The sequence below is a fragment of the Calypte anna genome, chromosome 3 (genome assembly GCF_003957555.1).
Source record: "Calypte anna isolate BGI_N300 chromosome 3, bCalAnn1_v1.p, whole genome shotgun sequence".
Lineage (NCBI taxonomy): Eukaryota > Metazoa > Chordata > Aves > Apodiformes > Trochilidae > Calypte > Calypte anna.
In genome coordinates, this window is record NC_044246.1 from 80,117,374 (window position 1) to 80,189,462 (window position 72,089).

Sequence of the window (72,089 nt, forward strand, 5' to 3'; positions counted from 1 at the left end):
CTTCCCTCTTCCAGAATGGCCATTTATTAATTAGTTCTCACTAAATAAAATATCATCAGCTATTCCTCTATGCCAGATCTCTCAATTGCAATGTGTTTGAACTCCCCTGTGCTATGAGCTGTTAGTAATGTTTACAGAATGGAAAAACTCTTCCTGCCTCTTCCCAAATGCCAGAACTGACGGAAATGTGACATTGCCAACAGAAAGCTGTTGATCCCATCCTGCTTGCTGAAAAAAAAAAAAATAATAATAATGCAAGGCATAACTCAATCTTACTCCTGCTTTACCAAATTTTGTGACTCAAGTGGGAAGATTGTTCACAGCTGCTGATATACAGCCCTAACTAGAGCAGGTGTCTCTATACCTCTCATTTCTCATTTCACTTCGGGAAGGAAGAAAGGGAGAGAAATAACCCAGAAACTTCATCATAATCCATCCATCATGGTTTAGTGAATGACAGTGTTCTCTCTGGCTAAAGAGAGTCCAAGAATTGACAGGTCCATGTTACACAGCAGAATTTTTATATTTGTTAATTCCACATAGCCACATGCCTACTGCATAAGTGGGAGCTGGTAAATGATTCTTCCATGCAAAAAGCTTGTAAAATAGTAGTCTAAAGGAACTAGGTTTCACAGAGAACTATTTCACCTCGAAAAAACTGAATTTTCAAAATATTTCTCTTCTTTGTAGCTAGACACTAAAGCAAACAGCCTCACAGGCCCTCAGGAGAACCCAGGTAGGTAAAGCCAAAAACCCTACAAAACAGCAGCAACAAATATAAATGTGCTAAAGCAAATAAGTATATTCCAGTTCACTAAATTGCTCCTTTCAAAGGCATCCACTTCATTGCATTGCCTACACAGGGAGATTAAATTCCTGCAGTTTCCTTGCCTAAAAATACCTGGTGCAGAAATCTTCTTTTCAGAGCTCCTTATCTCCAGTATACCATCTCATAATGGTAATGGTAAGTCCTTCACAAAGGGGACTGCCTTCAGGATCTCACAAATTAATGTCCTTTCCTATTTAACATTCATGCTGACAAAGCTTTAAGAGCTTGCTGGACTTTCATATTTCCTCCTCTGAAAATCCTCTCAAGACCTTGCTGCAAGCACAGACACACAGTAATAGCAGTACATATTTTACAAGTTTATACAATTAATGTCAGGGTAATCTACTTTAAACTATTGTTTAGGATAATACCGAAAATGTCAGAGTTCCTGAGCCACAGCTCCATGAAGAAAAGATGAGCAGGACATACAAATGCAGATTTGGGTGGTGAACAGAGAAAGCTCCTTTTTCACTCACAAAACAGCAGAAACATGTGAGAAAAGCCTCTGGCAGTAAGTGAACTCCAACACATTTCTCCCAGACTAACATCTCAGTACCACAGGAACACAAAGGTGAGTAGATCATGAGGCCTCAGGTGAACACAGACAGTAAAAACCCATTTGATCCAACAGTGGTGTCCCAGCCAAACTGTGGGGAAGGAGAAGGCAAGGTAGAACATCTAAATGGAGAGAAAAGGGGACCCTCTCCTCAACAAATGAAAAGGAGTGGAATGAACTATTAGATATATTCTACTCACCTGTTCTACTGGTGTATTTCCCCAAATCTCAGACCATTCCCCTTCAAACATCCATCCCACTGTTAGAATGCTGCCTCTGATCTCTCAACTGGAAAGATTGCCCCTTAAAAGTTTCTAGGACACACGCATTTAATTTTAATTTGGCAAGAAAACTAGTTTGCCAAGAGGGAACCAAGACTAGAGATGTGGTCACTGTGACTGCCAGCACCACGTGACAGAAAGGAGAGGTCAGTCCTAGGCTGACCACTGGCAAAAAAAAGACCAGACAGAGATGTTGCAGGCCTCAGTTCTTGATTAGAAACAAGCAGCAGCATTGTTCATAGGGGGTTTACAATAAATTAAAAAAATAATAATAGTGAAAAATTAAACTATCTCCACAAAGTTCACAAAAAAGTTCAACACACCTAGAAAAAGGGTGGTCACCTTGAGACTTCCAGAGTACAGCCACAGCAAAGCCACAGTGTCACCAACATGGAAGGAGTGGCTGACACACCATCGGGTTGTGCTGCCATCCAGAGGCCCTCAACAGGCTGGAGAAATTTGAAGTAATTTTCATCGCATTGCTTCAAACAACATGAATTTCAGATCAGAACTTTCCTAGACTTACTAGGGGGCATTTTAGAGACTCGAAAGAGGCTTACTGCCTGTTCTTACCTCTCTTAGCTGAAAGACAATGCCTGTTAAACACCTGGAAGGAAATACCCATACTGAGATTAATACAAGCTGTCTCACACTTCTTTTTCCTTGTTTTGATAATACTAAAATAATAGGTTTCATGTGAGCATTAACTGAACTATTTAATGTGGGCATTAATTGAACTAGGAATGAAAAAAAAAATCCATAGAAATATATGAAAGATATACTAAAAACTACTACTATGCCACCTGTGAAAAACTGCAGAGGATGTGAACTCAATTTTCCTCTCTTTGCAGCTCACCCTTAGACATGTCACAGTCCACCACCTCTCCAAGCAGGTGCCTGCCTTACATTAGTGTGCGAATTCCCCCAGGGAATTCATCACCAGCAGTCCCACTAGTTCACCATCCTTGTACAGAATGGAATCATCACACTAAAATTCACAGGTAAAAAACATCATGGACTTGCCAATAGCAGGTCAAGTGCTTTTTGTAAGAACATCAGTTTACAAGATTAAAAAAAAAAAAAAGGATAAAAACTGACCAGTTTTTGAAGGGCCTGTAGGAACAGGCAGCCTAGAAGAGCATTCTCTGGCAGCAGAGCCACTCACATCAGAAAAAGGTTTAGAGAAAGTTAAGACTCCTGATTGAAAGCAATTTTTATAGAGATGATCCCAGAGAAGCTACAGATTCTACCTAGGGCTGAAATGGGCAAATGGAAGATGATATTTCCAGATTCTCTGCCAGGACATGACCATAAATTTCCTGCTTAACCTTAGACTAACCAACTCATTGCTTGTGTATTCATAGCTATCACCTGGAAGCTGGATAAAAGTTCTTTTATTGTGCCTCACAAATACACTGAGGCTTAATTGTTAACAATTGCAAAGTGCAGAGATAAAGTTCATATGAAAAGGTTCACCACCTCTCAGTACATAAAGATGAAGAGATAGCACTTTATTTGCTGAAATGGTGCAATATAACTCAATCCTGCAATGGCAAACAAAGCAAATGAAGAATTATGGCAACACACACGTGCACACAGACACATTCTTCTTCAGCCTGGATGCTATCAGCTATTTGTGCAATAGAAAGATGTGATCCAGAAAACCCCACTGTGCTCATAGCCTCACAGCTCAGCTTCATCTTTGCAGAGAGCAGAAGTGTGGGCAGCGTGTCTTGTAAACATCTTAAAGTACACACGGTGTGAAGATGCTGCATGGTTTTTCCTTCTGTTACAGTAAAGACAGCATATGGAAGGCAGAACACACAAAAACAGCTGTACCTGTGCAAAAGGAAAACACAGTGTAAAGTTTAATATATATTCTTTACGTTTTGTTCTTCTTGCTGACAGATGACCTGCTGTTCCGGCGTTGTGCCACCAGATGGCCCGAGCTGAGCTCTCACCACGAAGCGCTGTGCTGCCAGAAATGACATTTAGCACAAGAGCTGGGTAGGGTCCCCTTCAGAACAAAACTGGACTATCAGACAGAAAATAGCCCTAGAGGCCCAGTCAGCTCGCAGGACAGTCACAGCTGATGAATCACAATGACTCTGGGGAGCTGAGCAGGTAGCTTGAGCTCCCCGTGCAGTTCTCATGACCTCTTCACCCATCGTACAGGGATTGCAGCCAACCTCACGTATCAGATCCAACTGCTGTGCTGAAAGCAAAGGGCACCTGGCATCCTCCCACCTCCAGCCACATCACTGATGAGACTGGCAGCTATTTCCTTGTGGCTGGGGTTCACTGGCTGACAAATGTACGTGATATATTTCAGACCTACAGGACAGTGAAATGACTGCATGAGGAAGAGAGATTCACCTTCTACTTGAATGCTGCTTCAGTCTGAGGACGCAGGGATCTATAAACAGTTCAGCACTCCGAGAAATTAGTTGGGAATCCAATCCTGCTTTTCCCCCAGCTGTACAATACTTGAGATCAAATGCAGTGGGCCTGTTTATTTACATAAACTTGCTTTTCATTTTTTCACTTGCATGAAAAACAGATAAGCAAGCAATGTCCTTTATGCAAATGAAATGAGGGGAAAAAAAAAAAGCCCATAGTCAGGCTTTTAACAACTTTATTCCCTTTGTTATGTGGAAAGCTTGTGCAAAATTTGGAAAAATTGACCCCCTTAATATTAAAATTACATTGGTCTGCAGAATTGCTTTAAAATACAAAGAACGCTCTAAATCAAGATCAAAGAGGAGAATGTGGTTATCTGTTTGGAACCATCCCTTATCTCAGACCACATGATCAGACCACAATTCCTCTCAAAACCCTTAGTTATATTTGAACACTGCTTTCCCTGCTCAGACACCCACTCCATGAGAATACTGATCCTACAGAGAGGTCTGATTTTAACTGGATTTTTCCAGTCAGAAAGACTCTTCTAGAAGGGAAACCTAAAGCAATGCACTTGCACAAAGCTTATACATTTGATATACACTGATACATGTTTCCATAAAATCATTAATCAAGATCTACCCATTTGTTAAGGTTGAGACATGCAAATTCAGGCACCTTCCGAGTGTCTTCTGAGTGTTCCGAGTGTCTCACCTCAGGACTGAACTGGTGGAGACCCAGCTGAGGCAGGCACCAGAACCTATGGAGATCTCTATTGACCAGTACTCAGGAGCCCAATTCAGAATCTCCACACTCCCCTGGCTCCATTGCCTCACACTTTACTGACTACAGCAGGAGTTCAGTCACCTAGCATCTGCCCTGAGGCCCAAGCTCAGGTTCCAGACCCTGGCTGAAATCCATGCAGATTGCATTGAAGCAGGGAATTGTTAGCATTTTCAGTAACTCCAATTACAGGGGGGGAAAAAGTGGCTTAAGCAAGACTTAGACAAACTTGGGCAAATTGTTCAAAGCTGACACACAAAGCAGAGCTTCGAATTGTATTAATGTATTGGTATTAGTTCCGGCTGAAGCCTTGCAGGAGTTTGCTCAATTTCTTACTTCAGAGATGGCAGAGAAAAAAAAAGGGGAGGAAAGAGACAGGCCATGCTAAACAAAAAGCATTCTGTATGTTTCTCAAAAAAAAAAAAAAAAAAAAAAATTATGGGGGGAGAAGGCTGGAAGACAGAAGACAGCTCACCTGAGGAGTGGCTTCATCTCCAGACTTGTTTCTTCACACAACTTCCTTCCTCCTTGTGCTGCAGCACGAGTGCAAAGCGAGTCCATGCAGGTATCCAAAAACCACTACTAAAATGTTATTTTTGGTGCTTGTGTAGACTGGGTGCAGAAGAACTGCACAATGAAAATATTTTTCTTTAAATGCTATGTTTGGGTATGGATACGTGGCAATAACAACTAATTTATCACTGCTTCACCTACCACTGAACTGAGTCACAAGTCTCAGATCATTCACTAAATGAACACTGACCTCCTGTTACATAGTTAAAACTCAGACAGGATTGCTTAGGCTTTAAAACTTTTAAAATACCCCTAAATATTTCCCAGCAAAGGTTGACAAAGATCTTGGAAGAACTGACATATGAGGAGAGGCTGAGAGAGCCAAGACTGCTCAGCCTGGAGAATATTCAGTGGGATCTTAAAATGTGTCCGAGTACCTGATGGAGAGGCAGGGAAGGAAATAAAAACTATTTCTACTCAGTGGTGCCCAGTGACAGCACAGCAGTTGAGGAAGGGCACCAAATGAAATAAAGGAAATTCTGTTTAAATGTAAAAATGCCTTTTACTGGGAGAACGGCTCAAGAGCTAGAAGGGGATCCCCAGAAACCTTGTGGAGTTTCTGTACTTGGAGAAAAACTTGAGCAGACAGGGCCTAAGAAACCTGCTCTGGCTGGGCCTGCTTGAGCTGGAGGGGTTGGACTGGGCAGTTATCAGGAGGTTGGTTTTAATTTCAATGATGATACCATTTTCATGTCTATACAGAAATATAAACTGACTTCACATTGATCAAAAGCTATTATTTTCCAGTATTAAAGTACAGAACTGAAGAAAATTTAAAGTTCTACTACTTCCACAGAAACTTATTTATATATGTTGGTAACTGACTTGTTCTGGGTTTTTGTTTGAGTTTTCATGTGTACCATAACTGAGAGATTTAGAAATTCTTCCTTCTGCTTCCACTATAATTTGAATTTTTTAAGGTACATTTCAGACATTTTAAACTCCATTAATTTCAAAGTTATAAGGAAATTAAATGAAAATGGAACCCACTAAGTTTACCCAGCTTTTTGTGACACATTTTAGCCTTTATCTTTAAGCTGTTCTAACATACCAGTTCAAAAAATGTTCTCAATTTCAGGGAAACTTCATTGACCAATCTTCACTTTATTTTATAAATATTAAGCATAACCAATGATTATGCATAAGCAAACTGCAGCAACAAACCCAGTACTTATAAGTAGTCAGGTTTCTCTGCACTGTGGAAGCAAACATCCTCTTAAAATGACAGGCGAATGCCATTTTAAACTGTACATTCTAATCAATTTGAGCAAAAAAAAAATACCAAAATGCAAATTAGCAACTGTACAATAATTTTGTATTTCAGAATAACTGGAGTTCATACCTGGAAAGGCCCACTGCTTTTATAGCTACTTCTCACTGTACATAAGCTTTCTTTTAATTGGGAAGGATAGTTTCAGCAGACCCTAAGGCCCTAGAGGGCATCAAGTAAAGTACTTAATGCAAATATTGTCAGTAATACAGTGAATGAATGACCAGCAGAAGTTAAAATAGAATTAAAACTACACATCCCTTTGCCAGTGTACCTTAAAAATTCCTACAGTTCTTGTCTCACAGTTAAAAAAAAATACTTCTAGATTACTCTACAGTTACCTAAAGAGATGATTATATATAGAGAGCACATAAAAATATACTAACTTTGTGTAAATCAAGATCTGATGGTTTATTGTCATTTGTTTACAATTTTTGTGGGGGATTTTTTTGGTGTAGCTTGACCTGAAACCATTAGGTTTTGTTTTCAGGATTCGTCTCTTTTATCACACAGTGATCAGTTCTCTGCATTCACCTTCTGTAGCTGTCTCCATTCCAGTTTTCCCAGAGTACTGACACTATTGAAAAAGTAAAAGTTCAAACACACCTACACAAACAGACAAACTAGACAGATTATTGCAGATAAGGCTACTTTTTTTTTCTTTTTTTTTATACATATATAAATTTGTTTAAACCAGGCACAGAGAACTTTGGAACACACAATACTGAAAGCCACCTGTGATAATCTTTGAGGGTTAAGTGTTTGCAAATTCCAGCCAAGCATTCGTTCCTACAGCTTTAATAATGAATACACAGATCTTTTATTTCCTCAGCACTTCAAGTGAATTGTACCTTAAAACACAGTGGTTCTAAAACTGTACCATATTTACCAGAATAAGACTATAGATGAGCTCAAAGTGCCACCATATTCTATCCAACTGTGTGCTTCACAGCACAGCCGACAGCTCAAGGGCCAGAATCACAACAGTGAAGAAACATGCACAACTGAACTGAGCAGGCAATGGCAGAGCACTCAGGTACAGCACAGAGGTTCCTTGTGGAGTAGGACAGTAAAAACCACTGGCAGCAACAATCAGAGAACCAGTACTTACACATAACTTAAGGAAAATTGCATTATCAAACTGTGATTTTTACATTAAGTTCAAGTGCAAACTTTTTCCAATATTCCCAGCGTGCCAGAAAGCTCTGAAGTACACACATCCCCCCAAGCTTTAAAGATGTGTAATTGTGCACATTCAGTTCTACACTGAATCACAAAATAAGCACTCACTTTTCAGCCACCTGTATTTAACAAAAAACCCTCACAATTCAAGATTAGCAAATGCATTTCCAATCTACAGTTTCATTAACATTACTAGCAATATGTCTTGTTAAAGGAATTCTCTCAAAACATACATTTAATATATACTGTGGGTAAAGGACACCATGAACAAATTATTTCCATTCTCTCTACCAAAAAGCTAGTGATTATGTGCAATGTTTTAATGCTGATGTTAAAAATTACATCACTCCTGTTCTTCCAGTCTTGCTGTACTTAAGAATTAGAACTTCAGAAGTGCACATACAACATGGGCTGTGAAGAATACAAATTAGTGCTTGTTCCACATTGGTGCTGCTATAGGTCCCTGAGGAGCCCTTTCAACAGTCACAAATTCATCAGGGTTGTCAAAAGCTTCATAGTGGATTAGTAAATCTTGAATAGCACACTCCTCAATCTGGAAAGACAAGAGATCACACATGTCAGTGTCAGATCTACATTTACACCAGTTATGAACTGACTTCCCCTGAATGCCTGCCCACTACAGACCTACTAATCAGGAAGAAAAAGTAAATGAAGCATTCTTCAAACAACCTGAAGAAACCTCATGTCTGCAGGCCCTGCTAATCAAGGGAAACTTAGGCCACTCTGATACCTGCTGGTATCAGTGCAGTGGGACACTGGCACTGCAGGATGTTCATCCTGGTAAAAACTTCCTAATACAGATTATCAAGGAGCTGCTGAAGAGAGACGCTGTGCTGGATCTCAGAAATAAAGAGCTGGTAAGGGATGAGGAGGTAAAGGACACCCTTGGCTGCAATGACCATGAGATGGACAACCTCAGGATCCCAAGAAACGGGAACAAGAAAAACAGCAGGATAAGCCCCTGAGACTTCAGAACAGGGGACTATAATCTGTTCAGGGGTCTGCTTGGAAAAAAAATCATGGGATATGGCCCTGGAAAGAAGAGGTGTCCTAGAGAGCTGACTGATTTTAAGGATCACCATCTCCAAGCACAAGAATGTTCCATGCCAATGAGAAGGAAGCCAAAGAACTTGGCTTGAGTTCTTTGTAGCAGGAGTCCTGCATGAAGGGGGAAAAAAAAAAAAAAAAAAAAAAAGGAAGCATACAAGAACTGAAAGCAGAAAAAGTGACCTGGAAGACTGAGCACACAGAAACAGTAATGTCAATGTCATCTGGAGTCCAATCTGGCAAGGGACATGAAGGACAACAAAAAAGGCTCTTACAGCAACAAAAAGACAATTTGGGCCCACTGCTGAATGCCAAAGGACATGGAAAAGGGTGGGGAACTAACAGCCTTCTTCATCTTGGTAATATTGGCCTTCAGGAAACCCAGGCCCCCGAGATAAGAGCTGGCCCTGGCTGGGACTGCAAGCCCACTTTCAAAAACATTCTTGAATATTCTTGAAAGGTTGTGGTGATAAAGGTTGGTTCCTGAGTGGTCCTCATTTAAAGGAGAAGAGGCAATGGGCACAGACATACAGAACTTATTTTTATGTATTTATTATGTAAAAATCTTTTTTAGTATGAGAGTAGTTAAGACACTGGAACAAAGCTTTCCAGACAGACCATGGAGTCTCCATCCTTGCAGCTGCCTGGACATAGCTGCACTAACTTACCTGGATCAAAGCCAAAGGTTTTTCTCTGCTTCTAATAAGTGCTGCTTCTTGCTGGAGTTCCTCCTCTACAATAGCTGAAAACATGACAGGTGCTATGACAGGAGAGTTAGTTGGGGATGCTGCTAGCCAAGGACTGAAAAACAAAAAACAAACAAAAAAGCAAAATAGGACATTAGGAATTAACATCAAGAACAAGGTGAGCACAACACACACAAAACAAGCAACAGAATCTAAGCCACTGTCAAACTTACTTATGACTTTCCAGCTGTGGAGAATCCAGAACATGGTCTTCCAGACCTGGGCTACTTCTGGTGGTGCACCTGGAAAAAGGTAGGAAAGCAGAGTGAAAGTCACTGACAGAGCATTCTCCTACCTCATACTGAAGGCAATTAGAGAAGTCTAGGGTTTTACCAGAATAAAGCATTAGGATGCAATCCTGCATGTGCTTTTTAAGTCTGGTACTGAGACTGGAAGTGAGGTGGATGCTCATTCCTGATTACCAGAACTTAATAGATTTTTCAGCTTGAGTATTAATACTGACATTTATTAACATTTGAGCGTTTGAACAAAGGTGTACTTTAAAAAAAAAAAGTAGTAAGTTCTATCTTACATTTAAAAGTCAACTGATTTATGCACTAACAGCACTGTGAATAATATGAAAAGAATATGGATTCAGGATTAAAAATCTCCAAGCTGTCCTGAATTCAAATTAAGTGCTTCATGTGAAAGAACCAGTGCTGCAATAGCACTAGTAAATTATTTCCACAAGTGTAAGCCCAGAAATCATAATCTTTCAGTACATAATCCTGCAGCCACCTCCCAGATTCATAAAATTAGAATAAAAATAGAACTGAATTGAAAAACAATTTTTCTGAAATATCAGTAGAGTTCCCAAAAGGAAGATATTTTATTCAGTTGCAAAATGTTAATCTCTCAATAAAAACAAGTCACTTGGTATACTGTATGTCTTAAGAGAAAAGTATACTTGTCAGAAAAATCCTACATCAGTAGAAAGAGAGGAGAATATTCTCATTATTTAATAGCTATCTTTGGCATTTTTTGCAATTTCCCAAACTCTAAAGCAATGCTACAGCATACTGTGAAATGCTAGCAAACTTTTTTGCATTACTCTACAGTATTGTAAAAATCTCTTAAGGGTGTTGGTATTTCAATAAATTAGTTTTAGTTTTCTTTAAGGCTTTGGTAATCCTCTGTAAGTGGTCACAAACTCCTGGAAAAGAAGAAAAATCTATAGAAAGCGAAGAGACTTCCAGTAACTGCTAAGTTCTCTGCCTGGAATATTTTCCCCAGAACACAGTTCCAAGGACAACAAGAACCATGATTCCTATCACTAAGCAATGAGGGCAAGACCTTAAAAAAGTCTGAAATGCAACATCCATCAAAAAAATAGCTTTTAAATGAACCATGCCCAGCTTTTTGTAACAAAACATCATTTTGCCCACCAAGCAGCCAACTTCTCAAAGAGCAGAGTGAACACAAATTTAAGTGCTCAGGGGAAAAACAAAACAAGAAAACTAAGAACACCCAACCAAATACACACACACACACACAAAACAAACAAACAAACAAAAAAACCACTACAACCAAAAAAACCACAACAAACAAAAGGAAAACAAACCAAAACCCAACAACTACAACCCAAACTAAAACCCAACAACCCAACAACAACAGCAACAGCTATCAGGGCATAAAATTGGATTTTCTACTGTGTCACTCCCTTGAATTAAGCCCAGCAGATTCACCTGCCAGGTCATATTCCTTCTGTGCTTCCACCAGGAATGCAGAGTTAAGTTACAATGTTTTTTCCCTTCCATTTTCATTTAGTGGCAATCGTATTAGATACTGGCAGGACAGCCAGCAGTACACTGCATGGAGAGGAAACCAGGGTGTGGTACTCTTCAGACTGGACATACCCAGATAATCACTGCCCCTCAGCTATAGAAGAACTGACACATGAAACAACAGCTCCCACGGCAAGCTTGGTCAGATCTGCTGTACCATTGTCCAGACTGACTACCTATATAGCTGCAGTTCCTTTCTTTAAACCTCAGTAATACGCAGTGCTTTCTCCATTCATCTTGAAGAATTGTTAAAAATTAAAGATAGGGGAAAATAAAAAGGCAATATACTGATTTTCTGGTTTATCTTTGGTAAAAATGCCGAGTTAGGGAACCCTATTTTAATTCAAAGAAGGTATCAGGTCACGACAGGTAAGTGTGACAAACAAATATAGCAATTCAGTAAGATACCGAGTCAAGTGCCAGATAAAGATGTTTTTTTTTTTTTAACAAGTTTCTTATACCTCTCCTACCTACTTAGTTTACAGTTGAGTTAATAATTATCTTGGAGAATAAGTTAACTAGAGAAATGTAACTAAGTTACCATCAGTGGACACAATAAGCAGCAAAGATCAAGCCAATAAACAATATGAAGAGACACTATTACTTTAGCAGCAGATAAAAATGAACAGTATGACTGTGGAACAAAGCAATGGGAAAGGAAATTCAGAAGTACTGAGAAAAAGACAGTGTGAAGACTGCACAGGGAGTTTTTCATCTTGAAGAGAAAAAGGAGAACCAAGGGTGTACAGGGACGCAGTTGTAAGAGGCAGTACTCAGCTGGAGCCAGAACAACTGAGGGATGTGCAGGACAAAAAGGAAGGGCTTCTACATTAGGAAGAAGAAAAACAAACCAAGCAAGCACACAGGTTTCAGGACGACTAGGAAATACTACATGTTCTACCTATTTTCAAGATAGAGGATATGGAGTACTATGGACTGATCAGTCTCACTTCAGTTGTGGAGAAGGCTGTGGAGCAAATCCTTCTGGAAGTAATACCTGAGCTCATGTGGGACAAAAAAAAAAAAAAAAAAAAAAAAAAAGTGGGAACAGCCAGCACAAATTTATGATGAAAGGCAAATTGTGACCAAGCAACCTGACTGTCTGCTGTGACAGGATGACAGGCTCTGCAAAACAAGCAGAGAGCAGTGGCTTCCACGTTCTTTGACTACAGCAAGGCCTTGGACATGTTATTGTATCCCTATAGTCAATCTGAAAAACAGGCACTGAGTAAATGGACTGACTTTAATTTAATTTAGAGGCTGGAGAACATGACAGGAAGAACTGAGTTTAGTTAAACATAAAAAAAGGTAGCAGAGATCTCATTGCTTTCTTCAGTTACCTAACTGGAGGGTAGAAAAAAAAGACACAGCAAGAATCTTCTTAAGGCTGCATAGTGATAAGGGCAAGAGGCAGTATGTTCTTAATTGCCTCTTAAGAAGCAGTAAGAAGCAAAATAGGAAATTTCACTATAATGAAAAAGAAAAAAAAGCAACAAAACACAGAAAACCCACACTAGAACATTTTGCCCAAAAAAAGGTAGGGGAACCTTCATATTTGGAAGTAGTCACAACTCAACTGGATCAGGCCCTAAACAACGTGACCTAGTTTGGCTTACTTTGACCAGGAGACTGGACTAGAAAATCTAATCTATTCTATGATTTCAAGAGCAAGGAACTGGAAGTCCATACAAATCATCTTCCAGGTTTTTACTGCACTTCAGAAAGAAAATTACATAAAAAGCAGACAAGAACCAGAGAAAAGGAAGGAAGAAAAGAAGAAATTAAGGCAGTTTTTTGCTTGGTTTAATTAAACATGTTCGTCCAGCTTATTAAATTCAGGTGTTCTCTCAACTTTTCTTTTTCCTCCTGCTTTAATGATGCTGAACTTCCTGAACATTTGACAGTAACCAACACCTATCCAGCCCAATTGACAGCTATGGTCCTCTTCCCAGTCACAATCCAAAGAACTCACAGCATTACAATAAATAAATCCTTAAGAAACCTTTTTTCTTACAGTTAAGAAATTCTTACCAGAGTGAGACTTCTGAACAAACAAACCACCAAAAAAAAAAACCTAAACAACCACCAAAAAAGTCCCCACTACAATAGAATTTCCAAAACTTGGAATTAATAGCTGCAGTGTCACTGCACACTCTAGTGATCAATTAAAAGATACATTTAAATACCTGTGTCATCTCCTTCAATTTAAATGGGGCTTTAAAATGTATGAAGCAGTTCAGATATTTGTACATAAATCCATCTGCGTTTCTTCCTAGTTAGATATTCAGTCCAAATATTAAATCAACTGCAGATATTTCAACATGCTAGATTAATTCCTCAGCTGGCATCAAAATAACTAGGAGAAATGGAACAGGCAGGAAATGGGAAGCTAGAATACACAGAAAAATGGAAAAAAAGCCTAAAAAATATAGAACTTGGAAACCTGGGAGTCTTGCAAATAAATGACTGATGCAGAGACATAAGTGGTTCTGCATGGAAACAAACCAGCCAAGTATCATCAGTACTGAACCAACCTGATTAACTTAGTTGGCTGAACTTGCCATGACTCCTGCACAGCCACTAAGATGTCCCAGCACTCAGCTGCCCCAGTGTTTCTTGAGGATTTGTTCATTTGAAGCCAGTTCAGGTCCAGTGCCTCCCTGATCTAATGACTGCTCTCAGAAAAGGAACACCAAGCCTGGTCTCCTGCAGGAATCTCTTGGGTTTTTCTGTACCATTTGAGTCATGTACTATTTATTAGCTCATTATAAGCTCTGCCAGAACTAGGCCATTCCCACACAAAGCCACAAAAACTTGTTTCCTCCAGGACTCTTCACTGCTCCCTGGAGTAACACAGTGAAGACAACCCAGGCTGCCACAACAAAGTTAAGTCATGTCAAGCCCACGTTTTTAGATTGGAGTATGAGCTACACATGCACAGCTGCACAGCAGAACTCCCAAGGCTGAGCTGTCCCTGGAAAACAATACAGCCACATCCACACAGCCAAGCTTTTGGGCTGATCTGCTTCTGGTCTGAGTCCAGTTCACATCTCCACATTCATGACATGGTTCATCTAAAGAACCAGGAGACTGAAGTTGGAAAGTGTCAGTATATGGAAGAATGTTTATGCAACCATCAAAAATCTCTCATGCAGAGATTTTAAAAATTGTCACTTTAATTACTGCACAATTTATCCAAAATAAAAAGACAGAGCAAGAACAGAAGCCATGTAAGTATCTTCAGCATCCCATCAGTGTCTTTATGTGCCAATTTGACATAAAGAGATGAGGCTTACTTATGCTTTATGCACATGAAATTTGCTATCCTTAAGAAGGAAGAGAGAAGGTTGTGGATAATTACTCTTCACAGAAATAGCCCTTGAATGCTGCAGGCAAAAATCAGAGACTACTATGACAGCCAAAGAATAAAACTACCTCACACTAGAAACTCAAATCCTAACTGTCAGGTGGATGAACTGGTCACCTAGGCTCTATACCTAACAGAGAAAAATAAGCACCTTCAGACACAGTTCAAAATACCCTGAAACAGTTCTGGAAATGCCATTTTTTCCAAGTGATTATAGTTAATCTAGTCATCTAGGTTCCCACTAGGCTAATGTATCATTTTCAGACAGCCAACCAATTAGGCTTGGATTCAGCTCAAATAATTCACTTAGAGAGCACACAGACTGGCCAGACTTGAGACAGAGCAATGCAGAAAGAAGAGATGACCTTAAGATCACAGCAAAACTCTGGCAAAGGTACTTACAGCACCATTCCCTTATCACCAGCAAGTGCCACCTCCCATATGATGAAAAGCTTTATTATTGTGCTAGTAACAAAATTTGATACTTGTTCTGCAGATTTATGCTTTGTATCCCTACATCTCTAGCAGTAACTTCAGCTTTAATGCTCCGTTCCTCAAAAACCCACCCATCAAACACAATTCCAAATTCCTCCTACTTCTCTCCTCTAACAACATCCCATGAGACAGAAAATCTCTGTTCTATCCTGTCCCAAACCAGGACATTTAAGCTTCCTATTCATAGGATAACTCTTCATAAAATCCTTAAGATTAGAAGAATCCTTACACGATTTTTTTTCTTACTTCAGCAGAAGACAGGGTATTGTGGTTCTACCATTTAGGAAAAGGCTGCTCTCTTACCTTGTGGTGTTCTGGATTGATGAATCCTCAGTTCCTTTATATCCAGATCTTTTGATGCCAGCACCAGCTGAACTATTTGCACTCATACATTTTTCTTCTTCCATTACAAGATCACGGAATGACTTTGGCATAGCAGAATGTAATGAAGATGACCTTTGAAAAAACAGAACAAAAAAACCCCAAAACCTCAATTTATACTTGTACTTTCCAAGACTCTATATTGTTCCATGATTCAGATAGCAAAGAGGGCCTTTTCAGTTACTACAAATAAAAATAGAATATTACTTAGCTTTTGCATCTTGCCTGCTAAACCAATTTGGTAAAATAAGTCAGTTTGGGTCAAAGAGGAAAACATTAAAAAAAAATTATCTGTAAGAACAGAACAAGCCAGTCGTATGAAAACTTCATGAGAAGGAAAAGAAAACAAAAGCTAAAAACCACCCCTCCATCTATTTCTTCCCCCAACCTATCCTCTTAAAAGCAATTTCATTTTCACAGACACCTTGTCTTAGATAAGCTGTACCTCTTCTAGCAGTATTATTCTTTGAAAATATTATCATAAATCACATAATGCTCTTGTACTCTTGTTCTAACAATGTTAGTTTAATAACAACATGAAAGTCTAGTCTTTCCCCATGATACTGAAGGAGCAACTGCTACCTGACAGAGGCTATATAAATCATTTTAATCCTCAGTGAATTTCATGAAACTGATATACTTAGTTTTCTTTTACTTGCCTAAGTATAACATGCATTATCACTAAATGAGAGCCTGCTTATTATCTTTCAAAACAAACAAACAAAAAAGCAACCAAACAACCAAACAACAAAACCCAACCCAAACAACAACAACAAAAAAACCCCCAAACAAACCAACAAGTATGTAAAGACAGCAATTTAGCATCATAGATATTTTCAGTACCTTCTGTCCTAAAAGTGTTGATATTGTCAGAACTGAAAGTAGCTGACATTATTCCTTCCTTCCCTTACTTATCAAGACTTTGGAATCAGTTCATACATTTCCTTACATTTAACTTTACTAAGCCTAGCAGTCCCACTCACTGTCAAATACACAGCACGCATACTGGAAGAACAGCTCTGCACAGTTTCTACTTAAGAATAAGAGATCATCTATAAACACTACTGAAGTAAAACAACTTTTCTATACAATTCTAACTATTTGTAGCTGCCCTAAGAAGGGAAGCAGTTGAAGCCACAGACTTTCAAACTACATCTAGGTGGTACACAGCTTCAGATAAAAAACATGAAGCAATTAAAGTATTGCAACATTGTAGCTGAAATCTTACAACAAAAGCACCTGAAAGTTATGATGTCTAAACCCAATGCTGGACCATCCAGGTTTAAGTTTGGAGGTTGGAGGAATAAGTGAGACCCTAAATTTTGGTATTAGGTGTATACTGTTGAAAACAAATAGAGAATGCAGATATTTTATTCTACTTTTTAGGTCCTGCTTGTATAAAAGAGAATAAAAGAATTCTACCTTATCTTGAGATTCACTTGAAATACTATGTGCTGGGTATTTCTTAAAACCAGGTCATCTTAGGTAGTCCATTCTTGTAACTAACTCCTGTGGTAACATACCTCTATAGCTTGCAAGCTGGACACTAGAAATACATGGCATAAAACTATATTTTTTTTAATTATAATCAGCCCATGATATAGAGATGCCTACAGAGAAGATTTCTTGTCCCTGTTTTCACTGACCCGTGGAGAAAACCCAGCAATCACTATCAGAATCACTACTTGAAGGATGTGATGCCACACTGCCTTGAATTCAAACAACTGCCCACTTCAGATCAGGCTGATATGATCCATGATTGGCCCTGTAAAAAACCACAGCTCTTTAACCATAAGGCTAAACGTACTGCATGGTGTTCACCAGAGAAGCAAAGTTTGTTCTACTCTCTAACTGGATGCAGAATACCATTTTAGAATTAATTATTCTCTGATTTATGCATGATTTTGGGATGATTACAACATACTCCCACAGTTTTTTCAGTACATCACTGATAAATACTTTGAACACCAGCTCTATTTTGCCATTTTTATGTTCTGGGATAATACTTTTAATTACTATGGGTCTAAAATAAGATAATAGCACACCAACAGACCTATCTGGAAACTCAAATAAATATACAGGAACTTCAGACTCAAGGTGCTGATTATAACACATCCATCCAAAGCGGAAAGCATAGGTACTCGGAGCAAAGAAGCAAGCAGTTCTAGCTATATTACCCTAAACCTTTTGATACAGAACACCTCTTAGGAAGTAACTACTGCCAAGAACCAGGCTACTTTATCTTTATCTAGCTAGTGTTGTGATTTTTTTCTCTCTCCATGCACTCATTAAATAGCTAACAAGCTACATGTCTGTTTTGAACTCACAGGAGAACAGCAGATAAGAAAAGATTCCAGCAGCTGCTTGCTACTCTTCTTTCTGGAAGGAGGAACCAATTCATATAAAGGATCAAAGGAAGGAGAGCCGAAAGACACAGGAGGGAAACAGCTCTGGTTGTGGAAAATAAACCTATGCTTTGAAAGACAGAGTTCTATTTTACCTTGAAATCTACCGAATACAAAAGCAGCATTTAAAACAGCTGAACTGCCTAAAGACTTCATTTGAAATAGGATGGCTGTGGTGGGTATGCAGCAAGCTTTGTTTCCACTGAAGCACAGAACAGGTAGAGAGAGAAAATTGGCTCACTAGTGCAGAAGCAACCTGCAATGAAAATCTAGACCTTTTTGAACAGTAAAGGGGGATAACTGCCTACCATTTACCTCAAGAGCTTGCACATAAGTATTTATCCTGATTTAGGACACTAAATTTACACAGCTTGCAACTTTTAGTTATGCCTTTATGCTTTCATCTAATACCAACTGCAAATGTCAAGAACAAAGCATGAACTGGGCTAGTAGCTCATTACATTCTCTGTTCATTCACTGTTCAATCATTCATTGAACAGATGATAAACCATTTTCTATTGGATAGTGATATGAACTTGAACATATAAATTGTAATCAGCATTAAAAGTAATTTTAAAACCTTTAAGCATCCTTCCACCCTAAGAACTCTTAGCAGCAACCATCACTCTGTCCAGCTCTTAGCCACCTAGGTAACTTTTGTTATTTCAGTGTATTTTTGTTCTCGTCCAAAGTCATTCTAGACCTTTCAGCCAGGAAGGGTTAAAATTTTCATTATGTTTTTGACAAAGACACAGCATCCATAATGGCTTTGAATAACCTCTTCTTAAGTTTCAGGGCTTGGACTCAACCTTTTTTTTTCTGTATTTCACTTTGATATGATCTGCAAATAACACATCACACACAGGCCACAATCAGAAGGGATGAAGTCTTCTGACTCACTACAGCAAAATTTCAAAGAAAGTTAAACTGCAACCACTGCATTTCCTTGCATCCTTTGAATTTTTAAATGACTACCAAACACACAGACACAAATACTTTAATGCTAGTCTCTTTAATGAGCAGAACTTAGGCTATTTTTATTTAAGATACTGCTTCTATGGCACTACTCAATGTGAAAACCCTCCAGAAAAAGGTTTCAGGGAAAGAAGTGAAGTTTGATTTATAACATACCATGCATTCCCTAGTTTTGCAACTTTTGTAGGTGGGGGTGGGGTGGTTATTAGTGTAGTAGTCTCCATGCTGCTAGTCACTGATCCATTATCTTTTGCTGCCAAGGCAATCATTTTCCTTTGCTTCTGAGAAAGCTTGATTCCATGAGATGCCATTCTGCTGTGAATTGATAATTCAAAAAGAGATTTAAGATCAGCATCCTTTGAGCTGACTTTCTTTAATCTTGCAAACTGAACTGAGAAATTCTTTTTTCCTAAATTAAAACACTTTGTCTGTAGTGCCAAAAAGGGAGAATGGGGGATGGGAGAGGGTTGGATGACTATGGAGTAAAAGGAGGATCAATGAATAGAGTGAAAGAACAAAAAGCATCATAAAACATTTTTCATGTAGATGATTACAAATGAAAACATGCAAAATACGAAGCAAGTGTCCAAGAGATGGACTTACACCAGATAAAGATAGTTTTCTAATTTTATTAATTTTTAGACTGTCAAAAACTTAACTCCCTTTAATAAAAAATATTAATTCATAGGAAACGTAAACAACATAATATTGTAATTTTTTTTCAACTTGTAATTATTTGTTTTTTAAGTTACTTGGCTTCTTCAGTCTTGATTGGTTTGTTGACACCTCTCAATCTACCTAGACAGCAACCCTTTAACTAGGCTTCAGGACTACTATCCTTGCTCTACTGTACAAGAATGATACACTTCAGAGCTCATGAAAGTCACCTTCCAGTTCTTTTCCATGTGTCACCAGTTAAGAAACACCACGTTAAACCCACTGCCTCTTGAAAATAAACATTTATCTCCCTGTGTTTTGAGAATGTTTCTTTGACTAAGGACCACTGTTGATCTTGTCTGAGGAAGAACTATCAATATCCACACATGGCTGCTGGGGGGTTCAGAGAATTCAAGAAAAGAAACAAACTTCAGGATTAATTACAGTACTTGTGCTAGTACAAAGTGCTAGGGCCAGTTCTTTTTGTCTGGAAATAGGAAAGCTGAGCAGAGCAGGCCAGTGATTTAAAGTACTAGCCTGCTTGCTCTTTTACATTTCAACAGCTAAGACCTGCTTTTGCAGCAGTTGACCAAACAAGAGTAGAGTAAAATAAAGGGATAAATCTTGCATAGTCACAGAAAAACACCAAAATGAAATGCAGTAAACAAAGCCATTCAAAAATAAACTGGACAACTTCTCTGCTTGTCTTAAAGACCGAATTGCCTGAACCACTAAGGAAATTCATAATAGCCTGGTCTATCACACTTTTCTTTTATAGATTTTGGTTTTTTACCAACCCTGAATTTGCCTTTGGCATGGTTCCACATTTCTGCATACTTTCTTCAATTTCCATAATAGTTCTTAGATCCATAGCAGGAGGGCTGGCAGGGCTGAATGAAAAATAAAAAGTTACCTTACAAGGCACCCATTTTTACTTGCATTCCACAGTTCCAGGCTTCACTGAAATCCTCTAAAATCATACACAAAAACGGTAATCAGATGTATAATTTATGTCTGTTACCACAATTATGGCAAACCTCAAATAGAATGTTTCTGACAAAACTTTTATAAATATACACATATTTAAAAGCACACTATAAAAATACTTTCAAGACTCATTATACTATGAAACACAACAATATGAACTGTGATTACTATAAAAAAATTAGATACCTAAATCCAGGATACTTACTTAGTAGTCAACTGCCCATGCTAAGCATTAGAGAGCTATTTCTCAAATGTTTTCTTTATGAAGGTTGAATTCTTTAAAGAGCAGGATTAAAATTATTTCACATGACAAACAGAATACTATTTGCAAAGTAAGAGCTCTGTACAAGCACCAATAATATTCTCAAACTTCAGGAATCAGTTTCATTTTCAAGAATTACCTAATTTTAACTTCTACAGAAATGAACATCCAGTAATTTCCAAGCTTTACATAAATCTAGAAATTAAAACCTGTGTTAAGACCTTTGTAAACAAAGCTGTGTTACAACTAGATTGAGTGACAAGCTTTGAAAAACAATCCCCCTCCCGATATATATTATATGGAGCACTCCTCCTGTCTCTCTTTAAATAAACCAAACTTTGATCTGATAACTACTGAATTAACTATTGAGACATCACACCAACCCCTGTTATCATTGCTCCTCCACAGTAGTCCGACCAAATACAGTACAGTATTAATCCTTTAAACATTCTATACAACATTCTATACAACATTCTGTTGCCTCCTTTTTCTTCTGACATCATATGAGCAATACTAGAAAAAGTGAAGAATACAAGAGAAACTCTCGAAGGCTCAACGCCAGTAATGCGAAGTCCTCTGGTTTCATTTGCTCCCCTCCCATGCAATCCTCTAAAAAATGTTTGAAATTAACTAAAAGACAGCAAATGAAAACACCAATTCCTAATGGACTCTGCTCAATTATATACTTCAGTTAGAGATTTTAATTTCTACAGTTGTATCACATCACATCATTGAACAGTTTGGGTTGAAAGGGACCTTAAAGATCATCTGGTTCCAACCTCCCTGCATGGGCAGAGACACCTCCCATCAGACCAGGTTGCTCACAGCCCCATCCAACCTGACCTTGAACACTTCCAGGGAGGGGGCATCTATGACTTCCCTGGGCAACCTGTGCCACTGTCTTATCACCCTCACACTTAAGAATTTCTTCCAAATATCTAATATAAATCCAACCTCTCCAAGTTTAAAACCATTTCTGCTTGTCCTATCACTACATGCCCTCATAAAACATCCCTCTCCAGCTTTCTTCTAGACCCCTAAGCTAATGGAAGGCTGCTGTAAGTCCTCTCTGGAGCGTTCTCTTCTCTAGGCTGAACAAACCCAACTTTCTCAGCCTGTCTTCATCTGTACCAATCAGCCACAAACCAACAAAGCCTGAGAAAACTGTGAGAAACTATTGCTTTATGATTCCTTAAATGCTTAAAAACCTTTACTGACAACAGAGACAGGACACCAGGCAAGACAGAACTTGTTTACCACAGTACTGCTCCTTTTTCATATGCAGATACTGCTAGAGATAAAAACTAACAGTAATTTTTTTATTAATGTATCAGTTAAACCTGTGTTGTTGATTTTCACAGATTAAGTCTAAAGATGTATTTTAAAAACTTAAAGAACAATGGTACTTCTAATGGCTTCAAGAATGGGCTGATTCTATAAAAAGGTGCAAAGGATTTCAAAAGGCCTTCTTAAAAGACAGCATAAGTCCAGACTGGTAGCACTTTTAAGAATAAATAAATAAACAAATATATAAATTGCTTTCCTCAAAGAATAATTTCAAAATGTACCAGTTTTATTACACTACCAAAAGCTTTATTTCACATGTCAAGTAATGTATGATCACTCTGAAGAGCAGGTAGCTTTTTACTCTGAATAGAATATTATTAGTATTCAGTACCAAATGTAGAACAGTGATTGTAAGTTAGGTAGACACCACAACTATTACTCCACCTGAAACTGGTTGCCACCCAATTGGGAGAGCTTGCAGAGTTGTTTTTGGCACCAGGAATGGACTGTGGAACAGACTGTGTCAATGCTGATGATCCCTTGTATGATTTAATCTCCTTGTTAGGTTGAGAGGGCTTCATACCCTGACTGCCTGCTTTGTCCTTCAACTAAAATAGAGAGACAGAAAAATGTCAAGTAAGTATTGTCTTTTCTTTATTTTTTTTTTTTTAGATAAAACAAGAAGTAATGCTACAAATATTTTGAATGACATATGAAAGACTTTAGAGGATGCCTCAAAAATAGGAATAACATAGTAAAACCCTGATTACTCTATCAGTAACTTTTTTTAAATTTTTCCTTCACATTTCACCCTGAATCAGTCTAAATGTTCATCTTTGTAGTAGAAAAATTCACCAGATGTTCACATCTAAAGCGTTAATACTGAACGCAGGGAAAATTCTCTCAAATTTTTCTTTTTGTCAGTTATGCCTCAGTTATCCTGGCATATACATTTACATAAAAATGAAGTAGATAAAGACTTTACATAATTACTTTTTCAGTTTGAATTTTTCTGAACAATACAGCATATAGAAAATCTTATTACAGCACTACATTTATACATTACCCCTGGAAGATTTAATAAGAAATACTCATTTTTATTTGCTTTATCAGACAAAGAACAGCTACTTCAAGTTGCCTACTCCCTTTTAAGGATAACAGCTTCTCAGAAACACTCTGAAGTACAAACTCTGCTTTTGATGGACAAGATAAATACAAAGAAATAAATTACTATGAACAAAGAAGCCCAACCTCAGTCTTCTCTGGATTAAATCCTTTTGTGAAGTCAGGGGACTGCAAGTCTCTGGGGCTTCCCACTCCTGCATAACTACCTTCAGAGTCAGATGTCAAGAGTTCTGGAAGTGATTCTACAGAATTATTTTTATCCAGTTTTATCGAGCCTAAGAAATACATAAAGAGTTTAACTATTAAATCATGAGTGTTAGACTAAACAAAGCTTAAAAAAACCCCAAAAGTTGTTTACTCCAGATGATTAATCCATAATAACCAGAAGTGTTCTTAATGCAGTACACTAGACTGTAATAATTATAAGCAAACTAAAGACTATCTTAATTACTTTTTGGAATAAATTTATTGCCAGTTTTCTTTCTCTGTCTCACAATATGCAGTTTTAGGAAGCAACACTGACACTTTTCTGTTGAAAATAGAGGCTTGTATCTTTTTGATAAACAGTGTCTATTTTAATCCTTATATTTCAGAAAAAAAACCCCTCTGAAAACATATTCACAGAAGTGTTCCACTTATTAAAACCACATGAAACATGTCCAATAATTTTATTTGATATAATACATGCTTTATAGAATTAGAACTTCATGCAGAAGCTTAATATGACATCACTCCAAATCTTATGAAGTCACTTTCCAAATTCAGGTGTGCTGTTCACTAGAAGTGTGCTGGTTTCAGCTGGGATACAGTTAATATTCTTCATGGGGCTGTTTTCAATTTGTAATGAAAAATTTGTTGATAATACAGTGACATTTTTGTTATAGCTGAGCAGTGCTTACAGAGTCAAGACCTTTTCTGCTTCTCACACCACTCCCCAAGCCAGTGAGCTGAGGATGCACAAATTGAACCATGATAAACTTAAATACTCCTTGCAATATTTCCTTAAAGACATATAGAAATCTCACTGCATTGCACATGAAGCTTTAAATTCTGCTATTATACATGAAATAAATGTCTTTTTTTTCACTGACCTGTAGAGGCTGGACTCTGAATAATATCTGATAGATTATACCCTCCAGAGCTGTCAGACCGTTTTCGTGGCTTCTTTTTTGCCTTAGTTTTTGCTTTTTTGAAAAGGGCTTCCCTATTAAAATAAGCAAACAAAAAAAGATGGATTAAAGCCAAATATTAAATACAAAAGCCAAACTGAGCTTAAGGAATCAGTGTCAATATTAAGTTTTTCAGAGAGCAACAGTGGTTATACTTCAAGAATTAGTATCTTCACCCATCAGCTGTCACTGGCTGCTTGCTCCTGCTCTGCTTATGCACTGGCACTACTATGTATTAAATCATTTGGAGGCAAAACAAAAATCCAGGAGGAAGAGGATAAATTCTTTTCCATCTAGATCTAGTCTGTGCTCTAGTATACTGTGCAAAACTTACACTGAGACAGTAGAAGATGCAGCAGCTGCACAGGCTTGTATTACTGCCTAGGTCAGATTAAACCTGCTACAGATTGCAGGAACTCATATAAAGCAAACTAGACACAAGTATCCACTTTTCTCTCTCTTGATTTCTCCTAAATTACTGAAGTCCAATAAACTCTACAGCTGGTCTCATTTTTCCACAACACAAATAATGCAAGATAATACTACTTCTACAATAAAGCAGGTATATGGTGATGTTACCAAAACGTCCCCTGTTTCTAGATATGAAGAGTGGAATCAAATAAAAGACATTTTCTATAACAAAACTGCCAGAAATTCAGAGCTACATGAATCACAGCTGCAAGAGCTCTATTCCAAAAAAACTCTGACAAGTTTTTTAGAAAATAAACACATCAGTGCCTACTCATTCCTGCATCAATACTGGAACATTAGAACATTTAGGGCTTTTTTTAAATTCTTGGATTGTCCTGTTCCCCTAAAGGTTACCATCTGGGCTTTAAAAACGCTAAAAGGATTGAAGTCTGAAGTAAACTGGTCTCTCAGCTCCCCTGCTTTGCTTCATCTTACCTAGTTCATTTAGCTCATCTTTTCTTAACCCAAGTGGTCAGAACAGTATGCAATACCACAGGTGAGGTCTCACCTGCAGAGTGACATAGTACTTCACTCTTTGGAAGCATTTTACAAAATCATCCTATCAAATTAACTTCTCGTAGATGGGATGACACAGTCAATTTTTCCAGTTTAAAAAAATGTATCAAAAGGAACAGTTGTAATTTTATTATTTGCTCATCTGAGAAAAGAAGAATATTAATTCAGTCTGATGAGACTTCACAGATTCCATTACTCTCACCTCTGTGCCTTCAGAACAAATGTTCCAAGGCAGAATATCAGAATTGTACAAACCACAAAGACCAAAACACCTGTTTTACAGCTGATTTTCTAACATTTTCTAACACCTCTTAAACATAGGTCACATATTTTGTTTTTCTACAGCCTGACAGTAGCCAAGCCACTTTAAACTGACAGATTAAAAATTCATGCTACAAGTCTTTCTATTTTGCATGACAATTCTGTTAATATTAAGAAATATACATTATGACAACTTTCCACACAGACCTAGACTACACTAAAGTCTGTTTTTCTCCAATTTCTCCTAACTGAGCCAAGTTCAATGAACTCCACAGCTGGTCTCAGATACACAGGTACTCTCATCACATTCACAACTCCCAAACACTACCGTGAACACTTGTTTTGCTACTTTTATTCACATGATACTTGCAAGTTGAAAAAAAGGTTCCCTGCTGCAGGTCTAACATTTAAAAATGCTTATGGGAACTGATAACAGTCTCTGTAATCTCCATTTCTCCTAGTTTTTGGTATTTCAATTATGAATCCAAAGGAAGCGAGGCACCATTCAAAGAGGGATGGACACTACATGCAGCTCACCTTGTTAAAAAGGTGAATGAAAAACAGGTACTTACTGAGAATTTTGATCTGCATTCATTTCTTCCCTTACAAAGGCAAAGTTATCTCCTTCTTCAGGCTCAAACGAACTTATGTCAGGTCCATCTGGATATGGAGTAATTACTCTCCTGACCATAGCTGGAATCTGTAATTGCAAATGCCATTATACTAAGTTTCTCTTAAGTTGTATGCTAGTGTATATTTGATCTCTTATAAAAAAATTACAAAAACTGTCATTTAAAACACTGTTACAGATCAAGTAATTAACCAACTTATGTTTAAAGCTGCATCTTTAGGCAAAATAGAATTATTTTAAGTGACAGAATCAGAATGCTTATCTTACAGCTGCCTCTAACTCCTGACAAAAAAAAGTTTCAAGGTTTTGCAGACATTCATTGTTTATTATTGAACAGTTACAGAATACTGGATTATAATGGGAGGTGGTTTCCCTTATGCATTAAAGTTCAATGTCTACAGTTTCTTTCCTAACTGCTTTTAAGCCTGTATGATCACCCTGAACTTTATTCTGAAGAACTCTAGGTTCCTCTCTTCTCCTTTCTATAAGTAACATTCGTTTTTCGTATGTTCTTTTACACAATTGTTAATTACAAAACAGTAATACATCTAATGTGTATAATTAATTAATTTAAAGGACACAATCCTTCTGCAGCAGTGGCTACTGAATAATGAAATATGAGTTTCCCAGGAGTGATAATAGCAGCAGCTAACATTAGCTTTTGAGTCAGATGTTCCTCATTCAGTCTGTCATCTACAGACCATGCAGCTATGCATTTATTACTCATCTGCTCTAATTTTAAAAGTAACGAATTACACTGAAGTTGTACAACTTACCATTTTCCTGTAATAAACAGAAAGATCCTTTACAACTTCATCACTTAAGACATCCAGAGTCCTAAATAAAAACAAACACCACAAACCAAATTATCCTATCAGCTTTAAGAAACATCACATTAAAGAAAAATTGAAATCTAAAAATAGGCATTATCATCTGTTCAAAATAATCACCATGAATAGGTGATAATGACATTTCATGGTATTTAAGGGGTGGGTGCAAGGAGGGTAAAACAACAAAGAACCCACAGCAGTTTTCTGCATCATCAAAAACAATTAAAACACCCAAAACAGAACAGGCCTAATGTCAAAGCCCACTGAATTCAAGAGAGTTTTTCCCTGTTAATTCAGTCTCTTTATGCCAGATTGTAACATAGGGTTTTGTACTACCAAACTGGGTATAGCATGTATAGATATTTAACTATTTTCTCTCTCCATGGCTGGCAAAAAAGAACCTCCCTTTCAACTTGCAACATTCAGTTGCATTTAACATTTACCTGTTCTAATCAGTTCTCCCAATCTTTTTGCCTTTTTGGGAGGTTTGAATTTAACAGCTAGTACATGAGAGTATTTCCTTTCCTCCTTACCTTGCTTCAAGCAAAGCTGCCATGTTAAGTCCTATGAATTGCAAGCAGGACAGTTTTAGCTGTTCAGCACTATACATTGCTGAGAACTCCAACAGCTCAGCAGCATTCTTTAAAGTAACTGCAAAGAAGAAAAACAAACTAAATAGGGTAACATGTGGCAATATCACACAGCATTTTAAGATTTACCAAACAGCATGATCTAGTTACTGAAACTAACCATATATTTCTCCATTCCTACAAAATATGATAATGCTCACATGGCCATAAACTACAGCAAGCTCCACATAACTTTGCAGCAGCTTTGAATGCATGGCTGGTTTCCAGCAATAGAAAGGCCCTACCTACAAATGTATCAGTTTCAATAACTTGAAACTTAGCAGTCCAAAACAAAGGGGAAAAAGAAAGGCACAAATAGCAAGTTTTGTATACAGCACAATTCTTAAAGCTCCAAATGCTCCTTCAGCACAGAGAAAGAAAAAAAGGGAGTGAGGGGTGAGGGGTGGGGGAAAGAAAGAGAGAAAAATGAAAGTCACTAAAAAATGCCAAGAAAAAGTTGTATGCTGACTTAGTGTATGAAGCTAAGCAAGTGTTTTCTAGAAGAGACATCTTCATAGACATAGAAACAACAATCAAACAACAAATGAACTAGCAGAGCTAAATACAAGGACAGAAATAGAAACAGAATTTTATCATGCTTTAAAGACAAGTTTGAGTTCAATAAACAAACTTTTATAAATAAAAGTTTGGTTTATTTGTTATAGTGGCTTTGTCTATGGTTTTCTTAGCTTTTTGCCTTTTTTACCATTTTTTTCCTTTTATTCAAGATCATGAAATGAAGATAACAATGCATATGGGGTTAAAGAACATATTAACTTAGAACTTCACCCACACTGAAGAAGCAACTGTTAACATCCAGGGAATTAACAGAGGTAAGGAATATAAGCAAATAATTCTGTGCTGAAATGAGAAAATTAACATCTAAAAAAAGCATTTTTTATGCTCTAACCCTTTATAATACAAGTGGAAGAACTCACGTTTTTCTGCAATGGCTACTTCACAGATTTCTTTCAGTCTGGATATAAGAAGTTGGTCTGCTACCACAAGAACATTACATATGAATTCCACGTTTTGAGAATCTGGAAAACAAAGCATCATGTAAATATTGTGGGCAAATCAAAAGCAACTATAACATACTGCTTCAATTAGATCTTACCAAAGGACAAGTGTAATGGCTTTGGAAATTTTCATAGGATTTTCACAGCACAAGGAACAACTTAGAAGAGTGCAACCAGTCATCTTTTTTAAGCAACAAAGGGAGGGAACTAGTTTAAAGAACTAAAGGAAAGGTACAAAGATGCCTGAGGTATAGCTATCACCTCAAAATCTAAAGCAAAGGTAAGAAAAGTTTGGATTTTCTACATAAAACTTCAACACATGTATATTCAATATTGAAATTCTATTTTAAACACAGAAAACCTGCAGGAGCTATAGTTGAAATGGAAATATATTAATGGCACCTTTTATTGCAAGAGCTTCATCTGTGTACAGGTAATCTATAATTATCTGTAGTATGTCAGAATGGATTGGCATTTCCAGGGCTGAACAACAGGAAGCCTAAAAGGAAAAGTAATTTAAAAAAAAAAAAAAAAAAAGCAGCTGACTACTTGGAATAAAATAAGCAATTAAGACAGCAATTATATTTAGCAAATCACTCAGATTGGGGATCACATTTTCAAAGTTAAACAATTATTTAAGCATTCAATCTTCAATCAAGAATTGACTGTAGCAGAGCAACTAAGATATGACAAAACTTTTGAATAAATATCCAAGAAGCTTTTGTATGAACAAACCTTAGCTATTAAAACTATGTAGTTGTTGCCATTCATGTTTATGCAGCAACACTGCTTAACAATATGAGATTATTTCAGGTGGTACTAGAGCAATGCTTTCTACTAAGAGATTTCTTTTGCTTTAGAACATGTTACTGGTACCAAAATATTTCCCACTTGAAGTTTAGAAACCTCTCAACAGACAGCAAGATTTTTATACAACATCCAGGGCACTTAATTCAATAAAACATGACTTAGATTTACTTATGAAATAATAGATAATTTCCAAACTACATACAATAGATAAAGAAATCAATGATACAAATGGACATTCAACTTAATAAATAACTAAATAAACCCATCACTTGTCTCACAGTGTTTTGGATATGTTTCCTCAGGGGTGACTGAGGAAAAGGCAGCCTAGTAATTTATAGGACAGGTAAAGTTCTGTACAGCAGCAGAAGAGAACTGCCAATATTTTTCCAGGTTCTTAGATTTAGATATTGCCAAAAAGCTATGAAAGTTTAGAAAACTCTTGTATATTGCTTCAGCTTTCAGTCTCTGAAAAATGCTTCTCCATTTACATCTTCCTTCTCTTTCAACTTATTAATACTATTCAGATAAGAGGCATTTGGTGAAATTACAATGGAACAATGAGGGCACTGACACACAGCTAGCAAAAAGGACCCAAGACAAATAAAAGATCTACACCTTTTGAAGCTGGTAAATAAGTGGAATAGGCCCTGATATCCTATATTTTATTAACAGTAAAGGCCAACCAGAGACTGTATGCATTGACTCCAGATTCTGCTCTTTCACTCAGTTTATATGGAACGCTATTCCATTCTGTATCCCTTTTAAATTATAAGTTCTTTTACTCAAAGAAAATTATAATTCATCCAAACCAATATCCAGTAAGAGTAGTCCAACAGCTTTTATAAACCTGTGAACTAGCAAACCAAGCCTCTAAACAAACCCAATATTTTCATTTCCTTTGATGTTCACTGTTACATTTATCAGTCACATTTAATGCTCAACCTCAACAGTATAAATACAGAGTAACTAAACTGTGTTTGTTTGGGGTTTTGTTTTGTTTTGTTATTTTCCAAACAGGATCCAAGAATACAGCCTTTCTCCACAGTATTTAGGGTATGTTATTCTAGGAAAAACTAAAAAGCTGTCACTTATTTGCTGCAACAAAACATACCATCACATACACTTATTGGAAAGCTTACCTCCATCCATGAGCTGCTTAACATGCTGTGAAAATAATCTGTAAAGAAAGGCATTTCAGTTCAAGATGCAATAAAATTTCAGTTAAAGAAGACAATACAACTTATATTATCTATATGTGTAAAAAAAATACACACACATACCAAGTCTTGCACAAAGCACACACTTATGACACGGGAATTCCTTTCCATCTAAAGATTTCAGGGTCACATCGGAGAGGTACGAACTAGAAGATATTTAATAGGATCAGAACTGTGACTATTCGGAAGAGCTACAAGTTGTAAGCTCTATAAATAAAACTTATTTTAGCAAGTCAGGATTTCTCCTTTAAAATGCAACACACCTGGGCTTTAATAATACAGAATGAACCCAAAAATACAGGCACAATAGTTTCAAGATACATTTTTTGTCTAAATCTGAGCTCTAAAAATTCCATCTGAATTATTTCCTTCAAAATACAGTCAACTGCCGTTTCAAAACTGTTTTGGGCAAACAAATTATGGCCAATCTTAGTTAATTTTAAATGATCTACATTAAGGTAGTGATTTCTTCCACATTAGTATCTACTATAAGCTTTCACAATGTATTTTAAGATTGAAGTATTAAAAATTCTGTGAAAAAGCTACTTCTATGCAATGTAGCTTTTGTTACCTCAGAGACTATTCAATCCTTTGGATATATATAACCTGATCACACCAATGAAATAAAAACCCAAATATCAGTTTGATATATCAATAAGAAATTTTTCTATTGAAAGATTCCCTGGAGATTTTCTTAATTAGACAAAATATCAATTGCTTAATTCCAATCCATGTTGCCTAATTGTCACAAGAGATGATATAAAACAAAAATGGTAAGAATAGGAGAAGCGCAAGTTTAAAAAATTACCATTTCTTCTGATTTAATTTCGGTTTGTTCCCATTCTTCTTGTTGACAACATTAATTTTTCCATTTTCTAACCTGACTCCTTCCAACCTGCAAATAATTAACACTAGCAATAAGTAATACAAAGAGTGCAAGCCATTAAGAACAGTTTCCCAAAGAGCACTTCAGTGAGCTCATATTGTGAATACAAAAAAAGATCAGAAAGATTCATGGCACAAAACTAAAAAGAGCCAGCTGTTAAAGTCTACACTGTAGATCTAAAATGTAACAGACATTCTCCCCACATCTTATTTATTATCTTACATGAAAGCTAGACTGCTGTAGATAAGGCCAAAATTCAACACTACAGGGTCAAACAGCTAGCAGTAACTGCTACCAGATAGCTGAGCAAAACCAGTGGTTTTGAAGAGCTACATGTTTCAGCACAGGCTTCTTTAGCACCCAGATTGATCAAGGAAGCTTGTAAATGGGTTGGTAAAGACATGGGAGTGGTGCTGGTGAATAACAGAGCAATACACTTTTAGAGGGAAAGTCCTTTAAAATGCAATTTTTACTCGGGAACTGAGGCTTAGGAGTAGCCTCACACCTTTGGTGGCTTTAGTGACTGAAAAATACAGAGATGAGAACTACCCTGAAAAAGTTCATTCTCTCTTTTGAAAGGAAGACAAATGAAGGAAAAAAAAAAACCCACAAAACCCCAAAACTTTTAACAGAGTTCTATACAGATATGTGATGTCAATTCCATTAGTTTTACCATGTAACATTAAAAATGTGACAATTAAACATGAACTTAACTTGCTCGGTACTGTTTTACACTATGCTGCCTGAGAGGAAAACCCACAGACTATGGACCACAGACTAATAATCTTTCAATCAACTCAGAGCAGCTGTCTCTAACAGAAAAGAGAACTGATGCTTTATGACAGCCCTTCTGGAAAGTGAGATAGATGGTTTGCATCAGGTGTCAAGTCTCAGAGACTTCATGCCTAGAAGATATATAGGACAGATGTTTTAAATACAAATGTCCAAGAGAATGTAGAACATAAGGGCAAACAGCACACTGGCATCATATAGAAGTCTACTGAAAAACTGCTCTAAGTACACAATCATGCTATGAAAGTCTGCCTCTGATGATATTCAAAAAGGTCACACATGCTCTCTCTCAGCAAAGAGCACCAGAACAAAGTGATGTTGTTTTACAGACAGGACAGGATGTGTGTTGTAAACTTGTATACTTACAAACAACAAACAAGCAAAGAAAGGCACTCACCAACCCAAACTAGCCTTCCACTTTAATAACAACTCAAGTTAGATCAGCTACATAACAACACTCTGTGAAGAGTTTACCAGAATATAAATTCATATCCTCCCACCTACCTTCCACTTAAATTGCTAAGGCCAAACTTCCTTGCGGCACTTTGCAGCATTTTTATGAGGTTGGCTTCCTCACCAGTAACTTTGCCTTTTTTAGATTTGCTCTTCTGTTTTTCATTTATAACTTGCACTTGATTATTTCTATAAATCTCAAATGCAGACTTTCCGTTAACGTTTTCATCAAAACTCATTTTGCTCAGATTAGAAATTAAAGTATCTTGATATTCTTCTGATTTTCCTTTATGCAGCATTTTTGGTTTATAACCATGAGTCAAAAGATCACAAGTATCAGTGTATATGAACTGCAGAAGGTATGCAAACAGATCTGGATGAACTTTCTCTATTACATAAAGATCACACCCAACAGCATCTTCATCTTTACGGTAGACATCTGGAGTGTCTAGCTGGTTGTCACTGGAAACAAACAGCTTCCTGAAGAAGTCAGAACGTACAGACAAGATGTATTTGTGCAAAGGATAAGTTCTTGTGCCAATCTGAAAAGTCACATCATGGATGCTGTCCATTTCATCTGTTTCATCTAGCAGTTTGCCAAAATCTTCTCCAAAACTTGATAATGACACACTTGGAATCTCATAGAGACTAGAAGAAAATGAAATCCATTAAAAAAACACACTATATACAAGCTCCATAAAATTTTACACAGTATGTTTAAAGAAGAGGATGAGGTTGTTTCCACTTGGCTACTTTAGCTTTTGTTCTTACACTGACAGACTACTCAACATTTCTTGTCCTGTTCCTTACAGAAGGAACCACTAATAAGGTATTTAGGCAACTGAACCACATAGGTAAGATCTGTCTAGCTTCAGAATATTAAATATAGGATTTTGTCTTTAAATGTAGCCCGTAAATATGTGTTGTTACCAAAACTATCTCATCCTCATCTCTTCTCAAAGAGATGATTACTGTACTTCATAGTAAAATAGAAAGCAATTTAAAAAAGTTAATATTTTTATATATTTATCAGATACACTGAAAAGTACTGTGAAAGTGCAAGGAATATGGTTCGGTATTTTATGTATTGTTTACTTTTAATATTTTTTCCAAACAAAAAATCTGCTTTCATTTCATACCTGATTATTGGTGATTACAGAAGAGTTTAATTCCTACAGTATTTTTCAACTTTAGAGTGGTAAGAAATACAGTACATACATTTGCCTTAAATGCTCTAGATAAAATATCAACACCATCTATTCAATTATACAAATATATAATGTGAAGTTTTTGGGTAACTTCAACAAAGCTCTTTACTGACAAGTGCTTTTCTCTAGTGGTATGAATATTCTCTATAGTATGAATAGCAACATTTACTGTGACACCTGTATGACCCTAAAAAGGGTTTTGAAGAGCAGAATTATTTAATTGCAATGACATCAAAAAAGAAAAATTACAGTAAATTACAGAAAAATATACCTTGTTTTAGGATCTGACTGTAAAACAGCAAAATTGCAACCATTAGGATCAGTGGCAATACTAACAGCTCGGTGAACAAAAGTAAGCTTCTGAAGTCGAATCCTTTCATACACACTGTTTGTATCATGTTCACCAGACACATCACATGAAGAATTTTGAAGGCTTGATACAATTTCTGAAAAGAAAAAAAAATTGAAAAAAAAATACCCACAGAAAGATTCATCTAGTTAAAATACAACTGGTAGAGCAAAGAGACAAGCCTTATGACTTCTGAGAGTTCCTTAATGTAGTGCCTAAATAAGGTTAACTTATGCTGAAGGTTTCAGCGCGCTTAACTGAAATGCCAAAAGAACTTCTAAGAATAAGACTTTATGTAAGCAAGAGTTTTTATCCAGAACTTCTGGTCAAAAGTGTTCTGCAACTTCTTCGTATAGCAGATAACACTCCATCCAGCACTGAATGCAGCCTCATGAGGAATGAAGTAAGCTTTGCATCAATTCACAGCAGCACAAGATTGGTTTCTTTTCCAGTCATATCAATTACAGCAGATATAATACTGTTACCTTTAGACTTCACCTGTTTAATTAAACCTACACAAAATACTATTGAAAAAATGGGATATTCTCTGAATACTGGACTGTTTTTCAAGAACTGGATAACTGAGCACACACACACACACCACTCATCACTTTCATTAAAACCTCACAAAAACCCAGAAGCCTTTATTCAATACAAAACTTTGATGAACATCAACTAGACATTCAACTGGTCAACAGATCTGAATTCTGAATTTTCCTTGAAGATACTAAAACTACAGCAATATGCATAAAGAAGACAGTGCCTACAGACACATACAAGCACCAAGAAAAGCAGAGTAAGAAGAGAAGACTACCATACAATGTACAGAATGAAATAAAGTAGCATCAGAGTAAAGCTAGCATGCAACTCTGGACTGAACAACAGATGAGATCTTTGCTGTGAAAAAGCACAAAAATGTACCACTAAACCTAAAGATGGAATCTCAAGATCAAAGGAAGCAGAACTTCAACATAAAGTTAAGTTCAAATACATCTCAGCCTGGAAGTAAATCCATTTTTAAGATCCCTACATGTACAGACAATTTCAGTCTTGTCCTACAGTAGACAGGTATCCTTGTCACATTTTGAAATACCACCAGGACCTAGACACAGCAATATTCACCATAAGAAGGAGTTAATACGGAAGCAATTGCTCTGGACCTTGTATTTTGCCTAAGAAAGGGTCTTGGAAACATGATACAGTTTTACAGACTTAGCAGTGCAAGGAAGTATATGTTCCATTTTTTGTTCAACGCCAGTCTCTTCAGACTGGTCATCTGCTACATGACAAGACCATTACAATGGACTCTTGTGCTTCTATTACTCTTCAGAAGTACTCTTCCTCTTGCAAGGCTGCAAAGTAAATCTTAGCATTACAGAGCAAAGAGAACAGTAGCGGTCAATGTTCCCAACTGTAAGCCACAGAGAAAAGAACTACCTCGTCACATAATACTCTTAGAGACTGTAAAGATTGGATTAAACTTTAATATTGATTTAAGTAGTTAAAAACCATTAGAAAACACAAAGCTAACCTTTCTTTTCTGCTCTTTTTTTCCCTTCTTCCAGCCACTTCCCTGTAAAGGCTTCCCCATCCTGTGTGACAAACATTATTTCGTTCCGGTTTAAAGCAACATCGGACATGAAGACTTGCCGGCCATACACCCAACGACACTGCTTCATGCAGTTGTTAGATGACTTCCAGCAGAACACCTAAAATGTAGGGTTTTTAAAGAGAAAGGGGAAATTGTCATATCACATAAAAGCACTTACATATTAAATACTACTTTTTTAACACAAGAATATATCATCTAAAACCTACATATAAAAGGAGAAAATAATTCTTAAAAATCATATCCTAAAGTGTTATGAGCACCTATTGCAAAGAACCCAACAAGTAAAACAGGGAAAATATGATACTAAAATCCATCTGCTCATGAAGGGCATTTGAAAAGTTTCTCTGAATATTTAAACATTTTCATAGCTGTCACCCATGGGTTTTTACTGACATTTCAACAAAGACAGCAAAAGGTGTCATCAAGTCAAGAAACAAGTTTAAATCTAGTTCTCAATTTAGATTTGTCGTACTGGTTTGCTCATAAATAAGGCAAAATTCAAAGCCAGAACACCAAAAACTTAAACCATTTTGTGTTAAGTGCCTGAAAAAACCCTCAAGTTTCTCTGTACCAGCCAAGTTTTTGGAATGGTGATCATGACCAAACAAGCATCAAAACATTCAACAAAAATGTAAAGAACAGGACCACAACTGGGTATGCTGTAGATGTCTGTAAGAAGTGATGAAGCAAAAACCCTGTGCAATGTAAAGCCCAGATGTGGCATTATTGGTGCTAGAATTGGGCTGCCATCTTCTTGTATTGAAGGAACTGCACAGATCTGTTAACACCTACATAAGCAGGGAACAGAAGTATTAGAGTAACTTATATTCTTTCCCCTCTCTTGAGCCATACAGAATGACAGAATGGTTGAGGTTTAAAGGGACCTCTGGAGGATATCTAGTCCAACACCCTGCTCATGCAGGGCCACCTAGAGTCAGTTTATTAGGATAATGTCCAGAGAGCTTTTGTCTATCTCCAAGGTTGGAGACATCACAAACTCCATGGGCAACCTGTGACAGTGTTCAGTCACCCTAACAGTGGGAAAGCACTTCCTGACATTCAGACAGAGCCTCCTTTGCTTCAGTTGGTGACCATTGCCTCTTGATTCTGTCACTGGGCACCACTGAAAAGAACCTGGCTCTGTCTTCTTTACATCTTCCTTTCAAGTATGTACTTGATAAGATTCTCCTTAATTCTTATATTTTCTAGGCAAAAGAGTATTCTCTTATAGGAAGTACAGCCTGGCCACATCAGGAAGCACTGATTCAGGAAAACAGATGTGTTAAGATCCCATCCCTCTCAACTCAAAAATTTAAAATTTCTACAAGGACTAAATATCCCAGTATTTTTCAGCATAAGAAGAAATAAAACATAGGTCGACACAGTTCCACTGATGCAGGAACAGAAAGCAGTGTCCCAAAGATGCTTAAGGGGCACTACTGATACTATGAATGCTCAAGGTTAAACCTCAAGTGAACAAATACTGGGCTGGAAATTTATGAAGTCTGAGATAACTAATGACCTAATGAACACCTAAGATCACCCCTCAAAAAAATCCAGTCAAATGCCAGGAAAGGAAATACCACCACTGTTCCCTATTTTGATATCCAAGCTCAGTTATCATTTTAAAGGCAGCATTTCTGTAACAAAACCATTATGTGCACACCACTAGATGGCACTGAAGGTCTAAATCTCCCAGTTGGAAGCCCTAGAAAAGGCTGCAGGTTTTGAACGGTCCACTAAACTGTTACCTTTATTAAAGAGTGAGAGAAGGAAAAAATAAATCTGCCATAATTTACCAGTTCTAAGTCAACACAGAGTATAGACTCAACTCTAAGCACTAAGCCATTCACCAGGTTTAGCTGTAACTTTTGAACAATATAAGTGATAGCTCATCTACAGAACAGCTGCTTTTCAGCAGGCCAAGGCTCTAAAACTACAAGAAATTATTTGAGACTGTTACTAAAGAGTGCTGCAGTGACAGAACAGCTGGGGTGACAGGAGAGCTGGAGACAAAAATAAATAAATAGTTACAAAAACCCCCACCAAAAAACAGACCATATAGGCTATATAAGCACTTATGTATGTGGAAGTAAAGAAATTCACACCTCCATTTAAAACACCTTAGATGTTAACATTTAAAAACAAACTACTGTATATCAATTTGGTAGCCCTACAACAGCCCTTGTAAAGAAAAAATATATTACTAACAGCTCTACAGAAATGAATTGGGTATTTTCTATACATGACTTCCGTCTTGCCAAGTTTTTATGTCTGAATTTTGATTTAATCAGTATGCAGCCTGGTGCATAATTGCTATTTCTAGGGAAAAAACTTACTCTTCCAGCTTCATCCAGTGCTAAAATGCAAATCTTCTGACCCCCATTTTCTTTAAGATGCTGTGTATCTACCTTATATTCCAAATATCCCCCGTTGACAAGAACTTTTTTAAGGTTCAGCTGTCTGAAAGAACACAAAAGGTTAAATTAGTATTTCTTCATCGTGTATTAATATTGCTTCCATGACACAGTTAGCTGTTAGATTTACAGAATCAGTGAAAAAATAAAGTTGCAGTGGTGATACTGAAAAAGTACTTTAGCCTGTCCCCACTGGTATTCCTAACATAACTATTCCTAACAATACTATTTTAGATTATAACTTTTCCTTTGATTTTAACTAAGTCATACTATATCCACAGATTCTTCACAAAATTCCAAAAGTGATAGAGTATATTTGGTCTTCTGCAGCACAAAAATTTCATATAAATTTCATTTACCTTTTTGTATTTAAAAACCTATCCAAGTCCAGTGAGTGGGTTTTTTTCAAGTTTTGGTGGGTTTTGGTTTTTACCTGATCAAAACCATGGAATCACAGAATTAATCACAGTTGGAAGGGACCTCTAGAGAGCATCTAGTCCAACTCTCCCACTAAAGAAGGATTACCTAGAGCACATTACACAGGACTGCATCCAGGCAGGTTTTGAAGTTTGTGTGTTTCTTAGCATTAAGAGTAAAATTAATAAGTTTAACCAAGTGCCAGGACCTTCACTTACAACCATGTGAAAAATTAAGTATAAAATAATAATTAAGGTATAGCATGTCAATACATACTGCTAGAATTTGAAGTGAAGCTGAAAAGTTATCTGGGAGTTACATGGGAAAAAAATGCTAATTATCTTTTCTAATCTGTCACTGCTAACTAAGTAACACAGAATGGGATCAAATAATTTCCTACATTTATGAGACAGGGGCCCAGTTTCAACAGGTTTTTTACATTCATGTTTTAGCATCATATGGACCAGATGGTGTCATAAGGTACTCTTTGCAATGTAAATTACCCTCTGTAACATATTATAACTACAATTATGAAGAAATAGTATAGCAGATCTTCAACAGCACTACCAAAATGCATTTATACGAATTAAGGCTAACAGGTGAATAAAAAATTACCAGTTTCAATATTTTTACACCTATGACAAAATAGTACCTCTTAGTATGTTTTTTACTCTTTAAATATCTTTGGTAAGCAGCAACTGGCCCTTTGGCCTCATCTAATAACAAATAAAAAATAAAAAAGGTGCTGTTCATATGAAAGAACTGCAGATGAAGAGAACTCAGGAGAGCACTATTATCTCTAGTTTATGCACAAAAATCTTTCAAATAGCTTGGCAATATATGACTACAGTGAAATCTTCACCTATTGTTCTTCATGACAAATTAGAAAACATACTTGGAAGCCATCTTTTTGCACTGATAGTCTGCAAGTAAATATATATCTCCTCTTTCTGTAACACACACTGTAGCGCCATCACTTGCAGAGACCAAGGACACAGATACATCTTTATGGTGGAGAGCAGAAACTTGGCGAGGTGCAGTTACACATTTTTCCCCATTAGGATCCAGCAGATAACCTAGAAAATACAACACAACAAAAAAACATCATTTGCCACCCCACACATGGTGAGAACGTTTTGCTACACTACTTTGCAGAACCTTTAATTCAAAGAAGATTAGGTAGTTAGGTAATTCTTCAAAATAACTACATAGATAAGAGACCCACCACACATACTTCTTAGTCCACCAAATACACAGGAAAACATTCAGAATTTGGTGCATAGAGAGTTAAATAAGGCATAATCTACAGGAAAAGCTATTTAATGTGGTTAGACTCCACAGTGGTACTGCCATTGGTTCCAAAGAAAGAAAGTTTATTTGAGCATATTGCAGTTCCAAGACATGACAAATACTATCACATTGGCATAAACTGGAGATTATTTTCAGCCATTGGAAGATACCAAACAGCCTTGTCATACAAATTCCTGAAGTGCACATATGCATGGGGGCAGGCAGGTATGAGAAAGAACAGACAAGGTTGGAGCTACAATGCGAGGTCTCTGAAAACATATTTTAAGAGGAAAAAGTCAGGCCATTACTGCTCTGCTGCATGAAGAATCCTGACAGAAATAATCTCATAAATAACAACCTTCCTCTGTGTGCCCTTACATCTGCACCACAGGGCAATGCAGCATGGAAATAAGCAGAGACAAGCAGCAGAGCTCCCTCTAAAACTGGAAGCTGTCACATGACAGTGTGGGGCTCTGCCCAAACATCTTAAAGAGACAAAGTTTGTTACCACAGCTCTATGCTAGTGCCCAGCTGACACAACTAACCATCCAGTTACTGTCTCCATATGGTACTGCACTGGGCCATGTGCTTATCAGAATAATCTCAACAAGAAAACAAACAAAACACCAAGCAAAAAAAAAAAACCAAAAACAAACAAACAAAAAAAGCAAACAAAAATTAGGATATTTCTCTGACAAAGACAGGTTTTTTCACATACCTTTGCAATTTTTAATAGGAACAAAAAAATGTCTGAATATGATGTTAGAACTGACTCAAATTAACTGTACCAGAGCTAGCTGACATTTTAGTTTGCACACAGATACATAACTGCAGAAATGCAAATCCAAACAAATACTGAAGTACCTGTTTACTGGAAAAGATAAAATTAAAATATCCCATTTATAAAACAAATCAAGAAGCACACCAGTTGGCAATACATTTTAATTTCTTGACTTCAGAATAATACAGAGATATGCGAAAATTCTGGTAATGGCATAGTTATCTGGAGCACGTTTACAGTGCATGGTCAAAGAAGGACAGGCTGGAGAGCTGAATGCTAGTTTTTAATTTATTACAAGCAGTAACAGTCAGATTGCTGGAGGAAGACAAGCATGCCTTGGAGTAATTTGCAACAAGACCAGCAACAGTCTGTTTCCTGAAAGTCTTCAGTAGCAGGACCACAAAAGATACAAGGAGAGTGAAAGAGTTCAGATAAGCGTTAAGTCTGACTAGCTCCCATCATTTCAAAATACAGAAGTGACTAGGAGAAAGGAAAAATATTCTTCAAAATAAGTATGAAGGGGTGATGTAATCACACTGGTTTTTAAAAGAATAAATAGTACAGATAACATTTTAATAGCTGGGTTTTACTTTCAGAACACTTCTACCTTACCTAGTTGGCCGCCATTCAGCCCCATGGTATATACTGCTTCCTTAGTCCATAGCACTGTATGGAATCTGCCTGCAGCCACTCCAATCACCATTCTACCTTTCAGGTTTTTTGCCTGAACCTAAGCACAAATCCAAAGTACATCTTAATATTAAGCAGCAACAGGTGAATTTCACATGTACAAACTTCTGACAACATTAAACTCCCAAAGTCATTAAAAATGAAGCATTGGTATCAGTCAAAATACAGTCTAATAAGTCAGGATTATTTCAGAAGTTTGTGAAGTGTGGCACCGTTTCACTAGTGACAAAAAGTAGTAAACCTTTTGCATTACCTAGAAATCTCCTTAGGCTGTCTTTACATATTAGATGTTAAACAAGACTGCAGAGAATGTATGACTCAGGTGCTACAGAACTGTCAGCTAAAAAAATTTCATTTTATAAATCATAACACCCTAAACACACTGCAGAACGCTATACTACCAACTCTACACTTCAAATTTAATTTGCTTTTCCAGATGGAGGTCATCAAGATCAAAGCAAATACTGTGAATACACAGCTATCATTACACAATTGATACTCTCATTGTATCCCAAAACACCATTCTGTTGCACTTTGGCCAATTATTCTTTCCTTCTGCAACACAGGTAGTGCAGTGAAGTTCTATTCTATATGAAGCTTCCTTTCACTTTCCTATTTACTTAAATAAAGTAGAAGTTATATATTGAGCACAGAAGTATAGTCAAGTTGATGATGTCCGTACCTTCTCTTTCCTGTTGATATTCCTCCCTAAGCCTGACAACCCCATAATCAACTCCAGAGCTTCCAGCAAAGGACAAAACCATCAAACCCTGAGATCCATCATCCAAGTGAGATCAAAAAGGAGTAAAAAGCATGAATCTCAATACATACCTATTACTTTTTTGCCATTTCAACTACAGAAGAATTTGTGAAGGAAAGGGGTTTGGAAATTGAATCTTGTGTCATATTTTAACACTACAAACTTTAGTACAGCTCAGGTTAAAAACTGAGATATTAATCAGGACACAAGTATTTAAGATTGAGATGTATGGTAACACAGAATCAGGATTTTATCTGTATGCACATTCAACATTATTGTACTGAGAACATTTAAAAGTTATTTCCATAATCTTCACATTTTACTTTCTGTTAAAAAAACCCAAACAACCAAGCATTGACTGATGTTACTTTTACCTGTCTAGGAACACTGCAGTTAGAAGGAGGAGGAAGAATACCCAATTGATGAAAAGTATTTAAACCAAATGTGTAAACATATCCATCTTCTGTTAAAACAACAGTATGATCTTTAGCTGCAGCTATCTGGGAGCACTGATGGCCACCTAAGCCTTCTACGAGTCTTGGAATCTGAACAAGAAAAAAAAAAAAAAAGTTTTATACTAACCAGTGGCTGTCTCAAAACCTAAAGCTACAACAACAAAAAGTCATGAGTAAATATTGAACTACAGGTGAAAATGCATCTCCTTTGTCCAGACAGGTAACATTCCAATTTCAAAACAGCAATCTGCAAAAGATTCTGGTTTCACAGAAATATATTCTTAAAAAAACAATTAACAATAAAACAAAAAAGTTATGAATTGAGCTCCAGTCTTTGCTGTAACATCCAGCAACACGGTATCAAGTTCTACTAGATTTTTGATACTTGAAATTTTCTTTTTAAAATTGTGCTGCAAACTACATACACAGTACTGGGCAGCAAGCACAGAATTGTATTGTCATCATACCTTAGTCTTCTCAAATTTTGTTTTTGCATATTGCAACAATGTACTATTTGAATGAAAATGATACATTCAATTAATAGCTGTTCAAGTGTAATGCGAAGCAACCCTACCATCACTTTTCATGCCACGATGGCTCCATAGTACTGCTCCTTCTTCTGTGCCAGCCTTTACAATCATCTAATGGCATCACAAACCCTCTAGAGAAGCCAGCCTCATCTAGCCTTTAAAACAACTGGGCCATAATACAGAAGTCTGACCACAGTATCTAGCTATCTTAAATTAAAATACATTTTTTTGCACCTCCCTCTACTCTCTGCCACCTGACTTAGTAGTATTTTCTGTTATTTCGCAGGAAGGAACAGGATTTCTTTGCTATCATTAACAAACGGGTTTTGAAAGCACACTCACAAAAACTCCAGTTCACTTTTTAGTGAACTGTTTAAAAGAAAATAATAATCATGCTGGACTACATAAAATTGCATTCACAAGATAGCATACCAGGCATGTTTGTTCATCACCGTGACCCAAGCGTCCTCCCTGTCCATGTCCACATGTATACACCTGACCTTTGTGGGAAAGGAACACAGAGTGGAATTCACAAAGTACCACCTGAAAGAAAAGGGAAAAAAAAGGGTGGGGAGGAGGCAGCATAGGACAAATTAATTTTCTTTGGTAATTTGAAAGCACATGTCAAAACGATTTTGTGAAGAAGTTTGGCTTTAATAAAGGTTTGGGAAAATAAGGTTAAGATATTACTATTAAAACCCAGGACTCCCACCTGTCAAGTCACAAGGAACAAAAAATATTTGAACGTATTACCTAGTGCCTTAACCTACTTATAAATACCTACAGTTTGTATTTAATAAAATAAGTTCCAGCATGACCCTATATGTGCTCAATAGATTGAGTTTTACAGGCAACAACACCACCTCAAAAGAACTGAAAGAAATATGTTTAGACTGAAGCACAGAGTGTCTGCCCTGAATGCTAATACTTTAAATTTTCAAACAATCTTAAGCTGAAATACCAAGAAGTTATTAGGGCCAAAACTACTGTTGTAGAAGGAGTGTTTAAGCACATGCTGCTTTCAATACAAGAATTTTAACTGCAGATGTATACAACAAATTCGGTGTCCCGTTTTCAGCTCATTATGGAAGTGGCAAAAGAGGTCAGAAATTCAAAACATATCATACTTCTGAATTTAATGAAATACAAGGCATACATCCAAGTTAAATAAAAAAACCCACAAACCAAATATTCTCCAACCAAAATAAAGAAACATGATTTAACTGAGAGTGACAGGGGCAAGAGGAAGAGCAGCAAGAATACAATACAGGACTACTCTAGTACTCCTTAGCTTCTCCCAGCTGCTTGTCAGATCAATGGAAACTGCTTGATGAGAACTAACTAGAAAGAAAGAAAACTAGAAATAAAGAAAAAACAAACACACAAGAAAAATCCCACAAAAACCACAAACTCAACTTTTTTTAAATTATTTTAATACATCTTTGATAGTTATTTCCCCACACACATCCTTCCAAGTTCACTGAAAAGCATATTTCTGTAATTCTTTCAGAATACCTGTTTGATATACACGCCATTCCGAGGAAAAAGGTCCACCAATTCAGGATGATGTTTACCCTGCTGGCCACCATGACCCAAAGTAAAATTTATATTGTTTCCCCAGGTATAAACTTCTGTGGGATCTGCAATGAAAACAATTCACTGTTTAGCTTGTAAATTTACCACTCTCACATATAATGACTATGAAAATCAACACCTGCTATTTCTGTTTTCAAATGCAGAGGTTTTTAACTAAAATGTAGTATTTTAAGTTTTATTCTTAGGAAATACACGGTGCTATGACAAAATATTTTAACACCAATCTATTGCTCCTTATCAACATTACTTCTGCATAGAACATTTTCCAGTTGCAGAATATGCTACCATTCATCAGCAGTACATTTGTGTAACCATAATACTTAAATGGACTGGGAATGAGCTGAAAAAAATTCCACCGTGCAACAAGTCTGAACTTGGGGAGATGGAGAACAGTGGAAAGAATGGGGGTAAAGAAGTATAAAAATGCACAAAGTAAACAAAAAGCACTGGAAAAACTACTCCCCTTTCAAGAAAAATTTTGTATGATCAGTTATTCTGACATACTAATTTCCTATTTGAAGAAACAGTATTTAAAGTGACTAACTAGCTTATATCAAGATCCCTTGCTTAAAAATACTTTGAAGATTCAAAAACATGTTCACACACACACTGCTCACAAAATACACCAAAGCAATATAAACTGCCAAATTCAAAGACATTGAAGCTTCTCTGATAAATTGAATTGAGATAAGAGAAAAATCACAGTGTAGTTGAGGTTGAAAGCCACCTCTGGAGAATATCCAGTCCAACACCTCTGCTTAGACAGGGTCAGCTATATCAGGCTGCCCAGGACCACACTTTCTCAGGTTTTGAGTATCTCCAAGGCTAGAGTCCTGGAGTCTCCACAACCTCTTTGTTTTTTATTATACCATTTGTTTTGTCATTGTGTTTTTCCTTTGGCCTTTGTTTTACCTCTAAGTCAGTCATTATGCCTTTATTTTTGCTACACATGTGCATCCTGTGCCTAGTGCAGTCCACACCTGCTGCCTGACGTATTGGTGACTCCACATCTTCACATCTCACATAAGCTTATACAGTTCTAAATAGAAAATATTGTCTACAATGGTACATACATAATACAGTGTTGAAACGTATCTCCTTGTAAAGCTGCTTGATTACTTACCAGTTTTCTTGAAGACAACATGGATTGGCCTATCTTTCATCACAAGATCCAAGGCTGATAAGCCTTCTTTATCCTGAACATACAGACTAACACCATGCTAAAAGAGAGGAAGGGAAGGGAAGAACAGAAGTTGAGATTAAAGCACAAAGCTTTAAATGTGCCAGGTAAACATTTTAAAAGTTTAAAAAAAAAAAACAAAACAAAACACGTTAATTTTAGTATTGATGGGAACTTCAGATTCTTTCAAGTAAATTTTAACCAGATCTGAAAAATCAATGCAGTTCTGCTCAATTACAAATTAATCTATTAACTGGGACTTTAATGTATGAATACTGATCAAGTAATAAGATGTAATCAGGAGAACACAAAGGAAACACACTTGAAGATAAAGCACTGCCATCTAGGAAGGGCAAGTATTTACCAAGAATGCATTTATCAGCTTTAAGAACACATTTTCTTATATTGGCATGTTTACAGGATCATGTTTTTTGCAAGCTAGAAACATGAGACGATCAAAAAGAAAACCTACTATGTCTTTTGAAAACAAGCAGGGAACAGAGGTTCACAGCTGGGCAAGAAGACATGAATAGCCAGACAAGACAGCAGCAAGGAAGCTTCAGAAGCACAAGGCATGAACAGGTCATTGCTTTAGAACTTTGAGAGAGGTAGACATTCTTTGTAAAATACCATCTCCTCAACACAGAAAGGTGCTACACCATCAGTGGTTTTAAGTGTCACTTAGATCACTGAGGGGAAGAACTACAGACAGCCTCAAAAAGATTCTAGCAGTTAATACGGCCATTCCTATGGACCACAGCTTATGGCTGATACAAAGGAAAACCTTACAGAAACTCATATTTCAGAGGTAAACACATGAAATTAAAAAAATCAAGGGAGCACAATCCATTCAAGCATGACAAAGACAGATAGTCAAAACTACAGAAGGGATTTTAACCTGTAACTTCCTTTGTAGAAAAAAACCCCACCAAACTATTCAGTAGAACAATACAAATTCTCCAAATTACAATGGCAATCCTATTACAGCAGTGCTGGTATCAATTCACTACACAACAGAAAGACCAACTTATTTTCATGATTTAACAGGCAGCTGGATATTCTTCTCTTTGGCAGCAGCATAAGTCATTTACAAGCAGAATGTGATATTTACAGGCTGCAAAGATATTCACCCAGTCTGAATTTGAAAAAAACCAAACCCCATTGCTGAACAGCAAAACTTATAGTCAGATACAGCCTGAGAACATCTGTCATCCACACTAGTTGAGCACCCCAGGGGTTTATATGGGGCCAGTTCTATTTAACATCTTCATTAATGACTTGGATGATGGGACAGATTGCACCCTCTGCAAGGCTGATGATGATACAAAACCAGATAGAGCAGCTGACAAGCCAGAGGTTTGTGCTGCCATTCAGAGGGACCTTAACAGGCTGGAACAATGAGCTGAGAAAAACTCATGAAGTTCAGCAAAGGAAACACAAATCCTGGCCCTGGGGAGGAACAACCCAGTGAACCAATACAGCTGGAGGCTGCCTAGTTGGAAAGCTGCCTGGCAGAAAAGGACATGGAGCTCCAGGTAAACAGCCAGCTGACCACAACCAGCAACATCCTCACAGCTAACAGTGATGAAACCACTGAGGGCTGCATGAGGGAGTGCTCCCATCAGGCATTACTCAGGACTGACAAGTCATGGCTGGAGTTGTGGGTTCAGGTCTGGATTCCCCCAGCACAAGACAGGCATGGATAATAGGAGCAAGCCCAATAAAAGATTATAATGATGACTGAGGCATCTGACCTATAAGGAGAGGGTGAGGGAGCTGGAATACTTAGCCTAGAGAAGAGTGTTCAGGGTGGTAGGGGAGATGTCCTTATCGATATATATCAAACACCTAATCAGAGGCAGGGATCTTGCTAATATCCATTGGCAGGACAAGTGACAATGGACACTAATTGAAATACAACAAATTCTATTTAAACCTAAAACTCATTTTTACTGGACTGCTATTGAAACACTGGAACAGAGATGTTTGAGTGTCAGCCCCCTGGAGACATTCAAAATACAACTGGACACAGCCCTTGGCTGACTTTGCCTGAGCACAGGGGTTGGTCTAGACAATCTTCAGAGACCTCTTTCTAGCTCAGCTATTTCACAATTCTATTCTATACTCCCTTCCTGTCATTGGTATAATAGCTTAAGAACAAATCCTTTCTACAATGCAGTACAGCAGAGAGACTTGGGTTAAAGAACTGTGAGGCAGAGCACTCTGCATAAGCTGTTTCCTTCTGCTTCTTAGAGGAATATCAGCAACATTAGCTATGAGAAAAACTTCACTCCTTTGTGCAACTTACAGAAAGTTAAAATAGATCTAGGGAAACCTGTATAGGCTCTCTATAGGCAATTATTAAAGATACAAATATACACAGACATTAGAGTACTGAATCCGTTTCATACATCACTTAGAGTTCCTAGTTTTCTAGAGAACAGTCATGTACAATCTTCCACAAACACCTACTTCTGTGAACCTCAACAAAAACCTCACTATGTAAGGGCCCAGGACATGAAATACATATTTAATAGCTATCAGACCTTCAAGAATTAAAAACTACAACCATTTTGCTTAAACTACTTGTTGAAAACTGTGTTTAATTTAAAAACTAAAAATGGAAAATTCTGTGCCTTGAAAGGTTTACTCTTAAGTAACCTTGAACCACAAATAGCTCATTTTCTCACGTGGCTAAAGGGACCCTGAACATCTCAACCATATGATGCTATTTCCTTTAGTGTACTTGGGACAAGAGGAACAAAAGAGTAATCAAAAATATACACAACTTGCTAACTGGTAGAGAAGAAACAGCTATTGCAAGAAAGGAGTGAAGGGGACAAAGCAAAAGCCCTAACGAAATGGGAATTTGCTGAATAAAATGTTTATTTTCTTGAAGTGTTAATATCTCAAATGTAAGATGCATTTCTAATTGCCACTCCGCTTAAGCTTTTATTATTTTACATGCTCTGAAAACACTAATTGTTATAATTACAGAAGGGTCTATTCCTAGACTATCTTTAGTTTGATCCCTCTGCTATCATCCACAGAAACCAGTCTTCAAGGAAGTCCATAATTAATTAGGGATCCTTATTCTCTCCTGATTTCTGCATGAGCAAAGGCAGAAATCTCTTGTGAACAGAGACAACTTTCAAGTAAATTAATGTCCTGTGATCTAAACACAGTATTAAGACAATCCTCAACAGTCTTTCAGTCAAGTTTAAAAACTCACTTTTACATAGCCAACACAACACTAAAAATTATAGACACTTATGAAAACTACAGTTGCAAATAGCTCACCTTCAGTAATGACAAAACACAATCAATGTATCCATAAAATATACTTCTGTGCAAAGCTGTCCATCCAGATTCCTTGTCTTTTGCCAAGAGATCTACTCCTTTGGTCTCAGCCAACCACTCCAGTACACCTTTCTTCCCACAAGATGAAGCCAGATGTATAACGTTTCTACCAAAGGCGTCCTTGATAGTTGCAGCATTGTAGCAATAAGAAGACAGAAAGGCCTTGATCTGGCCTTCACTTCCTCTGGTTACTACAGAAATAACATCCAAAGCATGCTGTAGAGATCGACACTTTGAAGTGCAGTCTGGCATGAAAGAACTCATCTTCACTTCTAAAGCTGCCCTCTCCTTAAGGGGAACAACCCTTCAGTGTATCAAGGCACTCAATTCAGTACACAACACAGTGCCTTAAAAAATTTTGTAATTCCAAGGATGTAAATCCAGTTTTATTGAGCTGCCATTAGAAATCTTGGTGCTGCTATGTTTGGCACTTGATCCAAATAAATATTTATAAATATGTATATATATATTTAGAAGTCTTATTTCACCATCTTATGTAACAAATATTCTTGTCCATAGAAAATTCCAAAAGTGAACTACCTCAAGTGTGGAGAGGGGGATTCCCCCTCCACACTACCTTATTCTTCTAAAACTCCATAATTGCAAGGGAGACCTGAAAGAGAACAAACCAGAAGAGATTAGTAAACAGAAATTATTTTCCCCAGCAACTGTAACAATCTAATGTGTATCAAACTAGCACTTGCAAATACAGGAGGAATGTGGAAAGGGTTAACTGACCTGCCCCATGCCAACTGAGCTACATTCAAGCATTCTGTTTGTAGACTCCCTTCCCCACCCCAGCCTCTGAAGGAATCTCCTCCTGTAAGTCTTACAGGCTACATGGTGAACTGGATGCAAAAAAGTAATCTGAAGATTTAAAAAATCTGCTTCCCCAGCCTTAGGGTAATTGAGACCCTGACAGTTTACTGTCTAATAATATAATTATTTTGTGACCAGAAAGGAAGAACTGAACTAAAAAATGCTGGGGGAAAAAAAAATAATAAAACACCCATCCCAAAATCCCCACAGCTGTTGAGTACACCTGGGCTAACAAAAGCCTTGCCTGTCACACCCAGAAGAAGGGAGGGACCACCACAGTTTCCTTTAGCCACTGCAAAAATGGATTACACCTCATTTTTTCTTCCCTGGCCTGAATGCCTCCCATCTCCAGAAGTGTGTTCTGCAAAAGCAGGCTCCTCTACAGCACTGCTGAAGCCACTGACAAAGGTGAGAGGAAGGATGGCAACAGAGCAAAGAAACACAACTTGTAGAAGAGATGTAAATTCAAGCTGAGAGTACTCAGGCAGGGATAAGGTCTAAAGCTGCTGAAACAGGCAGGAAGAATTAAAGGTCTGGGTTGAAAGGGTTAAGGGAGACAGAGGAAGGAAAAGGAGGAAAAGATAAAAATTCTTCATTATAGCATATTCAGTCTGGGGCATACAGCATTTCTGTTTATTTGTGTGTACTTCTCTTCAGCATATCTTTTTCTAGCATCCACTTTTTCAAAAGTAAAAGAAGGCCTGATAGAAGCCTGGCTTATTAAACGTGTGCAGTTACATTTAGGAGGGTTAAAGTAGTCAAAGTGGAGACCATAGCACATACATCACCTAAGTCACAAAAAGTGAACTATATATACACTGATATATTGCCTAATTTAATGTGAACTGCTATTCAGTCCTAAAAAACTTCATGCTTCAATCTTTTCAAGCATAATTTACAAACTGAGTGAAGTAGTACACAGTCATCTTACACTAGATGCTTCTGCTTGCTATGCATGCTGTAGCTTAAAGTTGATCTGCCTATGAGTTAAATATTCCAAAACAAGCTGCCATCATGAAAGCTTAATAAAGGAAACAAAAAATGTTTGATTCCTGGGGAGAGTGGGGAGCAAAACAGGGGGGTAGGGAGCCACAACTACAACAACCAAAAAACCCCACCTTTGCAGCTCAGCATTTATTATGAAGGTGCACACCCCACTCCTTGCCCCTCACATCCTTGCCCTGAAAAAACCCTGCTGAACTTAGCTTCCAATGCTTTTCAGATACCATGTAACTATATTTTGTTAATGACTCTGTCGGCAAAGACATGCTAGAGAAAAGTAAGTTTGTTTGGAAAAGCAAACAGAAATCCTAGTCTTCTATTTTCAAGAATTACCAAGGTGAAAAAAATCAATTTACCGCAAACACTCACAATGGAATCTAAACTTTTGAGAAAACAAGCATTTCTAATCCAAGAGTACTCTTTTAAACATCTCATGATAAAGTCTTCAACTATTATTTTTCCATTCCATTCAGATGGGATTGAATACTTTGAACAGAAATCTAGAGATGAAAATTTGTTTGGTATGTACCTTCAAAACAATTTCAAACAGCCGGGAAAGTAAGGGAAAAAAACCAAAACACAAGTAGTTTTTATTCACTTGCAATTTAGTTCCTCATCAGAAATATTTCAGACACTGAAATTAATGACAACTCTGCAGTCACCACATAATGACAGCAAGCTCAGTTCACTCAACAGGGCATTCTATTACATACAAACTTCTACCATAACACAAGAAGCTATGTGAACTCTTCTTTCCCCTTCTCTAAAGCCTATAAAAAAAAGTGAATCACTGTCACAAGCCTGAAAAAAGCTCTAGTTTCAAGAGCACAGCCCAACTTTCTGCTCCAAGGAATCAACTTGTGACAGCTGACTGCTGTCACAAACTCAGATTGCCAGTGGGTCAAACACTCTTGCCAAGAGTATTATTTAAAAAAAAAATACTTGGAGGATTATAGGAAAAGGATCATAACTGCTCTTATGCTTAAAACAATTTGTCACATTTGATGAGTATGTCTGTAGGCAATAAAATTATGCCATGGAAAAAGTATGAATTTTACAAATGTCTTGTAAAGCACATCTTACATATTAATTAATCGTTGAGACATTGTATAAGGAAAGTAAAAATAAAAAGAATGTAAAGAATAAATACACAGGGGACTAGTAAAGTTGACTTTATTTGTCAGGTGAACTCATGGCACCACCACCCAAGGAAGCAGTCCTACCATGCCCCATACACACCTATTTAAGGCATTGAATTGCATGACAAAATGATTCAGAAAGAAGTAAACCCTGATTCCAAAGAAACTTGTGCCATTACAAACAAGGAAAGAGAGGTCAGAGAAAAACTTATTTAGATCACCTAAGCTCTAGCCTTACCAAACACAGAAATACTGTGGACAACAAACCACACATTAAAAGAACAAAATGTCTTCTAGACAGAAATACAACCCTGCCTACTTCACACTAACTCCATTATGGTGACATTTACTGCAGCTATTGAAACCTGACTAGGCTGAATTATTTCTTTGTAAGTCATTGCAACCCAGCCCTCTTTTACAATAAGCATTACAACACTAGATACTCTATTAGTACATTGATACATATATCTTGAGTTTCAAGATAGAAGGCTGTTCATCAAGTTTTCATTCCTTCACAATAAAGACTGACACACAAACAGCACACACTAGCATGTTATTAGAACACCTGAAAAGGGCTAATAACAATATCTGACTATTCTTAAATATAAAGTAGGTATTTTTAAAGTGAAATCTTAAAACTTTAAAATTGTGAATTGATGTGCAAATCTGTGATTGCTGTCCAAATGATTAACTCTAGTATACAGTATCCCAGCTGAATGATGAGCACCTAAAATATGCATAAAAGAGAAAAAGCACCAGTGTTTTTTAAACTCCTGAATGTCGATGTTTTGAATACGGTGCCCTTTTGATTGTATGTCTCTACTTTTATTTGCAGATATTTCTGTAGGCTTCTTAGCACTAGTTATATTTATAATACCAGTGTTCCTAATGTTTTAATTCTTGAAAGATTCTTGAAAGACAAACGGCATCTTTTAAACATTTTCATGACACAGTAGGTACCATTTAGAATTCAAATTATTTTAAAAAAACTGATTCCTGATTAACATTTTCATTATAGAAAAAGTCACAAAAAACTGAGGAATTGGAGCAGTATTTAGAGTATCCTAAAGATCTTGTATTTCAGCAGCAATCAAGTTTCTAATTTTTCCCAGAGAGACATGAGCTACTTATTACACATGTTCACAGCCCAGGAAAATTTAAAAGATTACAAGCAAGTTGGAAGCAATTCCTAAGTAGCAAATAAGTGTGGTATTCTGTGTCTTGGAAGTGAGAAGGCAGAGATCTCTCACTCAGCTCTTGCTTCAGAGTGGGCAGCACCACTGCACCACAACTTTCAGACCCCCACCAGTGTCAGATACATGATCTGCATCTGACTTCACAGAGTAAGAGCTCCTGCAGCTGAAAAAGCAGCTCTCTCCTTACTGTGCTGGTCTCAAAAATCTGTTTCATTTCAGTACAGAGGCATCACAAAGGATGCCTGGATGAAGGAAAATACTAGAGAGTCATTTCCACATGTGGAGGATCATGTTCACCAATGCAGTCACATTTCTGGAAAGCATTTTCACAAAACTGTGTGCTCTTGGCTCAAACAAGGGTTCTATCAGAAGAGAAACAGCAACCAACCTTTACCACATGGCTGGATACCAGACACATAAGCTGAAACTGCCAACTTGGAAGGTGCATGTCCCATACTAGAGTTCACACCTGTGGTATTTCAGATTCTTCCTGATGAAAACCTATAATCAGTATTTGATTGGAAAAGATCTGGCTAGCGTGTATGTGGATGCTGCTACCAAGGAAACAGCAGCTGCTGCTGAGATTTTTTTTCAACTCAGTAGAGACAATGCTCATGCACAGAAGTGAAAAACAGAATAAATTCAGACAGTTAGAATTCAGTGCCACTTGAAGACAGACTGCTGGTTTTGCACTTTCCATATGTGTTGCATTAGGTAATTCAAATTAGTGACATGGCCTTGAAACCCAGCTTAGACTGCTTTAATAAGAACTTACTTCTCAAGACCTCATTTGATCCTTAAATTGGCATAACCTCATTCTATTTGCTGTTTTTCCATTGCTTTATATATAATTTTTTTTGCCTCTGGAATGCACTTGATGAAAACCACCTCTGGAGGATTTGCCTCTCCTAAAATGAAACTAAATAATGGTTTCTAGCTTTTATATAGAAGAAAGTTAAAGTTTTTCTGTCCATCCTACTACCTCTCCTTAAAAATAAATAAATAAATAAATTTTTTTAAAAAAGGGAAAAAAACAAAAAAAACAGTAAATAATAAGCTTCTCCAAAGGTACAGAAGTGGTTTGGTCTTCATTTTGATAGTAAGTTGCTAAACGAAGAGAGATACAATATCATACACTTTGGGAAACTTAAGTCCATCCTTATAAGGGTATTGCAACCTCTTAAAGCCTCTAGGGTGGAGCAGAAGGGTGCTGCTTTTTAAACAACCATACTGACTTCTAGTAGTTCTCTCATTTGCATTTTTTTCATAACATCATGAAAGACCTGTAACCATAACAGCATGGAAATCCTGAAAATATTTATACCCAAAAAAAACTTCACCATGCAGAATACTAAATCAGTAAGATAACAAAAAAACAAACAGAAAAAAAATATATAAAGCTTACACAATTAAAGCCATGAGAATTTGCTATCATGATAATGATTTTTCAGGATTTTCTGTTGACTGTGATCATAACTAAAGGCAACTTTCACTAATACACACTAAAGCAGTAGTAGTTTAGAATCTGACAAATGACTAGTAAATTGAAACTGGGTACTTATATAATAAATGCAGCACTAGCATTAAGTAACATATCCTCAAGGAAACATAGATAGGTTCCTAGATAAATAACAGCAAACACACCCTTCAGCAATAATCAGCACACTGTCCAAGGCATTTAACAACAGCAAGACTACTCCTTCCACTCAGAAGATTACATACCCACAAATAGTTTAACCTGTTCAGAAACTCCGTTTATTTGTTAAAATCTGGGCATAAATCAAGGCTTTTCAACCCCTTGAATACTGTTTGATTACACCATATATTTTATGGGAGGAAAAGTGACTGAATATATAAGGGAAAGTGGGTGCATCTAAGATGAGTAGCAGCTTAGTGCAGAAATTCCCACATAGAGCCTTTTTAAAAAAGTAGCTTCTTCCAGACTGTATTACATGAGCATTGAAACAAAAAACAAGGGTTCTTCCCAATACACAAAATATCGGTGCTGCCTCTAATTCAAATATCAAGTTTTAAGGCAGTAGGTAAGCAGAAGAAAACTTTGGAAAGAGCACCTAGGATTTAAAGGGTTTACAAAACAAGCTGTTGAGTAGAGGCTGAGAAAACTGGATCTATTTTCTCCTTCAGCTGTTTTTCCACATAGGTCATTCGAATAAGGCATCTGTTACATAAAGACAAGGAAAACTCTAGGAAAACTCTAGCCCATTTTACCCGGTGGCATAAGTAGTCGGTTGTTTAAATTTCAAAAGAGGTTAAGACCATACATCAGGAAGTACTTTCAAAGGATAAACTGAACGCTAATGAGGCTACTGACAGGTACTTTCAAAATGGGCCAGACAGCAAGCGACCTGTTCAAGTTTTATATAAATGTGATCTGCCTTTATGTAGAGCTATGGACAAAATCCAACTTGCTTTAAAAAAACGTCACATTCCACCATGCCCCGTATGTCTCCTGGGCCACAGCAGATCTAAGCTGCTTCATCTACTGGGCCGGGACCTTGTCACCCAGGCACAGGTGACCTCTACAAGTTCTCTCCAGACTTTCTGCAACTTCCGCCTCCACAGCGATAACAGCTTAATCCTTACCAGGATGAGACACTCGGTCATCCAGCAACTCTAATCCATTTGGTCCTAACAAGCACTACCAATTAAAGGCAGACACGTCTCAAAAAAAAAGCCACCAAAGTACCATTGGTAGCTAAATTCAGCAGCAACACGTCAGAGCACAGCTATTAGTCAGGAATCAGAGTTCATAAAGAGTAAACTGTAAAAACACTGTGTGCCTGGCTTACTTAAAAATAGGCAAAACTACTTAAGTTTAATAACTTAATACTACAGAAAATGCCAGTCATACAGAAAGTGGCATACAAAAAAGCTACAGTGAGTATGGTTTTTCACAATGCAGCAGGACCTTGCTCTAGATCTTTAGGTTATCTGATTGGGCTAAAAATAAGTAGAGAAGAACAACCACAAACATGTTCCGGAATTTCACCATACTTAAAACCCTATCAGATAACTACAAGTCTTAGAAAGAGCTAATTCTTTAGAATGAACTCTGAACTTTTGGTACTGTTAAAGATGTTGTCACATCAGATGCTGTTGGGTGATTATTTTTTTGTAAATCACAAATGGTAATCAGTTTCCATGAAGACAGACACTGACCACGTCAGCAAAAAAAAGAGGGACGGGTCTCAGAGATCAAGCTATTGGGCCCCTAAAACAACACAGAAATACCCTTTTAACCAAACTAAATCAGCTCTCTGCTGCCTACGCTGCTGATCAAAGCCAGCAACGCTGCAATCTGCTACCCAAAACCTCAGACAAGTATCACCAAGAAAGCCAGAAACACGACAGGCTTCCCGGGATCGTCAGCTAAGGAAACCTGGCAAAGGCTGCTTCCAGTGTCATTTGCGGCGGGCGGATGGGGGGGGGGGTGGTCTGAAGCGTTTCAAAAAGCCATCCACAAGCCAGGGCCAGGCAGGGGGTAGGTGGACGTTTTGACTCTCACTGCACAAGTCCACGTAGCCGGGAACCGGCGAGCGACGGAAGAGACTTCTCAACGCCAGAGACCGAGCCACTTTTCTTCCGCCTCGAAGCCGGTCCCCTCCCGTCCTACGTGGCCGGCAGCCCTTTACTCTCCCTGGCTCGGGCTCTCCCCACTCCTACAGCCCCCCGCTGACCCGCCACATCCCTTCCAGCCGGCTGAGCCGTGACACTGTGCCTCTCCCAGGCCCAGCTCCCCCTCCGGACACATCAGCAGGTCGCGGCCCGCCCCTCACCAGTCGCTAGATGAATGGACTCGGGCGGGCAGGGCGGGATGCGCGCTGGGCAGCGCGGGGGCTCATCCTCAGTGACACCGGGGCAAGGCCAGGCTGCGGCGGCTGCTGCTGCGGCGGCGGCTACCGCGACCCTTCAGGCGGCGACGGCGACGACCGGCGCCAGCAGCTCACAGCAGAAAACAGAGACAGCTGCCGACGCACTCCTAAAGAAGGAAGCAGCCGATTGGCCCCAGCGCCGCCGCACCTCGCACATTGGTTGGTTGAGACTGCAGCCTCGGCTCCGCCTCCCGCGGAGGAGCCCGGATTGATTGACAAGCGGGGTTCATGTGGCCAGAGGGGGCCGAGGGGTGGGGACTGCCACGGGGGGGAGCCCGGGCGGTGGGTGGGAGGCTGGAAGAGACCTGCGGGATAGTCTAACTACTAAACCTTGTCCTTAAGGACCGGGTCTAAACGCCTTTTAAATGCCTCCAGGGATGGTGACTCCACCACTGCCGTTCCAATGCCTGACAACCCTCTCAGTGAAAAAATACTTCCTAACGTCCAGCCTAAACCTCCCCTGGTGCAGCTTCCATCTCATTCCCTCTGGTCCTGCCACAGTTCACTAAGGAGAAAAGGCTGTTTCTCTCCTCGCTCCAACCTCCCTTGAGGCAGTTGAGGAGAGGGACAAGGTCTCCTATAGCATCCTCCAGACTAAACACCTCCAGCTCCCTCAGCCGCTCCTCTCAGGACTTGTGCTCCAGGCCCTTTCATGAGCTTTTTTGCCCTTCTCTGGACACGCTCCAGCACTTCTCTGTCCCTCCCATAGTGAGGTGCCCAGAGCTGAACACAGGACTCACGATGCGGTCTCACCAGAGCTGAGTACAGAGGGATGATCACCTCCCTATTCCTGTTGGCCACACTGTTCCCAGTACAAGCCAGGATGCCATTGGCCTTCTTGGCCACCTGCACACACTGCTGACTCATATTAAGTCAACTATCAACCAATAGCCCCAGATGCCTTTCCAACTTACAGCTTTCTAACCACACTTTCCCAAGCCTGTAGCTTACCATGGGGTTGTTGTGACCCACGTATGAGACCTGGCCTTGTTAAACCTCCTAAAATTAACCTTGGCCCATTGGTGTGACCTGCCCAGGTCCCGCTGTAAGGCTCCCCTACCCTCCAGCAGATGGACACAGCCACCTAGTTTGGTGTCATCTGTAAATTTATTGAGGGTACGCTTAATCCCCTCATCCAAATCATTAATGAATATATTAAAGAGAACCGAACCCTGGGGGACGCCACTCGTGACCGGTCACCAGACAAATGTAGTTCCATTTTTAGTTAACACAAAATGGTGTCCAGAGGTGTGGGGGACAGCGACCACGGAAAGGGACTGGGAGCAATGGGGAGAGAGCAGGTGAAGGGGAGAAAGCTGAGGTGTCTCAGTGGCTTTCCCTGTCGGTCTGCACGAGGGGAGCAGCGTGCTGGGCTGTGAAGAAAGAGGATGGGTTCCTGGCCAGGCAACACCTCCCTGGGAGGACTCAAAAGCAAATAGATGCGCGATCAGCCTGTGGGTCTCCAGAACGTTTTGAAGTGATGGAAAGCCTTGTGAAGTGATGGAAAGAAGGCCATGTTGAGGCAGATTTTCTTAAGCCAATATAATTTATCCCTCTGTCAGAGCAAATGGCTTTATTTCATGGTGCAGCTTGATTTTTGTGAGGCTTTTGATGCCAGCTAGTAGGGTACTCTCAAAAGCGAATTTGATACATGCACAGGGATTTGAAAAAGTGTTCCCATAAAGTTACTACCTGCAGTTCACTTAATGTGGGTTTCAGGTAAACTTCCTGAAGGCTGAAGTAAATTCTCTCTTTTAATTAATGTCTTGGATGATGTAGTGGGTGATACAGATAGTGTAGGAATCTAGGAAACAAGACAAGCATTAAGTACATTAACATAAAGTACAGAATTAAAAATAATAATATCATGCATTTCTTTGTCCAAGATACAGAAATATATTGATGATTTATTATTATCAGTGCCAATGGTCAGAGTTAAAGCCACAATTTTATGCTGTTTGCACCAAAAGACTTCAAAAGAGCCTAGCTATTTGTTAAACCACAAAACATTCCAAGTGGAAAAAAATTTATGTGTCTTCAGCAGTTCAGAAGACTGAGCAGAAGTTTATGTAGGTGAATTTCAAGTATTTTTACCAGTGCCATCCAACCTGGTCCATGTGAATTGTGCAATCTGCTTCCTGTATTTCACTGTATGAATTTTGGTTTGCCAGCATACATTGTAACTCTGCACAATCTATGGAATTTATTTATGCATTACTTTCCTAGTAATAGCTTATTTCTCCTTCAGTCATAAGCATCCCTCATAGGTGGCCTTGCTCCAAGTATGCTGCCCGCTGGCCTAAGAACAGTAATGACCATCTGGGGAGATAGAGGTCAAAATACAGCTGAAGTCAGTCATAAACTATGCTTTGTTTTACAATAATGAATTCAAGAGAATAGCTGGGGCAGGCATCCTTTGGAAAGGCAAACAGCACAGCAGAAAGATCAAGAGGTTTAAAGTTGAACAAGGCCCAAGACAGCATGATTCTATATGAGAAAAAATTATTTCTTAGAAGTTGCTCTGTCCCTTAGGTCTTTCTTAGAAAATACTACTGTAAAGAATTGAGAACTACAGGAAGGGACACAGAAAAGTTGGAAAATAATACTCACTCGGGGACAGGACCTGATAGAGTTCAGGTCAGGGAAGACCTTGTCAGAATAGCCACAGGCTGTTAGCACTGGGTTTTTCTGCAAGAGCTTGATCTTCTTTGAGGGATGTTCCATATTTTTATGAAAAAAACAAACTATTTAACTACTTTACCTATTGCTTAGTGCCTGGGATTTTCTAATTGTTGCCCAGCTTATACATCAGTAATAGAAATTCCTTCTATTTGTGCAGCCTCTGCAAATGCATCAAACTAATGAATATCATTCACAGAATCAGTTTTATGGTTTGATTTGCAGAGACATATAAAAGAACATTGTAAACCAAAAATATCTCAAACCAGGTTAGCTTGAGCCTCTGTTTAAATTACTGGTCTTGTTTTGTTGGATGGAAAATGTCAACATTGTTGTGGAAAAATATACTATTTTAAGCTTTCAAAGGAATTACAAGTAGTGGAGACAAAAAGCCAGTAACAAGTCACTGAAAAGTCTTTTTTAATTTGTGAGTTCCTGAAGCATGTAGTACGTGCTTGACAGTTAGGAACTATTCAATGTTTTTTTTTCAGCCTGTGGTGAAAAGCTCTGAATTATCACAAATAAACTTGTAATTATAGGGGGAAAGTATGTCCGCTGTTTTTACTTTCTATAGCAGCTCCAGTAAAGTAAAAAATAGCTCAAGAAATGGGAAGAGCAATTTTTAAAAAGGAAAACCAGTATGTTTTTACCTATCATCAGAGTTTGAGGAGATATAGTAATTTTGTGAGGTTTAATTAACCTAAAGAGTGTGTTCTTTGTCTTAGCAGGCATCTCAGTTAATTGACTGTTGAGGGACTATAAATTATCTGTGCTCCAAATGTGTATTTAATGTTAGGAGAGATAAATCTAGACTATAGGGAGGACATTTTCCCATTAGGCGGATTTCTGGCAACTATGGATCCTATCCATCCATCCAGAGCAGTCTGCAGAAATATTGAGGCAAAGCTATGTGCCTTGTCTGCTGCATCAGACTTAGGCTAATGGACAAATTAGAGGAGAAGCAGTAAGTGACAGAGAGAAAAAAATGAACTCTGCATTTTATATTATCACTGTAACAATCTCATAAGGGATTTCTAAAATTGATTCTGAATGTTGAAAAATATAGTAATTACTTTTATGAGCCAATAATAAAAAGTTCAGCCTCCATATAAAAAATGAAAATGATTAATTTTTCCTTTTCAGTTATACTAAGTGTTGAGTGACAGATTTCCCCTTTCAAATTTCTATTTATATGCCTTAGCTGGCCTAATTATTACTGGTGTTCTCTGGAACCTTGAGTAATAAGTCTTATTGGCAGCAGTATACTGTCTGCTGAAGAAAAAATTAATCAGCTCCAGCCTTACTGTCTGCTAATACTAAGTAAGTTACTTATTATCTTTCTCCTTTATGAACTTCAAAAAAATATAAACTGCTGGGAAATTTGTGTTACAGAACTAATAGAGGAAGATTCATCGTAACACCTCTTAACAGGGAAGGCCTGAAAAGCAGAGAACTGTTTATTTATCAGATAGACACCCTCAAAAAAACCATTTTTTTACCAGAAAATTATCTCCAAATTTACTTTGAATTTTACTTTAAGAAAATCTATGTCTTAGAGGGATGGATCTACTCAATTCCATGTACCAATACTGTCTTGAGAAAAATGGGGAGAAGTCAGAGGATTGAATAGCATAGAAAGAATGATAGTGAAACTTGGGGAAGTATGGGGACTCTCTGAAGTTTGCTCAGTCTACTTCAGAGTTTTCTTGAAGGTAAAGTATGAGATGGGTATTTAGTGAGCACCCTGGCGTTTTCATGCAACAAACCATGGCTTCATCAAAGCAGGGTCTTCATCTCACAAGTCTGGGAATGTTGCCATGTAGCTGTGTCATGTCAGGTACTCTGACATTTCTTCTTTAATTCTTAATATTTCTAAGTTGTATAATTAGACATTGAGAGCATTTCTAATGTATAAAGTGTATTTTCTATAATTATAGTAGTCTAGATACCCAGAAAGGATGATTTGTCACAAGCCATGATATGAGGTGTTTGTGATGAGACAGCATTGTCCCACCTTTGTCGTATACCAAAAAAAAAAACAAACCAAAAAACAAAAAGACAAAACAACAACACAGTTTTGCAAAAACCTGTGGAAAAGGGCACAACATTGTTTAAGAGAAAAAGGTATTTGTATACCCTACGTAGTAAGAGGCAGATTGTCCAGATTGTCATTTGTGTAAACTGCTTGAGGAACAACTACTTGCAGTGGCCGGAGTGTAATCTTGGAGTGATAGGATGGAAGGTAATGGTTTTACACTGAAAGAGGGTAAATTTTTATTAGATGTTATGAAGAAATTCTTTACTGTGCGGGTGCTGAGACAGTGGAACAGGTTGCCCAAAGAAATTGTTGCTGCCTTCTCCCTGGAAGTATTCAAATAGAGATTGGATGAGGCTTTGAGCAACCTGGTCTAGTTGAAGGTGTCCCTGCCCATGCAGGAAGGTTGGGAGGAGGTGATCTTTAAGGTCCCTTTTAACCCAAATGATTTCATGATTTTGTGATCTCCAATACAATCAGAAAACGCAATACATGGATGTGAAGTAAAATTAATGTTATCTCTTGTGATATTAAATATTTTTCAGAAGAGTATGACTTTAAACAAAATGTTTTCTTATTCTGAGGGAAGTTTATTGTGTAAATGCAGCAAGGAAATTCAATTTTTGTTCTGTCCTCCTGTGCATCCTCCCAGCCTTCTGAATAGAGGGCACAAGGATGCAGGCTATCTCAGACCATCAGTTTCCTCTCAAGGGGAGAAAATGGATGAAAAGGCATGAGAATCAAGGATGTTATCTTGGGGCTTCCGAAGGACTTTCTCAACATTAATTTAAGAGTCTTTGGGAGATAAAAACAAACAAGCAAACAAAACAAAAAACCCCACAAGCCGTCAAGAGAATAAAAACCTCTACATCTAATAGACACACCTTTGCCATTTACCACCTTGTAGTGCCATCTACAGTCGAAAAACTCTTCTTACACTCTGATGTCACCATTTGGCTCCCAGCTCGTTGGTTTCACAGAATAATTCTGCAACAAAAACTACAGCACCGCAGTTTTTTTCACAGGCCGAGCTTGTCCAATGCTGGCTGAGGACTCAAGGGGGTCTCTTAAGCTACTCCTAGCTGTGCCAGTGGCTTACTGAACATCGGGTCAGGCAATGGGCAGAGTATTGATCCTTCCTCACTCCCAGCATGGTTTGACTCCATGCAGAATTAGAATGAGCTCCTCCTTTAGAACTGCTGAAAACAGAAGTTTAACCTTTTATTAATTTATTAATGCTTTAAATTGTCCTTTGTACGAGCCTTTTTCTGACCACCATGTCTCTGCAAAATAGGGAGATTATTATTTTGGATAACTAACGTGTTCAAAACTGCGAAGGAGAGGCTGAAGAAGAAATAATAACAAATGAATCTGAAGGTTGAGATTCAGTTTTGCTCTAGTGTATGGTAAAATTACAAATGAAATGCAAGTGAAACTTCAAAGGGCAGGAGTGGAGTTTCTACAGTTTTCAAAACAAAGCTATGCCAAATTGTAGAGGAAAAATAAATCTTAAAAATGTAAAAGGTTCATATTTCCTCTCTAGTAATTCCAACCAACACAGCTATCATTAATGCCCTCTTTAAAAAGATCATGCATATGTATATTGCATTCCAGATAGTGCATCATATGAATACTATTACATGCATAATACTTCTCAACTTTTATTCATGCAATATGGATACATCTGAGTTTTTGCTAAGTATTCTAATAGCAAAAGCCAAGCAGCAGCATATCTATGATTTGCCATTCTAATGGTCACAAATACAGACAAAAATTTCACACTATGTTTCCATCCTACCACCACAGCAATGTGGCCATGGCCTTTAAGCTTGCCGAAGATTTATGAGCATTTTCCATTTTATAAAAACTTCATTTTTATATGCTATTAAAAGTTTTTATTAATGTCAGTCATGATGGAAATCATTATTTGTATGATTTGTTCTAGTTTCACAAAGAGGATGTATAATACTTGGTGGATTCTGTACACTCTGATGACTGTAAATTTTGATAAAGTAATACCAAGTTTGGTATCATTGTTTCTGGTTATTTAATCTTTTTACTTGCAGATATGAAAACTGAAGTGGACTTGCGTCTCCTCTACTAGTCCTGGTTGCTGCAGTATGAATATCCAGTACCAGACTGCAGGCACAAAGGGGTGTTCTGCTAGAGCTGTAGGCCAAAATGTCAGAAATGACTGTGAGATAGCATCAATTGAGCGACAGTAATACAAAACCCACTTGCTTCTCTTCTGCTTGCTTTCCCTAATAGACACTTAATTCAGTGACCTGGTTCTGGGACCAGAGATTAAAAGTCCCAAAAAAGGGAGCCCAACTGCTGTGGATCTCACTGTCACATATGGTTCTATCTCATTGTCACCAAAGTTTGCCCTCAAGAACCAAGCCAGCTCCTATACTTATATTCATTGTCAAGTCCTCAGTGCTGCTGGGCAAGCACATTTGCTATCTATAGGTACACTCCTCTCTCCTGTTCTGACCAAGGGAGTACATCTCATGCTGCCTAATGGTGAGTCCAAGGTGATCATCCACATCTTCATGACTGCTAGGCTGCATTTTTGCAATGTAATGAACACACCAGAACACAATAGTCAGATATAAGCAAAGTGAAGCTATTCGGAAAATACAAAAAATACAAAAAAATACATTTGTGTGATTTTTTTTTTCCTATCTTGTCTTTTTAAAAATATCCTGGTTTCTTAATTGTTACTATTAGCTATGCTATCAGTGACAACTTTCTCTATTCACTATACCAGTTCCCCACAAAGCACAAATTCATAGTCCTTATACTCCTGTAGTTTGACTTTCAGTGTCAGGCTAGCTTAAAGAACACTTCCCAGAGGAGACCAATCTCCCTTTTTGATTTCACTATACAGAAGTGAAATCCTTTTTTGGTGTGCAAAGGGCAAATCTTTTGTAGCAACATAACTAAAAGCTTGGGCCTCCTCTTCCTCTGGAGCAACACAGGTGGCCTCATCATCTCCTATGCAAACTGCTAGAAATATTCTCATCTGTTCTGGATGGAAAAAATCTTCCAGTCGCCTGCAGTGAGCCTCCCAAAAATACAAATCTGTGGCTCAGTCATTAATCAGTGTGGAAAAGAAAGCGCTGGCCGGCTGTTCTGCTCAGCTCTGTAGCTGCTCTCTCTCAAGGGCCTGTTAGGTATTTTGCCACTAGATGCCACTGTCGACACACGTTTGTTCTTTCATTATATTCCTCGGGAAGTGTTCAGGAAAACCGAGACATTATTGTTGTAGCCCTCTGTCCTGGTTTGGGCCAGGATAAAGGTGATTTTCTGTCTTGTACTTTTGCTTTTAGCTAAGTCTCTTGTAAGTAGTTGCACTTGCTGAAATTAACAGCAAGTTTCTCAGACAGTGTCTGCTTCTAGGATTGATAACACTTGATGTTTATAGTTACTGCTAGAGACTGGTATGCAGAGCCAAGGACACTGCTCAGCTCTGAGGAAAACATTTTACCATCCAGGAGGATACAGAGGTCCCACCTGAGCCCTCCTTTGGGGAGGAACGGACAAGATAGATGCCAGAATTGACCAAACAGAGTATTCCATCCCATATACGTCACACTCAGTATAAATTTGAGGCATCACGAGGGCCGAGCCGGATCTTTTCCTGATTTCCTGCTTCCCTTCCTTCTCGGCATCCTGGAAGGATCCCGTCCGTTCATTTGCCTGTGCTCCTGATCCGTGCCAGCCCATATCTGTGTGTTCCTGCCTCCGGTTCCCGACTGCTGCCGACTCCAGGAGTCCAGCCTGGACTTTCCCAGGGCTGCCCTGCAGCCTCGGTGGTGACGTGAGAGTTATTGGGGGAAAGGAGGGAGGAATATGGTTTCCATTTTCCTGTAATTTTACTGTAATTTTACCTATTTATCATTACTGTTTCATTAAAGTTGTGTAGTTTAGTTTCCAACCCATAAGTCTCTCTCCATTATTCTCTCTCCTTTCTCTATCAAGGAGAGAGAGATTAATAGAGAGCGTCTGTTATTCGGTTTAATCGCCGGGCCAGTGTTAAACCGTGACACCCTCCAGTATCTGAAGAGGGCCAAGAAGAAAGTTGATGAGGGACTTTTTAGGGTGTCAGGAAGTGATAGGACCAGAGGGTATGGATTCAAACTAGAGAAGGGTAGATTTAGGTGGGATGTTAGGGAGAAGTTCTTCACCATGAGGGTGGTGAGACACTGGAAGAGGTTGCCCAGAGAGGTGGTGGAAGCCCCATCCCTGGAAGTTTTTAAGGCCAGGCTGGACAGGGCTCTGAGCAACCTGATCTAGAGGGAGGTGTCCCTGCCCATGGCAGAGGGACTGGAACTGTATGATCTTTCAGGTCCCTTCCAGCCTTGAAAATTCCATGATTCTAGAGACAAGAATGAATTTCTTTTACCTAATAACAAACCTCTTCAAATATTATAGAACCATAACTAGGGAGAGAAGGCAGCATGTGAGATTTCTGTTTAATGTGACAAGGAAAAAAATATTAGTTCTTGTCCAGTTCTGACAAAGTCTTATCTGGGAATATGTACTTCCCTCTCTCTGCTGGGAAACCTCTTTTCCTTCTCACATGAAAGCCACTAATTACTAACAACCAGGAGAAAAAGAAAGGAGCTCAGAAGCTGGACCATTCTTCCCCCTTCTTCTCCCAGCAGAGAAGAAAACAAGTCTCCTATTACCCTGAAAGTATTGTATGGAGTAGAAGGACTCCATCCAGGTATTTGACTGGGACTAGAACAAATGGAAATCCTATTTCTAGACCTTGAAAACTGAAATAATCCCTTAATCATGTGCAGTTCTCCTCCTGAAGCACAGTGTTTCCAGACACTCCCATACTTGTTTGGTCTGGTGGTTATCTGAGCAGCTAATCCTTGTGCTAAATATTACCTAGGTGTTGGACAAGGTCCCTGCTGGCAGTGGGACCTTTTCCAGGCTCGAGGAAGCCAGCAGAACTGGGAGCCTGACCCATAGTGCCGGCTTAGAAACACTGACATTTTGCTGTGGTTCTGATGCTGTTTTTTTAGAAAACATGAGACTATTTGAATTAGGCACCATCTGTAAGGGAAATAGTAGGACTTGTGCTCATAATGTAGAAGTGAAAATTTAATGAATGATCAATACTTTGAAAAACTAAATAAAACCGGTAGTATTTCAAATTTAAAAAGATGTTAAAACTGCAGAGACATTTTTCATTTTTAAAAGTCTTTTTTTAGCATGCATACATCTTCCCTAGCTATTCCTGTTCGAGAGGTTGGTCAGCAGTAAATTGCTTCCAGACAGAATATATGGCTGCTACTTCTTGAAAAACAGTCTTATCTGCTTGCTGCTTTTAAAAATTGTTTTTAAGAAGAATAAACCCGTGAGGGAAGATTACATACAGGATTGGATTCAATTTTTATCCAAACCACTGTTTCCTCAGGTCAGTGAAGATATTGTAGACTCACATCACTAGATCTACACTACCTTCTGAAGGGATGTGGATTTTAAAAACTACTCTTTTAACCCAAGTCAGTCCAGATCTTGGTTTCAGCAGAACCTCACAACCTACATGAGCACAACTTGAACAAACTTGAGCACAGACATGGGAATGAATGTTTACGGCAGAGTAAAAGATGAAGAGGCAGGAATTTCTTAGGAACAAAGCAGTATGAATGACACTATTGTCTGCTACACACCTCACAGCATCCTTCCAAAATCTTTCTTATCAACAGTAACACTGCTATATTAGCATAATACTGCCCAGACAACAAATGGGTGTTTTAGCAGAGCTATGTAACATTTCCCAGATAAGTGGTAAAATACTCCAAAATCACTATGATAGCCAGGAGGCTACAAGCCACCTCACCATGCTCATTCCATCTCATCCATTTTGCATAAAAACAGCCAATATGTAGTAGGGACCATCAAGACTACAGATTCCTTGTCCTGCAAAGCCATACCAAAAAAGATTAGATAAAGAAAATTTGGATGAACATGTTTTTTAAAGAACAAAGAGAAACAGCAGAGGCAAATCTCAGCTATAAGTGCTGGCTGTAAATTCAGCCACCAATGATGGGATTAAGAAAGCCCCAGGAAGCTCCCCTGCCCTCTGGTTGGGACAGTGGGGTCCCTGGCCATGAGACTTTGCCTGCCCCAAGGGGAGCCCCTGTCACTCCAGACCCTGCCTGTGCTGTTTCCTGACATTTGCATCATTTCAAGAAGGGGGTTTGGGAAGGGTAGGAAGAGCTATTCTGCCACTCTTTATTCCCAGTCATGGTTGCTTCTCTCTGAACATACTCATTTGTTTTCCAGGTACTCATCCTTACTCCTGCAGTTCTGTTTTTTATAGAAAATAGTAGGAAGGAAGACACAGAATTTTTCATGCCAAAGCTCATTAAGCAAATTTTGTTCAGCCATCTGCTCTGCCCCCCCCCCACCCCCCTCAAAAAAAACCCCACAAAAAAAACCCAAACAAACAAACTAAAAAAAGAGAGAGAAAGAGAAGGAAAGAAAGAAGAGAGAAAGCAAAAAAGAGAGAGAGAGAGAGAGAGAGAAAGAAGAGAAAGAAAGGGGGAAGAGGAAACAGGAAAGGGAAAGGGGAAGGGGAAGGGGAAGGGGAAGGGGAAGGGGAAGGGGACGGGGAAGGGGAAGGGGAAGGGAAGGGGAAGGGGAAGGGGAAGGGGAAGGGGAAGGGGAAGGGGAAGGGGAAGGGGAAGGGGAAGGGGAAGGGGAAGGGGAGGGGAGGGGAGGGGAGGAGGGAAGGGAAAGGAAGGAAAGGAAAGGAAAGGAAAGGAAAGGAAAGGAAAGGAAAGGAAAGGAAAGGAAAGGAAAGGAAAGGAAAGGAAAGGAAAGGAAGGAAAGGAAAGGAAAGGAAAGGAAAGGAAAGGAGCGTAGCAGCTCTGGAGCCAGTTTTTCCCCATACTTCAGTAGCAAGCTGATGTGTGAGAAATTATTTTTGTCTACCTTCTAGTTTCCTTAGTAAAAAGTTCTTGGCAATGTCTCACCTCAGCATCATCTTATGCCTTGGCTCAGCTGTACAGCAGCACAACAAAACCCTTTTTATCCTCTTACTATTACAGGCATATTTTATTCTAAGTGGCATTATGCTGTCCCTCCACCAAAGCATGGTGGGGCAAAAGAGAGCCAGGGATGGTATTCTGAGATGAGAGAGCCATTAAAGAATTTTTGAGTGGCTGGTGTTGCACAGCTGTGAAAGAGACAAGACACAGGATGTGATTTGTGTATTAAACAGGTCCAGATAAGTTGGGTTTAATGATGGCATGTAGTCAATGTGATGATTCACTCCTTGCTCTGTAGGACATTGTTGTTATAAGACCTCCTCAGGGTCCTTTTCTTTCTGCAGCCTGCTTTTACATGACTTACAGCTTTGTGCTCAGCCTTTTTCAGCCCAAGCAGATTACAGCCAGCTTTTTCTCATCTCTCCCAGAGAAGATCTCTGTATTACCAGTACAGGCAATATCCTTGCACAAGCACCTTTTCCCTGTCCTTGCACATAGCCAAATGCCAAAGTTGGCACAGCTTTGTGCACAGGACTGGCTGGAGAGGAAGAAAATAACAGAAAGTTCTGTTGTAAAGGCAGCTTCTGAAAAGTAAGAAGATTAATCTGTCTGCTCCCATCTCTTAAGAAGTATCTCCCTTTAACAGATAGTAAATCTCCAATCTGGGACTGAGCTGTTCCTCACATAAAAATGGAATATGCTGCTGAAACTTCAGATGCCTCAGCACCTATAGGTATTTTAAACTCATAAGCACTCACAAAAATCATGTCCAGATGGCATAAGACTTAGACATAGTTTCTGTCTCTCCCTGGGACTTGATTATCTCCTATCTTGTTCTTTATATCACTTGTACTGCTTATACCTTCTAATTTATATCTCTCAAAGCATTGCCATTTCAGTAAGGCACACACCTGTAAGTGGTTACATAGGATATAAAGTAGGAGAAAATTAGGTCTGTGGTTCCAATCTGTCCTGCAGAAGAAAAAAACAATCTAGAGAGAAAAGGAGAATAGGAATTACCAGATGCCTAGGATAGCAGAAGATAAACAAAACTATTATTCTTCCATCAGTCAAGGAAGCAGGAAAAAAAAAAAAGAAAAGGATTCTGTACTCCACCTGGATGCTTCATTCAGGATTGCTTTTTGCAGATCCCTCCAGGTGTAGGTATCTTATGAAAGGAAGTCCCTAAAAATGTTTTTGAGAGTTTTTTTCTGAAAGCTGATGAACCAATGTTATCCTGTTACCTTCAGGAGAGTGCTGGGTCACTCCAATAAGAGCAGTGTTTCATTCTATAGCGTGCTTACATGGCACTTACCAGTACTATGGGCAGCAAGCACAGCAATGCCTACAACAAAACAGCTGAAAGGTCAGGCATCTGCTTGATGCACCTGAAAAAAAGGGATAGGGAGCTAATTTCTTCTCTCAGTGTAAGAAAGAACTCTTCCAGTGCATCTCTCAAGCTGCAAGAGGAGTACTGAAAAGATTAATGCTTTTGAATGAGGAAACCAAGCTAACAACAGCTGCCCATGCCACTTGTGTGAGGAGAGAGGAAGGAGGGCATTCCTTTGCCTTTGAGGGTCATGGCAGCCTCTCTGTAAGACTACAGTTGCTGGAAAAAGTTCAGGTCTGTAATATGTCTATTTGGTCTTTTTTACTAAAATCACATTTGTTCATAGTTCAGACATACATTTGTACAGCTTATAATATAATCATGTCCAGCGATGCTAGTCAGACTTCCTACATGCAGCCAAGCAAACAGGGCTGACTCAAAGCATGACAGACATGACCCCTTCACAGGCCATTTTACCTCAGAACACTTTTATGTTTCTGGTTAGATCTATCCCCCATGCCTAATAATATCAACATTTTAATTCTCTAAAGTAAAAATAAAGATGTAAATCCCAATACTCCTTGTGAAGGATTTAGATTAAAAATGAAAGAAATAAGAAAAAAAAATTGCACAAAGCTATCACTGGCAGCTTGTTCAAAATGTAAGTTTTAAAGTTATCCTGTGAGAAATACTGTTAATAGTAAAAACTGACTCACCTGGGCTCATAAATCCATTGATTACTGTGAAACATTAATACTTAGTGCATCTGCTATACTGTCTAGAGGCTGCTCTTTATGGTAAATTACAGAAAAGCATTGGACATCTCCAGGATGCTCTACACATTGTCGCAGAAGCTTTTTAACAGATGAATAGCTACTTTTTCCATAAGGGGAGTATCAGAGAGCCATGAAAGTTGTAGACACATTTAGGATATAACAAAGTAGGAACAACATTGATAATAAAATAGCATGACCTAAACTACACCAGCTGGTGAATAGCTTTAATCAGGCTCCCAGAAAAGACGAGAAATGGAAGCAAAAAACTAGCAAGGGACAGGAATGGGTTAAAAGATCTCAGCACTAGCCTAACTCCACTTGTATGGAAATCAGTGCCTTCTAGAGGAACAAAGCAGCACCGAGATTTTTTTTATTTAAAACGGTACCTGTAGCTCATTCTTGTTAGCTCTTTTCCTAAAGTGAGAAATAAGCACCACATTATCCCAAGGATCTAGATTTCTGTTA

The 72,089-nt window shown here is 38.2% G+C and overlaps 1 protein-coding gene across 3 annotated transcripts; it reads right to left on the minus strand.

Annotated features, from left to right (window-relative positions):
- Positions 1-7,175: 7,175 nt before the first annotated feature.
- Positions 7,176-57,963, minus strand: IBTK (inhibitor of Bruton tyrosine kinase). Of its 3 annotated transcripts, none has more exons than XM_030447105.1 (29): positions 57,696-57,963; positions 49,683-50,355; positions 46,326-46,422; positions 45,122-45,246; positions 44,039-44,149; positions 42,996-43,166; positions 41,784-41,901; positions 39,996-40,176; positions 38,606-38,729; positions 36,186-36,363; positions 34,577-34,751; positions 33,149-33,745; positions 31,775-31,861; positions 31,030-31,112; positions 30,889-30,926; positions 29,342-29,438; positions 28,859-28,960; positions 27,825-27,942; positions 27,238-27,298; positions 26,403-26,530; positions 24,505-24,617; positions 23,540-23,688; positions 22,733-22,896; positions 20,550-20,642; positions 19,252-19,410; positions 15,638-15,790; positions 9,862-9,930; positions 9,611-9,743; positions 7,176-8,427 (listed from the first exon to the last, which is right to left on the minus strand). In XM_030447105.1, exons 2-29 carry the CDS (start codon positions 50,004-50,006, stop codon positions 8,302-8,304), a joined length of 4,074 nt encoding a protein of 1,357 aa, XP_030302965.1. In that variant the 5' UTR covers positions 50,007-50,355; positions 57,696-57,963; the 3' UTR covers positions 7,176-8,301. The 3 variants fall into 3 exon arrangements, with proteins under 3 accessions (XP_030302965.1, XP_030302966.1, XP_030302967.1); XM_030447106.1 differs by having other exon boundaries at positions 19,252-19,407; positions 57,696-57,848; XM_030447107.1 differs by lacking the exon at positions 49,683-50,355 and having other exon boundaries at positions 57,696-57,848.
- Positions 57,964-72,089: the final 14,126 nt, after the last annotated feature.

Coding starts and splice junctions, on each gene's coding strand:
- IBTK (XM_030447105.1), bottom strand. CDS start 50,006: ATGAGTTCTTTCATGCCAGACTGCACTTCAAAGTGTCGATCTCTACAG. Junction 15,791..19,251: donor GCAAAACTAGGGAATGCATG/GTATGTTATAAA, acceptor GTTTTTTCAAAG/GTCATCTTCATTACATTCTG. Junction 9,931..15,637: donor TCAATCCAGAACACCACAAG/GTAAGAGAGCAG, acceptor ACCTTTTTCCAG/GTGCACCACCAGAAGTAGCC.